The following is a 70,878-nucleotide window of genomic DNA, read 5'->3' on the forward strand; positions in this document are numbered from 1 at the left end:
TTCCTACTGTCATTATCAAAAATCAAGTAACTAGGGAAAGAAATTAAAATATTGGTCCTGAATATTAGCTCCTCTTGTATATTCCTTACTATTAAAGGTATCCATATGGTGAAGTGCCAAAACAGACAAATTCAGTAAAGAGAATGCCCAAAACACAGTTCCACTTCGGGAAGGCAGCAGGAGAGGAGTCTGAAGAATGAACACATTGATTACCAAAGTCCCTTCTTCTAAATTTCTGCCACCAGCCCAGACATTCCCACCATGTGCTCCAACCGCCAACCTTGAATCAGTCCCTTCTCACAGCAATGTGAGAAGCTTTTCATGTGTTTACCTGAGACTTGGTGCCTTCAAGGAACTGTCAAACAGTTGTTCATATCTTTGCTCCAGTCACTACTAAAGAGGCAAAAAAGGTCTGGCATAAAATACCAGAATAAACTGGAACTCAACACTACAGTGTTAGGCTACGTCTTAGCATCCGTTTTTGGCTGGGGAGAGCACACCCTTCACCAGAAACTGTAAGGTAAGGAACATTCTTGGGCATAAGCACTTCAGAAAAATCTTACTCTCTCTTATATTCTCATGGCCTTCCAGTCCTGGATTTGTCAGGGACACTCAAGCCCTGCAAGAGCCCAGGTGACACTGAAATCTGATACAGGCCAGAAGAACTGTGTGTGTCACCTGCTTTGGGCTTCTCACAGCTGGGGATGGACAACTACAGACCATTCCTGGACAGCAGAAACCAAACCAACACCTATTTCAACATAAAGGCAACACAGAAATCATTATTTTTGTAACCCATTATTCCAGTATTTGCATGGTGAATTTATCAGGACACTTCTCTACCATAATAAACTACATTATTTTGGAACTAATGCTGATGGAAGAAAGGAAAAAAAAAAGTATATGAAAGTCATAGTGACTTAATTTCTAAGATAACTGAGGTTAGATGAAAACCAAGAGCCCCACCTAGGGGTTACTGTGTGTTCTAACACAGGTGGATACTCAGGACAAGTAAGATAAGCCTGTTTTAGGGTTTGTATTTTTTTGAGTTACTCCACTTGGAATTTAACCTTTGCTACAATATCAACAGTAAAATCACAGCTTAAAAAAAAAAAAAAGACTGAGGCAAAGAGCTGTATTAGACTTTGGATGAGATCTACTTACAGTAGTACTTCAGCACCAAACTGTGGGCAGTTCGGCTTCCAGACGTACGTACAGTTAAATGATATGGCAAAGTCGTAAAATGCTTAGTTATTTATAATGAAATCTATACAAAACAGTTAAAAACATGGTTTTATACACATTTGGGAAAAAAAAAAAAAGAAGTCTTGATTACCAGAATGTATTAAAACTGGGTCTCTTGTCCCATCTGAACCCAGACCTCTCTCTGTGACCTGTAACTATCACAAACCCCCATGTATTGCTTCAACAAGCCAAGGTATAAGGCTAATTTTGGAAACCTACCCCTGTATGCCCATTTAAGCTTTTAAACTTCCCAAATGGTCAACTTTAAGAACAGCATGTAAGAGTAAAATACAGATTTTTAAAAGCCTTACATCACTTCTAAATTCCCAAGTTCAACTTGGAAAGATGTTGAACCACTTATCCCCAATTTTGAAAAACTGATTTATAGCAAAAGACACCCCCCCACTCAGTTTGTATCAGAATTAAGCAACTGCCTGTTTCACAGGAACTTTTTCAACAACTTGGCCTCACTTCAATAAATAATCAAAGATTAACTGGAGTAGATGAGCATTTTGTGCACTTATGGCACAAAGAAATGCCTCATATACCATCACCCTACTTCTTGTAAAGCATGAAAACAAAATCCACCAGCAAATCCACTTTGCTATCAGTTAGTGATTTTGCTTATTTCCAAACATTCACCAACAAGAATTTAAAAAAAATATATTTTTAGTCTTATGAAAAAAAAAAAAATCTTATCTCTAAGTGAGCAAGAAAGCTGACCAATTCCAAAATTCCAGCACTGTCAGAGACACTTTTTCTCTCACATGCTATTTGAAAATACAAGCATTTATTAAATGTTCTTTTTTTTTTTCTTTTCTTTGATGGTGTTTTTCTCCACAAAAGGACATAGCAAAGTGATGATCCCTTTTTACTGAGAGCTGTTTCAGTATATGGGCAAGGGCTTCCAGAGCACGAGCTGGAGAGTTTGCTGCGGATTGGTGTCTGAGCAGGAGTACATTCCACTGTCACAGGTTTACTAAATCTTGGGAACTACATCTTTTCTCCTCTCTTTTTTTTTTTTTTTTTTGGAAACACTTTTGAAGACGCAGCTTTTGCAACACTATCCTGTTAAAACACACTGATGCTTCAAGGGTCCGACGAACAACTCTAATAGGCAAAGTGCTCTAGGACATCACAAGACAAGGGCATCTTGGACACTCAGAATCCCAAGATATTCTAAAGTGCACTCCAGCGTGTCCCAGTTCCTTAGGATTGCTCAGCAGAACTCCGGGAGGGGCTGGGCTCGGTGCCATCCTCCGTGCCACTGTCCCCATCCTGCTCCATCGCCGTCTCCTCGTCATCCAGGCGCTGACTGGTGAAGTTGTTGAGCTCTAGGAGCCCGCTGGGTTCCACCACCACGTTGGAGCTGGAGTGACAAGGGATGGAATAGTGAGGGATAGTCTGAAAGAAAGGAAATGTCTAAGTTTAGCAAATAAGTTTGGACAGGTAAAGGTGTCTGTGTGAGCACAGGCACTCATGGGAAAAGGTATTTGGTTTCCAAGGGCAGTTTTCCCCAGCTCAGGCTTCAAAGCATCCTTTCACTGGATTGTGAAAGGTAAAATGTGAATGATCTTCCTCTTCAGGCACTGATCCTGGCCTTTGATCTTCCCTAAAGGTCTGTGACAGCATAACCAATGCCCATCATCCACCATTCCCCAAACCCAAAGCAGAGAGAATATTTTCTTCAGCCTTATCTTGTTCTTATCTTTTTCAGACAAGCCATTCTGATGTCCTGAGTTAGAAGAGACTCACAAGGATCACTGAGTCCAACTCCTGGCCCTGCACAGGACACCCCAAGATATGTGAGCACTGTCCAGGCACTCTGGGATGACTAACTGTTTTCTGTACTAAATTCAATACAAGCTCCAGCCCTGCTCAGAGCTGCAGCAGCACAGAGGCTGGGGAAACACGACAGCTGTTTATTTCTAAGCTACTATTATTATTTATATCTAAGCTATTTATTTCTGTTTATACTTTCCCAGGTTCTAGAAGCGAAATCTACAACTTTATACAACTGAAATTCCAGGCAGTATTTGACTTTTGAAAGGGCTCATAGCATGCCACAGGGATAAACAGGACAGGTTCTCAAAACATACAGGTTTGAAGTAAAACAGAAATCTACTTCTGCCTATTTAGGGAAAGGAGGACTATAAATGAGTACAAAAATGATGATTTCTACCACAGTGATGGTTTTACAAAGTAGCATGAAAAATGTGAGACCTCTGTACACAAATTGTTTCCAAGAACAGCAGCATTTTCACTGTAACACAAATGATGCATAATACAACCATTTCAATCCACGCTCTCATCTGTGTGAACACAGACTGTGTCAGCTATTATTTATATCCATATTATACCACTCAGAAGACTTCTATATTTTAGTTGACATTCTGACATTACAACATAAACCACCATATTTAAGACAGCAGAATCAATTAAAATATCAAGCATCAGTTAAGCAATAATTCAAGGCATTTAGGCTGAAGATCAATAATCATTTCATCTCAGAAGTGGTAAGTCTAGTCATAATTAAGTTAAAAAGCTTTTGTCTGAATTAGGACCTTATTTGCTAAACTTTCCCAGTAAGTACAACTCCACTATGCCATTTTTTGGTGATAATTTTATACTCAGAGGTAACATTAAAAGATATTACGAAGGATTCTAGAACACAGTTCCATACTAAGTGTTGAAGGTCATGTTTTTACCCATCTCAAATGAAAGTACTTTGTAAAATGAGATGAGCTTGGTTGTTTTAACAGAAAGAGGAAGACACTGAGGATGCCGTGGATGATGCAGTGCTAGAGAAACTCCAGCTCAATTTGAGAACAATGACACACTTTGAAGTAGCAATCCATTATAAGTAAGAGTAGAAAAAGAACCCAGAACACTCAAACATCATTCAGTGGCTGCCATCACATCAGACATGAGTTTGCTCTGCTCAACCTTTTCCCTCATTCGCTCTGCTCTCCTCTTACCTGGACAACAATTTCTGAGGAGCTCTCTTCAGCTTTCTTCTGTGAGAGGTTCTGAATGTGCACAAACTGGTTGGTTGGGGGCACTCCCTGTGCCTCGGGTTTCCTCTCTGTGCCAGCCGGAGCAGCAGCAGGAGGGGCTGGGCTGGGCTCTGTCCGTGGCTGTTGCTGGGGGGTGGAGGTTGCCGTCGTCCCTAGAGCAGCCACCCGAGGCACCTGGGGACAAGGTGACGACTCTGCTTCACTAGAGACTTTACTAGTGGACGTGGCCTTGTTTGGGGGATCCACTACTGTGTGCTCTATGTTTGCATCAATGTGAGCTTCCACCACAGACACTCTCAAAGTATCTGCTACTGCTGCCTCCGGGGGTGCCTGCATGGGAAATAGGCTGGTAACCAGCAGTGCCAGCTGGGGCACACCACTGCCACCTTCTACCTCTGAAACAAAAGGAGGCTGACACCCCCCAAAAGTTATCTCTGTAACAGTGGATCCTTGCATTAGAGTTGGATGTTGCACCTGAAAATCAAATTTTTGTTGCGCAAATTACAGTTAATTTTTTCTTATTGAAAACCTAATCAGTATTTCCAAGGACAGAATGGCACAAACAACATACTTGCTATTAGGAAGACAGTTGAAACTCAGTGTTTTAACAAAGGAACTAGCAATGATAGGGCGACAGTTAATTGAAGCCTGGGGAAAAGCAGCTTTTTAGGCTGCTAGTAGATAAGGATTGTAGCAGTATAATACCACAGCAGCCTCATTTTCCTTTGGGATTTACAGCCCCATGGGATGTCTGCTAAAGCCTCTAGTTTTCACATGTATTCCTGAAAGGGCCAAAAAAAAAAAATTAAAATGGTACCTTTCTGGAGTTAGTTAAAATACATTTTTTTTTCCATGTTCCTCAGTCTTTACATTTTTCCCTCCCAAGGAAAATCAAATTACTCCTGTACATGAAAGCCAGGAAGATGTAAACTACTAAGGAGGAGGAACAATGGAGAGCCTTAGGGGACTGCAGTCTATCCATCTTTATTTCCACAGAAACAAAAAGTGCTGTGGGAATGGAAATTAGTAACGTGTCATACCTACAAATTAAAAGACAATAACTAGGGGGACAAACTCCATGCACCAATGGTGGCTGAAATTAATAAGAACTGTCCAACAAAACACGTTTGTGAGCTCTGTGGATCTTTCCCCTGTAACATGTGCTTCTCCTCCCTAATGCCAACCTTCTGATAACGAACACCAGCAGGATGAGGAGTTCTTGTGCCAGGACAAAACACTGCTACAGCCCAGGGCTGGCTGGGTTGTTTTGCCTGAACAGCAGGACGTGCATGCTATCAATATTCCGTTACCTGGCTCGCTGGCTGCTTGTCTGAAGAGGCAGGGAGCTGCATTTGGCTCGGGGGGGGCTGGGGTTGCACGTAGATTTTTTGTGCCGTTGGTGCCTGTTGCAGTTTGGGCAGCTGCTGCGTGGTTTTTACTGCCAGCACCTGCACTACAGTTTGCTGTGGCTGTGCCACTAAGGTGGGGAGTTGCCTCTCTTTGGCCATCATGTGGTGGGGGGGGTGCTGTGCATCTGGTTTGCTCTGTGCTTGCTCTTGCTGCAGGGGGGTTAGCTTTTGATGCCTTATGGAAAGCTGGGGCATTTGTGGGAGTTTGTGCTGGATCTGGTCAGCCTGCAGGTGGATTGTCTGCTTCTGCTTAGTCTGGAAGCACTGCAAAGTTTTCACTTGCAGTTGAGTCTGTTCCAGCTGTGGCTGACTCAGTTTTTGCTGCTTTTGTGCCTGTGGCTGGGTCAAGGCAGATCTGTAAAACAGGCCAGTCTGAGGATCTAAGGTGTCCATCTCTTCCACTTCTCCTTCCTCAGTCCCAAGTTGTTCACTGTGTTTCGTAAATGCAGTGTGACTGCTTAAGGCCTTAAGAAGAAGAAGTTAGAGCAAGTTAGTGAAGAAAAAATGTACAAATACACAATCTAGAAATAGTTTTTAATGCTTCAAATGGACTGTAACTTATTTTGCCATTACAGGCTCCCAATTTGCATATACAAAGATACTATTACATGGAGATTCCACAATACATATGCAAGAAATAGCTATTTTTATCACGTTAAGCTGTGGTACATCTCTAGGTGAGAACATTAACTGCATCACTAATCCTCAGGGGATTTTGTACACCTCACTTGAGTCAGACTGAGGTTCAAAGTCCCCCAGGGTTGCCTGGCAGGTGGACATGAAGCAGCAGCGAGTAGTAGGTGGCTGAACCAGTAGCTCCAAGTTAAAGCCAGAGTCTCTCTGCACAATTTTTACTCTGCCCCTTGAAAGCCTGGTCATCATATCCATGATTTCCTCTGCAGGTCCCCATATGCCTGCAGTCTACCTTATTTCAGCAGAGATCCTCCCTTCTCCTTCCTTTCTCCAAACTGCACTGCAGTTTTTCTTGGGCGTCGCACAAACGTCTGATTTTCTGAGGGATCTGAGGGAGTGAGCAACCTACACTCTACACTTTGAACACCACAGGATAAAGGTACTAACAAATGGCCTCAGCAAGGAGGAAGCAGCCTCCTCCAACACCCATGGAAATCCACACCCTGACAGGGGTTTAGAACCCTAACACAGAACTGTTCTGGAGCACAGCTGAGGTGCCCAGAGCTTAAAGCACTGCAGAGCTGAGCGGGTCCTGACCAAAGGCAAAGGAGTGGCTTCAGTAAGATTTCACCACAAGCTGCAGTGTTTGCTTCAAGTGTTTGGGATCCTCATGGTACTGATCTAAATATGATCTGACTTCTGATTCAGAGAAGTTTGCCTTTTCACCAGCTGAAGCCCTCAAATGGCAGTGACTCTGTGTGCTCTGGGTACTCCCCACGTTCTGCTCAGCCTTCCTCCCCCTGCACTACCACCACCACCATCTGAAGAGTCCAGGCCCCTGCAAAACAACCACCACCCTCACCACCAAAACACAGTCACAGAATAGTTTGGGTTGGGAGGGACCTTAAAGCCCATCCAGTGCCACCCCCTGCCATGGGCAGGGACACCTTCCACTAGCCCAAGTTGCTCCAAGCCTCATCCAACCTGGCCTTGAACACTTCCAGGGATGGGGCAGCCACAGCTTCTCTGGGCAACCTGTGCCAGGGCCTCACCACCCTTATAGTAAGGAATTTCTTCCTAATATCTAATCTAAACCCGCCTTCCTTCAGCTTAAGGCCATTAAGGTAATTTTACAATTATTAATTTGCCTGTACACTGAGCATTTTCGGTGGCAGCAACATGACACACTCCCTCAGAACAAGCCCTGGCCCTATACAATTCAGAGAGCCTGCTGCTGTTTACAGTCTGCTGGGAAAAGAAAGGGTCCAACCTGCTGCATGATATGGGTAATGGCGCCTGTGGAGGACGCGGGGATAGATTTCACCACAACAGACGTCTGCGTTGCTGTCTGCGACTGTGCCACGTGCTGCAGCAGGGTCCGCTGGGGCTGGGCTGGCTGCTGGGGCTGGGACCGATGGCTCACTGCAAGTAAAGAGGTCAGTGCCACTTCTCCAGAACCACCTGCACGAGCTTCACCTGTGCAGTCAAGCCTCAGCTGACAGCACGCAGGAGTGAGAAAGGCCTTGCTATGAACAGCGTCTGCCGCTGCTGGCTCCGGCCTCGAGGGGCATGGCTACGCTGAGAAACCTCCTCGGGGAGCAGCACGGGGGGGGTTGCTTTGGTCTCTGAGTCACCACACTTGGTCCAAAGCTCCTCTGGCCTCCCTCTCCCAACACACCAACTCTGCAAGCAGAGCCTGTACTTGATTTTCAGCTGGGTTCTTTTGTACAGCACCAGTGTAACAGGTGGAGCACAAGTTATTCTGGTTTTACACTGGTAAAAGCACCGCCACAATTGACTGCAATTAAGAACAGCAAGCCTTGCTCACTGAATTTCTTCCACTGATAAACTGCCCCAAAGACCCTCCAGAGCACAGGCTAAATTTGGAAGATTAACACATAGAAAATGTTTGGGTGTTACGAAAATAAGTGAGGCTGATCAGAAATGACAGATCCAAAAATGGAGACCTAATCACAGGTCTGTGTCACTTCTGAGAACAGATTCAGCATGAGTTACAGAGCTGTGGTGATGGGTCTGTAATTAAATAGTGGATCAACAGAAAAACTATGTGCTGCTGAGGAAAAAACCCAAACAAACCATTCTATATTGCAGTCATTGATATGAATCTAAATTACTTTATACCTGTCCATATTAATATGCAAATATTTGCTTTATATCTTAGTTAGAAAATATTTCATAACTGAAGAAGTAGCAAAAAGTTCAAATTCAGTTGTAACATAAAGTTAAAAAGCTTCTAGTGACCTTACCGAACGTTAAAAGAAAGGTCATATTTTGAATTCATACGGTAATTTTACTTTGTCACTCCAAGAAAGGAGATGGATTATATCAATACCGGCCTGCATGCGGTACCAGATTCACCCTGGATACCTCCCAACAGTTCCTACACAATTGAAAACTTAATTTAAAAGTAAAGTTTCTAACCTATATGGTTGTGTAGATATTCTTCCGAATGTGAACCAATACAATGTTGTCTTCCTGAGTCTGCAGACAGACAAAAAATGGTGACACTGAGATGTGTTAACTGCTCCCTTCACCTCAGGAGGAAGCACATGCTGAATCCCAGCTCCCACAGGGATTCCAGTGTGCCTAATCCTTTGGTCTAGGTGCATGCAGGACATTTCACACCACACTACGGACTCTTTACTCTCTTACTACTGAATTTTAAGCAGAAAATACAGTTCTGTGGGTTACTGATAAATCCAGAGAAGCACAAATTAAAAAAACAGAAACACTCAATGACCTGCCTTCCTTGGCAGTGTTCACAGAAACTGGGGGAAGGGACAAAAATCCAAGAGCAAAATAAACACTTTTGTGCTGCAGCAGAACCTGCTGCTCCTCAGCCCACAGCAGCCTGCACTCCTCTGGGAGATTCCCAGATTTCAAATCAGTGTTTACAGAGCTCCCAGTGTTTCAAACAGTAACATCTCCAGGAAGTTTTCAGCTTTTGTACTTTGCATGGCTTCTAAGCTGCAGAAAAGGACAAAGACACTGACTGCAATTCCCCATCCTCCCTGCAAAAGGCCCTATTTTACATCAACTTCCACAGCAAGACCTGTCAAAAAACTGGAACCTTGACCAGAATATCTGTGTCAGTGAAGAAAAAGTGCTCTCCAATTAGCAAGCAGTTATTTGTTGTGCTTTGGAGTTTGTTTTCAAAGAGATCTGAGGGAGCGTGACTCAAACATTCAGAATTGTAGCAGATACAGCAAGTGTTATTTAACAGAATAACAATAACATCCTCCCCAGCTCCAGTTTCACACAAATTTAGGCAGTACAAGGGATGGAAGCGAGGGGAGGAAGTACAGAACAAAATATCAGATTAGACATTTAGCACTAAAACCACTGGAGTTACAGGTATGTACCTAAACAACTTAATAGTATTAAGTTTTATTTACTCCTCTATTCAATGTGGATTTTCAACACGCTTTTGTTTTCCTTTTCCAAAGTAACCAGGGAGGGAGACCAACAGTGTGGACTTAAGAAATTAAAATGGAAAACAGGTAATTTGATCCTCTCATGAAATGGCTCACACCTAATATTCTGTGAGTGGTGGGGAGCATCAGAGAGACAAGGACTTACACAAAATGGATGTCCAGATAGGAGGAGTCAGGAGTTTAAAAAGTTAAGCACTGAATTCCAACCAGAATTTGAATTATTAATTTAAAAGTGCAAATTCATCAGTTCAAAGCTTTCTAGCAAATGAAGAAACTGGGGACCACATTAGCATGCTAAATGCACACCTGGCTTTAACTCAGGACTAAATGTGTTTTAACTCAATGTCTGACTCCTCTCAACATGTACAAAAAATAGGATACAGTTCCTGTAACTTCACCTTCCACTTTGTCCTTACTGGACATTTTCCCTTAAGCAAGTGGGACAGTCTGTCTTCTTCATCCTGGGACCAGAAAATCTATTCAACTGGGATGTCTTAAAGCAACAACCCTTTGTATCAGTTAGAAACATGTTCCCTCATGCCCCAGCAAAGCAGATGCAATTTCTGTCCCCTCACAGGGTCTCAAGAATGGAAGAAAAGACTCAATTCCTCTACCAGAAATTACAGTGAAAACACGAAAATGAAACCTATTGTAAGAAAACTCCAAAATTAAGTCCCCAGACTTCAACTGCAAACCCACATCACACTGCCTTAGACACACACTTACCAGTTGTGATATATTCAGCCACTAATTCTGACTCTACAACAGCAATTGAAGGACTTTCTGGGGAATGCCTCTTTTCTTGAGTCATCTGGATTGGAACAGCCATCTGACTCAGGTCAATGGTGGGCTGCCTTGGCTTCGATTCCAGCTTCTCCTTCACTGCTTTAGGAGAAAAACATTAAGTCAACCTCTAACATATAAACCTCCATAATAAAACAAATCTCCAATATAAATGCACCAGTTTAATTAAACAGATCATGAACACTAGAGAACAGATGCAACAAATACATGCGAACAAAATGATACAGGATAAGAAGAGAGGAATCAAGCTGATTCAAGAGAGGTGCTTTTCAATTACAAAACTTATTACAAAGGGCTGCTTAAGCAAAAAAACAACCTTTAAAGTTATCCTAGACAGTCTCATGGGTTTTCAGACCTGTTGTCTGCTGAAGCTCCAGTAATGCTTTTATTGTGGAAGTAGCTGACTGAGATTCACTGGATACATCCTGGTAAATTATTGTAGGGCTTGTGTCCACAGCAATTTCATGTTCTGACCAATCTTGACTTCTTGAAGCAATCACATGGACCACAGGCTGAGAATCTGTTAAAGAACAAAAGCACATCACAGAGTCAAGGAATGGTTTGGGTTGTGAGGGAGCTTCAAGCTCATCCAGTCCCACCCCCTGCCATGGGCAGGGACACCTTCCACCTATCCCAGGTTGCTCCAAGCTCTGTCCAACCTGGCCTTGGACACTTCCAGGGATGGGGCAGCCACAGCTTCTCTGGGCAACCTGTGCCAGAACCATTTTGGGCTGGAGGTCTCTTGTCCAACTTCTTGCTTTAAAGCAAGGCTATAGTTCAAAGTTATTCATTATTCATTAGAGTTTTGACCACTACCAAGGATGCATACTCTGATTCTGCAACACTTGGTTTTATTACAACTGATTCTTGAAGTAAAAAACTGCTGATGTTATGAAAAATTTCCAGGAAAAAAAATCTTGTATCTTAGGTTTTTTTAAAAAGACATTTTTCCAAAAACCAAAGTTCGGAAGGTTTCTTTGTATGTTGAATTTGCCTTGGATTGAACTAGGTTTTTTCACAAGGTTTTAGCAGTTCAGGTGATCAACATGTATTCAGCGTTCTGAATTAACAGCTCCTCAATTTTGATAACTTGGTTGAATCTTCAAAACTTTTTAAAATTTACTTAAAATGGCAGTATGGACCAACAGTCACAGAATTATACAGAAGAGGTACAAAGCATTCACTGAGACATTTGCTTTTATTTGCTGCAGTGACAAATCAAATCCTCTGGTCACTCCCAACCAAAGGCTGGGCGCTGTTTATGCCCTATTATTTATGCTCCTCTTCCACACACAGGAAAACCATGAACTGCCAAAATAACCCCCCAAACCTGCTACACTGCCTGCCTCTGGTAGATTCCCAGACAGCGGGGACGGGGGGCCTCCTGACAAGTTGGAGCCCAGCAAGAAATCGCTGTCTCCACTTTTCAGGAGAAATGGAAGTGCACAGTAAGTAGCTCCAAAGAAAGATAAACAAAACAAAACAAAAAAACAAACAAACAAAAAAAAGAGAACAATGACACTGCTGTAACAGGTTGGGTGAAAACCTGTGCTGAAAGGAGACACAGAATTACGTGAAACCTGGAGCACCTGAGGACAGTCCCTTTGGGTTTTGTGACACCAACACACCTTGAGAGCTCTGGGAGGACTCTGTGGAAGAGGAGCTGCTGTCGGTGTAGGTCTGTGGTTCCTCCTTCACCTCTGGCAGAGCTGGGGTTCCTGTCTCTGCCACCCTGGATGCCTGCTGCAGCGTCTCAGTCACCAGCTGCCTGGTCTGCTCACTCACCACTGTCGCCTGGAATGTCACTGGCTTTGGTTTGATCAGGACCTGATCACATAGATACACTTGTGTATAGTAAAAGCACCCAAGAAAACTGTCTGAGCAATCAGAGCACACCAACAGACCTGTGTGCACCACCTACATAATATCCATATTTTAGTTACAAAGTCTACCTCTAAATTCAGCAACTGATTATTAAACCACAAAGCCCAAGTAAATGGCAATGCACAAGAATGCACTTCTCACTCCGTAATTTGAAGTCTTAACAAAATAAACCACTAAAGAGTCATTTTTCAGGACTAGATACAACTCTGGTGTGGTAAGAGAAAGCTATGCAAGTGAGCTGGGACATGCACTGCGCTGGTAAGGACAAGCACCTCCACAGGAAATCCAGTCCTGAACAATCAGACACACAACACATTACATCTGATAAAAGTTGAGTTCTTTTAAATACTAAGTGAAGCCAGAGAAAAAGCTGAAACTGAAAGCATCCAGAAATAAGGCTGATTCTGTGTATTGAGCCCCATCAACCACACATGGTTGTAGGGACAACCTGAACAGACATTGAGCAGAAAATAAACTTCAACAAAACCTCAGATTTGATGGATGACCTGTGTCCAGACTGTGCATCTTTATTTCCCAGGATCTAACCATTATCTGCAAGACTTAAACAGGCACCTAGAGCCATGACCAGACAGTTTCAGCTCTGAAAGAGGCTTAATAAATCCTTTTGGCTTGCTCAGGCCTCCAGAAAGAGCCAAAAAATGCAAATACTGCTTGAGAAATCAGAATCGAGGCCACCTCGTTCCACCACTGAGTCTCATTCCCCACAGACATATATTAATCCTGCAACAAATGAGGCAACACAGTGAAAAATGATTTACTTCCCATTACAATGGAGGGGTACATTTCAAGACAGAAATGGGTCCTCACTGTACCTGCGTTTTCCCTTGCTGCCCATAAACAATTTTAGTTGGGATGATTTTGGTGGCTGGCTGGACCGTGGACCCTATTCCTTTGGGCTGTGTAACAATCATTTTTGTGATGGGTCTTGTGGCAGTGATGATAGCAGGTTTTGCTCCTGCTGGCACTGCCTGAATAGTTTTCTCCCCCTGCAGAGAAGTCAAAGTTTACAGGTTAACTTTATGAAATTGTTCAGTGAGACCCACTTCTTTAAAAAAAAAAAAAAATACAGTTATAGATGAGTGTGTGTACCATTAAATAAACCTGCGGCTGCAACTAGACTTACTTGAGACAAAATACATTAGAAGACCAAGAACAAAAGAACCTACAGCTTTGAATGGAAAAAGCTACCAAAATCCCCTTTTCCGTTACTTTACCTTCTGAACAGTTCTCAAGGGGTGAATAAAAAGGAATAACTAAAAGACATTGAGAAGTTTTTTGAAGTTGCTTCAAGGACTTTACATAAGCTGGAACTTTCCTCAAATCCTTCACAAGTGTTTTTTAAAACCTCTAATTTCTATTAACACTGACTTTGGCAGGACACCTACAAAACTTGAACTGAGATTCTAAAAGGGAATTATTTAAATATAGATTTTTGTATTATCGTCAGGACCAAGACATTAATTACATATGGACTTCTTTTAAACAAAGTTCACTTCATCAACAAATGCAGATTCACAGTTGTGCCACAGGAATCATCTGACAATGGAATAGTGCTGACATATGAATAGACTCCTGATAGTTTAAGAGCAAACACATTGAACGGGCTTTTTTTAAGCTCTGCAGAGTAACAAACCAAATGAGTAACAACATTAGTTGCTAGTTCTCCCAATATTCCTACCAATATCCATCACATAGGAGGAAATCCCCACAAACATACTTGTTTCAGAAATATCCTCCCATTCTCGTAGCTCCTATTGTGTAACAAAATAAGATTTCCACTTGTCTGAAAATACACCTCGAATTCTGAAAATTAGAAAAGTTCAAAATCTAAAAGAAAAAGATTCCTAAAAGGTTTAGCAAAAACCACTCTGTAGTTCTGCTACTAAGCAGCCTTTAAAATGTTACATTATGCATATACAGTACATATACACAGTTCACTGTAGTAACATTCATAATTTTTATTTACTAGTACTTAGAGGTGAACTCAGTTGATGCTGGAAGTCGGCTTTTATTCTGAGTACACGTTAGGTTATCCAAAAATTAATTCAACACAGTACAATGCTCAGGTACAGGATGGTACAAGTGTTACAGAGCACATACACTGAAAGGGGGTTCCCCTGCTGGGAAGGCACAGTTTATTTCTGCCTGTTTAATATAAACAGTTGGGGATGCAAGTTTATAACCCAGGACCCTGGTTCTCACTAGAACACAAACAGGGTAAGATTCCACTCATTTTCATCTGCTTCGTCACTTCAGCATTACAGAATCATTAACCATGGAAAAAGGCAAGTTCAAAAGTTTCTATTTTCCTTTAACTCTGAAAACATTCCCAGTTGGCTTTAAGCACAGAGCCACATCCTGTGACCCACAGTCGCTTTCCAAACACCCCTGACACCAAGGCATGCTGGGGCTGTTAAGGAGCTCATGCAGTTGGCTTTCCAGAGAGCCTTGAGCAGAATGAATGCAGCAGCACACACAGCTCACCTGGCTCACACTGTGACACCTCAGACCCTCACTTACCCCAGCATTCAGCAGCGTCGTGACAACATTCTTGCCTGGAAGCCCTTGAATTGTAGTTCCTTTTCCAGTAGTCTTTTGCACAACAATCACGTTGGGTTTGGATGTCATTGGAATGGTAGTGATTTTGGTTGTAGTTCCTAATTTTTTTGCGGGAAAAGAGACAATGTGCAGTTTATGCCATTTTGTGTATTTTCACCATGGAAGTCAGGGAACTATAAAGGAATCATTGTATTTAAATCTGACAAGCATAACAAGAAGTCAGCATTATCTGGAATGGGAATCATTATTATCCTCATCAGGATCAGTCACAGCTTGCCCCACGTTAGCTGGTGCCCAGGAGAATTATACTTGCACTTGTGTATAAATTCACTAGTAGACCTAGAAATCATCTTAACAACTCATCATACCCACAACAGGCTAAAAAAAAAGTTACTTGTTCCCAAAAAACTGCTGTATCATCCCTATATATGATTTTGTAGAAATCAAGACCTGAAAAAATGAGGTACCTCTACCAGATTCCAGCCCAGAGTGGGTTTCCTGGATAGCCTGTGCAGCACTTTCCAGGGACTGGCGCTGGCAGGTGCCATGTCAGGTCTTTGCTTAGCAAAGTTAAAGTCCAAAACGTATGCTAAGAAATTGTTACTGGTATAAGTGTGCTTGGACCTGATCCTAAAGAAACCCAATCTTTAGAGGCTGTAGAATCCCAGAACGGTCTGGGTTGGAAGGGAGCCTTTCAGATCATCCAGTGCCACCCCCTGCCATGGGCAGGGACACCTTCCACTAGTCCAGGTTGCTCCAAGCCCCGTCCAACCTGGCCTTGGACACTTCCAGGGATGGGGCAGCCACAGCTTCTCTGGGCAGCCTGTGCCAGTCTGTAACTGGCAGAGAACCCAGGCTGGTCAGTAAACTAACAAAAATAAGCAGCAGGGTCTGCACGAAGCTGGGAGGGAAAGTTTAAGTTAGAACGTGGGCTAAAGGAAAGACAGGCTGACACCGATAAAAAACCAAATAAGGTAGAGACTGCACAGCTGAATTGAACATATACAGTTCGGTTTTATTCTGGTTCTTTGGACATGCAGTGGAACAGAGAAGGGCAGCATCAAGATTATAAAGTGTTTTAAACTGGAGCCAATGGTGCTTTCTGACCTTTCTGCCCACAAGAAATGCTGCCATATCCTTGAAAACACTTCACCTTCACAACTTCTACCTATTACCTTCTTCTTCCTGTTCAGCTATTTTTCTTCTGAGTTCCCCAGCAAAGTTCCTAATAATGATTTGAGCATGGAACCCACTGAACAATTAGAGCAGGCCTGAAGTTATTTTTGCAGTAAGTCTTAATATCAAAGTACTCATATGCCTACCAGAAACGATATTACTGCTGATAATCTTCCCTCCCAGAGTGGCCAGGGATTTTGGGACCACGGTGATGATGCTGCCGCTGGTGGTTTTGACATAGGTGGTAGCCCCTGGAGTGCCAGCCATCCGAGCCCCCAGGGACGGGCTCACGGTGGGCCGGGTGTATGTCGCTTGAGTTCCTGTTTGAGGGAGAGAAAAAGAAAGGTCGCTGTCAGAACGTGACCCTCTGCTGGTATTTGTGGAAAAATAAGTTAGTTTAGGAAAAAAAGCATCAGATTTATTCAGAGATCCCACACTGCAGTCTGTTACCACCCTGCACAGTTCTTCAGTAAGTTTTTTATACCAACTTTAAATTAACGTCCCAGTCTTCTGAAGCATTTTAACAAATGTTTCACGACTGCCTCACTTCAATTCATGCCCTTGTGCCTAAGACTGTAATTCTCAATAAATGTTTGGGTTTTGCCTGTGTTTTTGCCTCGTGCTCCCTTAGAAGCCCAATAGTCAGGCACCTGATTGCACTTCTAAAACTTATCCCTCCCTCTCATGAAAGACACTTCTCTTACAGACAGACTGTTTGCAAAGAGCACCACCAATGACTGCTCTAAATAACACTCTTAGAGAAAAACAAAATGTACCACAATGATGCAATTTTATGGACTTAGCATACAGTAGCACAAAAGAAACCTAACATGCTATAAATGCTGTTTTTTCAGACACAGTGCATTTCTGGATGGAAACACAGAGTCCACAAAAGAAACTTGCTAAAAAAGAGTAAGTTAACAGCTACACAAGCACTGTAATTCCATTCTGCTTGTACTGCTGCAGATAAAGCACTTAACTGGTAAAGATCACAGAGCAAAACGGTTTGTTATAGCGAGAAAGAGGTGTGCACATCCAAGAGAGTACAATACATGCTTCCCCAACTAAATAAACTGCAAAATTGCTATTTTTTTTAAATGAATTCAAGAATGTATCTGTGAGGTACTTGAAAAGTCACAAAAAGAACATTAACCTCTAGTTTATGCTAAGGACAAGAGGAGATGGCCTCAAGTTGCACCAGGGGAGGTTCAGGTTGGATACTGTGAAAAAACTGCTCATGGAAAGGGTGGTCAGGCATTGGAACAGGCTGCCCAGGGACCTGGTGGAATCCCCTGGGAGTGCTCCAAAGTCACGTGGATGTGGCCTCTGGGTTTAATGTGAACATAGTGGTGTTGGGTCAATGGTTGGACTTGATAATCTCAGAGGGCTTTTCCAACCTTAACATTTCTATTACTTGAATATTCCCAAACCATGCTAAAAAAAAAATCAGGAAGTAAAGAGGTTTCTGCAGACCAGGATAAAGCTGCCTTTCAAGCTTTCCTCGTACCAGTTTACAGTCTGAATAGTCTGCATTATTTCTGATCTTTAATCAATTACAAACACAAATACAATTAGATGCCCAGAAAAACACCGGGAGTTAAAATGTCAGTTTACTGGCCTTTCTATAAATTCACTGCAGGACTATGAGCAAGTCATCTGTTTTTTAAAGCCCATATATGTAAAATAGGAATGATGTTGACCTGTCTGCTGGAGTTAAATCAATGCAAATATAACGTGCTACAGAAGTGCAAAGTATCTGCATAAGCTGAAAGAAAACGTCCTTTAAAATAAGCCAGTGGGGAAGGAACAATGATATTTTTGTGCAGCAATTCAAAGATTGTAAGGGGAATAGAAGAGCCCTCAGTGCGAAAACCCTGATGTAGAGTAAGTAACACCAGGACTGTGAATGTGCTGTTGTGCTCACTGCTCAGGAGAGAGAAGTGGGGTTTTTAACCCTCCTAAATCATGTTTGGTCACCTGGATGTCTGGGTTTACCCTCCCTTCCCTTCTCAGAGCCAGAACTTACCAGTGGGAGTAGTGCCCAGTTTAGTTGTCATGATAGTCCCATTACTGCTAACCACCATAATGGGTGAATTGCTACTGCTGGGCAAGGTCGCTGTAACTGGTTTGGGAAGGATTTTACTGGGCTGCACCTGTTGAGTGATTATTTTAACACCTAGGAAAGGAGAAAGTCACTGTTAAAATACAGGCACGATAAGTTACTTTCTGAAATGCTTTCTCAGACCAAGGCCTAGTAGGCAAGTAGCCCCACAAGGCTTCAATTCTGAGCCCATGTATTCTTGATCCTGAAAAAAATTATTTCAGTTTTTGGGGGTGGGTTTTTTTGTTTGTTTTGCAAATACCAAGACAGCCATCATCTTTGCCTTTCAAGTGCCTGTTTCAATTCCTAGTTATTCCCACTGAGGCATAGGATTCCATTCTATCATTGCTTTGTTTGATGTAATTTTTAATTTTTCCTGGTCCATGATTCAAAAAGAAGAATGTTTCCCAGGAGCCAACAGGTTACAGTCAAGACTGAATTGGTTCATATATAATGAACCATCCAAAAGTGAAGTAATTCTTCAACAATTTAGTCTGTAAATCCTAATGGGTCTTAATTAGTCTGGACAAAGTTCACCACCTTGAACAAATTAAAAAAAAAAAAAAAGCCTTTTCCACTAGGAGTATTAGTTACTGTAAGGAAGCAACTGTAGCACTGGCTAGGGAAAGTTATTTAAAATAAACTCTTCTCTTTCCTCTTGATTGATTGCTTACTTTGAAGACAAAAGGAACTGGGCTTAAACAAGCTCTGAGAATGAAGGATGAGGGCACTTGGTACTGCAAGGGTTCTGCTCCCTCCCTCTCCATCTTGTGCTGGGAAATGGGACCTCTGGGGGATTCACTGCTCAGCTGCAAACCAGCAGGTTCACATCATCTGCTCCAAAGGACATCCAGGAGATGTGCATCTCGTGTTCTGTTCCAGCGGGAGGCAAAGGTATTGCACTGTGGGGGTCACATGGCATGGAACACAGCCTGGCTGCATCCCATAGAGATGCAGGCACTCACATTTGTGCACAAGTATCTCTAGGTGAACAATTTTGCCCACTTGAGATGTGGAACATCCTCCAGAGAGGTTTTCTTCTGTCTACATTGACTATAAAAGCACTATAGAGCAAGTAAGCTCCAAACTGAAAGAAAAACTGAAGCCTTTGCATCATCCAGGCACAAAATTGGATAAAAAGTAAAATCTCCATGAAACCTGATTCACATCTTCCAGAAAAAATTGGTATTAAGTGGTATTTCTAAAGAAACTTTTAACTAAAACGTGCACTGAGCCTAAACCCATGGGAGAAGACAAGGAGGAAAGCTCTTATGGATCAAATATTGTTCAGTGACTGGAGGATGGAAGCCTTTTATCTGCCTTCATTAGTAGCTATTTTTTCCTCAAGTAATGGTCCTAGAATCCTTAAGCAAGTTTTATCAAAGGACAGAAGTAGGGCTGTTTATTTTTTCATTCTATGGTCTATTTTAATTCTTTGATCTAAACAGTATGACTATAAAATGGTAATTTTACTGACATGATTAATATAAAATACTAATTTTCTATTAATATATATGTAAAAATACTTTGCACTTATATAGCATTTCTTCCTTTAGAAGTGAGTACCTTTGCAAGGATTACTTCTTACTGAGATAAGAACTGTATGCTACAGCAGAGAAAAGCCAAGGAAGAGAGATTACATGACTTGCCCAAAGTCAGCTGAATGAATCAGTGTTACAAAAAGGATCCAGTCCAACTTCCAGATCTAATTGTATTTGTTTTGACAAGTACCTCAAAAGTAGGTTATGATTTCTGGATCAAAGAAAAGAATTAAAACATGGAGTAACTTCTTTTTCCAGTTGATACAGTTGAACAGCTCTTGGATCTTCAGAGAACTGGTCTCTTCCAGGCTGCCAATCACATTACTTTTGAAGTTATTTACATACCTCTCAACCTCTAAAGATAAAACATATATTCCTAAAGCATGGTCTGTAACACCTGAACCAAACAAGAAGAACGAAAGAACCAAATTCTTCAATTAATGTTTGCTGAGAACATGCAGACATCTACTTAAGCTCAGGTTCCAAGGCAAATGCTGCACTCAGGAGATGATGCCAGCTCCCCATGCACGGTTTGGGCACAATCCTGCCCTGGCGTGCTGAGCCATGGCCAGAGCTCACCAATACCCCCCAAGATCAGCTCCCACTACCTGATTCCTGCTTGATCTGAATGGTGGGCTTGATGCCAGGAGGCAACTGGGCCTGCTGGGGCTGCTGCTGGGCCCCCGAGGACGGCACCAGCTGCTGCTGCTGCTGGGCCTGCTGGACCTGGTGCAGCTGCTGCTTGGGAGACTGCTGGTGCTGCTTGGGGAACTGGGCCAGGAGCTGGCTGGGACTCCCAACCAGACCCTTCGGGGAGGGCAGCCGGGTAGAGGCAACTTTGATGGCCGATGTGGACACACCTGTGGAGGAGCAAATGGGTGGAGATTGAACGCGAAAGAAAAACACTGTAATTTCTAAAATTACTGCATTTCAGCTACTGAAAAACGCATGGGTATTTGTAAGGAAATAAAGCTCCCACGTAGTAGAAGTGCTCTGCTAGGAGGCAAAGGAGTTTAACTACCTTTACATTTGGAGGGATTATCAGTTTATGTCCCAAAATGTTTCACCAGCATCTTCTGCAGTGACACCGACAGTTGGAAAAAAACTGTTACAGAAGTGCTCCACCTACTGTATTTTAGAATTAAAGTCTCTTCCATGAGCAAACCCAACTAAAAATCAATGCTTTCAACAGTCTGCTGGAAGCCCTTCTGCTCTGTAGATTAGTATCTATTATATTAATAGAACCAGTATGGAAGGAAAATACCTCCTCAGCCTTGATATGGCTACCCAGTTTTGTAGTATGGAACAAGAACGGAAAATATGAGCCAGGAAAAACTGTGATGTGACACTTGTCACTGTCAGACAGGGGTTTTTCTAAGTGCTGCTCATTAAGACCCCTTCATTCATTCACAGCTTCCCTTTCAAATGTTAGTTGGTGGCTGTGAAGCTGAACAGTCCAGCTGGCATGCACAGCTGGAATTTGAAATCAGAAACCTGGAAATTTTAATCAGCCCCACTCAGGCCTTAATTATAAAGGACTTTAGAACTGACATGCTGATAAAATACACAGATAACAAGATGTAAATGCTTCTCTACCTTTCATAATTGTCATCTGGGCATGTTAAGTTGTATTTATTTGATGTTAACTCTGCATGTTTTTGTAAATCAGGCTTTTAAGAGAAGCAATCACCTTCAAATACTGGAAACATCCACTTCCATGCATCAGGTGGAGTTTCTCAAAGCCAGTCATTTGGGGGCTACAGCATTTTAATGATACATGCTACATTTTTAAAAACAAAAAAGCTATGTCACCCCACCCCACCACATTCTCTCTGAAAAGAGGATCTGCACATTAACCGTGGAAGTAAAGAGGAAAAGGGTTCAGCAAGAACTTTTGTGGAGTCTCTGGGCTTAGTTCCTTCCACACCTCCTGTGTCTTACTCATCACCCACCTCCCCGTGTCAGTCTCCAGTCGAAGTGCACTCCCCCAGATAGCAGCCTGTGGAAATGCAGAGTTCTGGCCATACCTTGTGCCACGGTGGACATGACCACGGAAGGCGTGGAGGACACGACAGCAGTCACAGCAATGGTGCTGGCAGTGCAGGAGGCGGCAGAGCAGCTGCTGCTGCTGCTGCTGCTGCCCACCGAGGGCTGGGCCGCAGTGATGACCACGGGCTGCTTCTGGGTCGTCGAGGCAATGACCGACGTGGGGACAAGTTTGGTAACTGCTGCATAGTTGTGGGACTTGGAGAGGATGTTGGGGACAAAAGTTGAGCTTGGAGAGGTGGTTACTATTATCACCTGAAAGAAGAAGAAGAAGGACAACAGGAAATTCATTTGTTCTTCACACGCATTTCGAAGCATAAAATTTCAGTAATGTGCCTGTCTGTGTATTTGGTTTTAGGGATACATGATGATTAAGAGCATTTAAGAGTGTCATAATCACATTTTCTGGCAACAGAAAGTTTCAATTATTTTAAAGAAGTGGTGGTAAACATTTCCTCAAAATTAAAAGGTTGGGTTTTGGGTTTTTTTGGGTTTTTAGGAAAAACATTACTACCCCATTAAAGTAGAATTATCTCATGTCTGAAGGCAAACAGACAGAAATGAACTGTTTGACTTTATTATACTGGGCCAGGAAGCCTGAAGCCCATTTTCAATGGAATTGAATGGAGGTCCAGCAAGATTTAAGCACCATTCTCCCAAACCTTGCCCAAATAGCAAGAAATGGCAATGAGAGAGAATAGATGATGGGCTTTTTCTCTTAATAACAATTGACAAGCACTTGCTGAGTCAGTAATGGGAAATATTTTTGACCCACAAGGCTGAAAACAATATTTCATCAGTGCAAGAAAAATGGCTGAGGTTTGAAACGTTTTCTGCTTTTATCAGTGCTCTCAGGAACTAGAAATTCTTATTTATATGTCTGAAACCATTTGTTTGAAGAGAATAAACATCACCCCAGTGCAAGCTACAATCATAACTCTATGAATCTGATCTAACATAGAAATCCAGAGAATTCATGGCAAGACTGGAAGATGTCTGTCCTTAAGCAACTGACCAAGAAAATTAAGCCTTTATTATTATTTGTTATTGACTATGGGGACAGTTTACATAAAGGAAACTCCTTTTATTCTACCTATATGCACCTTCTTGTACTTACACAGTTAAAATAGAAAAAAAAGAACAGAAATATAACATATCTTCAGTTTCCCATGCAAGAATATTGAGAAATTATTTTAATAATGCAATTGTCCCAATAAAAATTTAGTTTATTAAAACTCTGAAAATATAAACTTATTAATGATTCCATGTAACAAAAGCAGACAGAAAAAAACACTACAGGAGGAGCAAAGAAACTTGGGTCAGCTCACACACAAGCTACCTAACTGCTACCCAAGGACTACTAAAACCTTGCCTGATAAAGAAATAATATGATAATGGCTCCAAAAATACACTTAAGCAAAAGACTGAGCAGTGAGAGATCAAGAGTTTATAATTTGTTTAAAGAAAAATGGAGGACAAAAATAAAAGGCAATAACCACATGGATGGAGTAGAAGCAGCAAATTTCCTCACCATGGTTGCCTCTGCCTCTCCTTTCGCCCTTAGTTTTATGGTCTCTGCTCCTTAGCTCAACCTTTCACATCCTGATCTGAGGAAACCCAACCCCACTGTCCCCTGGAGCAGAGCAGGCTGCCCACACCTGAGCAGTGGCTGCAGGACAAGGTTTCCACATTTCCACACTTCCTGCACCTTTCAGTGAGAACATTTCTTTGCATCAGTCTTATTTTTGCCTTCTGCCCAACCCTGATTTAATTAAAACCCCCTTCTCAAATTGCTCTCAGGCCACAACCATTCAGAGGAGCTGAACGTGGCACAGCTTGGTTCTGGTGGAAGAACTACAGGGGAAAAGCTCCTACGATGTGGCTCTGGAGCTTTATCTGTCCCCTAAACTGTCACTTAACACCAGAAACACTTCCCAAGTGTCTGATTTAGGGTCAGCTCCATTCCACCAGGGTAACTAACTTAGGAATACAGTCAAAGGACAACCTGCAGTTACAAAAGGCAGATTGCAGGTTAGTGGGCATATAAACCACAGTGCAACAGGGCAAGTTCAGCATCTCTCCTAAGCACAGATACATAGAATGAATCTGGGCACAATGAAAGTCCTGAAGACCACTGTTCTTCCTTCAAGGACAGAGATAAAACCATCAGTCCAAGACTATCACTTAAAAACCACGTGATTTGCTCATGCAAGGAATAAAGCCTGTAAAGCACTGCAGTTCAGCAATGCCTGCTGTACCGTGACTAAGCAGGTTTGGGTCTCTCTGTGCCATTTCATCTTTCAAAATTAACACATCAGAACAAAGTTGAGTGAGCTTCATGTGTGAAGTGCATCCAGAAAACAAAACTCAGATAATAATGTAAAAGCTCAATCACAACTTTTATACTTCTGAAATACTATTTTCTCACGCATGTTGAAAGGATCAAAAGGATCTCTCATGGCTACCAAAACTGCATCACATGTTTTACAGCAGAGACTGCCTGGCTTTAAACACACACACACACACACAAACACACAATCAAGATGGTTCTTTTTTGTTGTTGATTGTAATTGTTACAGTAAAAACTAATTCCCAACATACACTGAAATTAGTCCTGTCAGCTCTGTTTTGACAGACATCCAAATCTAGTTCCTGAAAAATAAAGGTTCTGACTGCCAGGAACTTCACTAACTGGATTCCTTCTGTGTCCTAGACAGGGAACTTTATTATCAGACAATCCAGAAACCAGAGCTGTGACATTATTAGTTGTTACCACAAATCTGCTTCCAACCTACTAAAATGTCAAAGCAATTCAAAAAGTTGCCATGCAGAGACGAGGAACTTCATTCATATCCAGTAGCTCACACTGAGTTTGGAAATGTGCTGCTGGATATGAGTGAAAAAGTCTGACATTCCACTGAAAACTACGGAAGGGGACTTCTCCCACCAAAACGATCCAGTTACAGGTTTTGGCATATCTAAATCCAACAAAAGAGGGCAGTGTGACACATTCAGATACAAACTCTGCCCTGGTTGCCTCACGAAACAAGCACTGAGTTTCCTGTCACTGCAGATTAGAAGGAGTCAGATAATACTATGCACAGCAAACCCGAAAATTCCCATGTCAGAACAGGCAAAGCCACAACTGCAGCAAACACCAAGAGTTCATTCTTTTGGAGATTTAATACCCTCTGTCTTTAACTACCATGATATCTAACACCCACACTTAATACAACCCTATAGACATTGAAGGCAAAAAAATTCTTTGTGCACAGAAGATGAGCCTAACGAGCAACAGGATGGGTGATGAAGCCCTGTAGTAGCTGTGGATTTGCTGCACTCAGTGCAGGACATTTATTTCATGGTTTATGCTCACTGGTGGATTTCTATAATGTATTCAGAGATGAAATTTGACTAAGGACACTTATAGAACAGTGAATCAAATGAAAGCATCAAAGAGCCCCGGAGTGGAAAAAGGCCAGAGAGCAAGATCTTTATTGCACACTACTTCAGTTAATCTTACTTGGTTTTAAAGTTTCCAAAAATCAGGACATGGGAACCTGCTAATCCAAAGAGAGTCATAAAACAATTAAGACTAATAGAACAAACACCATGTGAAGGTTTGAGCTCAACAGTCAGCCTCTCACAGTTGGAAAAAAATGCTTGTTAGTGCCCAGCCTACCATCAGTCTGTCAGCATCGAGGTCAAATTAACTCCACAGAGACAACCCCCTCCCTGAAGTCTGCCTTAATTAATAACTGTGCCAAGAATGAACTTGGTCTGAGCCATTCTTTTTTTTTTTTTTTTTTTAACATCTTAAGAACAGAAAAACAGACACATCTGAAATGCTTTCTAAAGCATGGGAAAACAGTCATGCCATAGATTAGGCACGTAAAAATCTGAGCCTAGCACAAAACTTCAACAGGGAAAACCCTTCCCACACTGCATTGTGGTGAAAGCTGGGCACATTCAGCTGAAATAATGCAACTGATTTTGACCACTGTTAATGTGGAATGAGAAATGGTATGCTAGTACTGAAAGGAAAATAAAGCCCCCCAGTCTCTGATCAGCTCCAAGAATCTGCTTTATAGAGCCAAGAAAACTAATCTCTAGATTAAAAAGCTTGGCAAGGGAAAGCCCATGCCATCTCTCCTGGAATTCTACTACTGCAAAGAATAATTATAAATAAGGAAAATAGAAATAAGAAAGATTACCTTTGACCAATAGTTGTTACCATCTGAAGGCTGTTCAGTGGCCTATGTGATCCAGTTCTCAGTGGACTAGTGTCCATATCACAAAACCCAACACCACAAAGGGTACTAACTGGCAACCTTGCTGGCAGTCTCACCAGAGAGGCCAAGAATTGAATGAGCATGGAGACTGAATCCCCTCTCATCCCTAGAAGTGGTCCCTTCAGGTCAGGGTTGAGGCACATTGCTGGGGCAGTCTGGGGGAAGCTTGCACTCCCGCTGCCTGTGCTGTACCTGTTCTGTGGATAAAAAGAGGGCTTCAGTCTCCACGGCTGTCAATCCAGGTCCTTTCACACACAGCTGAACTAAAGTCATACAAGAGCTTGGCTTTCTCTTGGTTCGGTTTAAAGAGGGATTACCTTATCCCAAGGGCAATCCTCAAAAACCAGCCAGACAGTTCATAGAAAGGAAGAGTCAAACATCACATCTTACTCACTGACAGAACCAGAATAAAGGAACATTTGGCAGCTTCCCCCACATACCTTCTGTGTTGTGGTGTTGGTTGTCTGCGTCGAGGGCTTCGTGAAGGTTATTTTCACAGGCGACATGTGTGGTGGTAGGGAGTTGGCAATGCTCTGCATTATGTTACTCATCTTGGGGCTGCCACTTACAGGCACTGTGATAGTTTTAGTGACAGGAGTCACTGCCTTCGGGACCTCTTTCAGGAGCACGGGGGAAGAACTGGAGGAATTTGTTCGCCGTCTTTTACGGGGCTTTTCGTCATCATCTGAGCAGCTGACACCTGGAAAAGAAACACTTCTGCTAAATCACACTGCCCCTGTCTGCAGCTTCCTGAAACACTACACACCTCTTGAGTCTGATGCCCTCTTGCAAGTAAGGTAGAAAGAAAGAGAGGGTAAATTACATCTCACGGTCACAACCAATCTGGATCACACTTCAGATGCTCCTAGTCCTTGGCACAGGCCACACTCAGAGTGCCAGGAATCAGAGACAAACCCTCCCAAAAACCCCAGCTGCTCAGTTACTGGGTTACTTCACTCAGGTTGAGAGATTAAAAGAACGTAAGAGCCAGTACAGGGATTTCATTCTGTCTCCAGAAGTTTGACTAATGAGGGGTTAGGGTTGGCATAATGCCAATTTAATGCCAAATTTAAAACTTTTCACTGCATTGGTGGTAGTGGTGGTGGTTTTGTTTGCAGCAACTACAAAGTTTATTTTCCTACAGTCTCCTTGATTTCAGCCTTTGCACCTACTTCCATGCCAAGCTTATCCCTACAGCACCCTTCTCTCTTTTACCTCAGTACAGCATCTTGAGATACTTCCTTCAGTTTAACTATGAGGATTTAACCTCACTTTATCAGCTTTTCCCTTCTTTGGTGCATTTTGTGGAACAGGTATAAAACAGATATAAAACACAGTCATGAAAAACAAAACAAACCCAGGCTCAAAAGAGTTCCTTCTGCCTCACAAGTATCTACTGCACACATATTAAAAAAATCTGCTGCAAAATTCAGCTCAGCAAAGGATAAAAGTGATTAATGGATCTTAAATCCAAATGAAACTTTCCAAAGTAGGCAAGAGGTTCATAATTGGTCTAGATTACAGAAAGACACAATTTAATAACCAAATTCTTACAGCTATTGGGTAGCACTGAAGGCAGTGAGTCTGTAATTTACATTAACCAGTGTCAAACTGTTTAAAAAAATAAACCCAAACAATGAGAGATAAGCTGAAGAGATGCAATCCTCCTTGTGCAGAAGACAACTGAAGATCTTTTCCTACGTGCCTGGGGCTTGAAGACAAAAAGGCCCATCACAGCAAAAAGCAGCCTTGCTGCTGGTAACCTGAGCAAACTGGATTGGCAGTCAACCTCTAATTAGGGTCAAGATCTAATTATGGCCAATCTCTAATTAAAATCACTAAATATTCAGGCATTCAAAATTGAAGATGTAGGAATTAACACGGACAAGAAAGTGCCCAGCAGCACAGTAAGGAACTTCTGAGAAGTGGAATTCTGTGTCAGCAGGAGCCCCAGCTCATCTGCAGGCCCATCCCCAGGGACAACAGCAGTAATCACAGAGGTGGGACCTTGAACTGGAGAAGAGAAGCAAAGGCTTCATTTTAAGCTGGCTCTGAACTCCAGCCCACAGTAGTAGCTGGCTGCAGCAGCACAATGGAACTCTAATCACAACTTACTGCACCAGCTTCGTGGTGATCTCTCTCCATGAAGGAGAGCTTTGGTTACATGACTTCAGGGTTTATTGCGGACAGGCTTTTAAGTATTACTGTGAGTGCACTATGCAGACTTACAACTGTGAGTGCCCCAATCACACTGAACATGTGCAGAAGTTTCAGAACCTCACAATCCATTTGAATCCACAAGCAGCTGGAATGTTAGGACACAGCTGTTGTTTTGGTGGGGCACCAAGAAATACAGAAGAGAGAACTATTTGTTTGTGGCCCTCACCCACAAAAAAACCCTCAAAAACCCAACAACCAACCAACCAACAAAGAAGTAAGAAAGTAAGATTAAACTAGCAGAGCATTATTTTATGTTAAGCACAGTTCATTTCATCTCCTGTTTTCACTGCTGGGGTTCTGCAAGAACGTTTTCCTTTCATGCCATATTAGAAATTGCTTTTGTACAAAGTTTTGCACAGGCCTTCAGCTCAAAGGTAACCCAGCTCCACTGTAAGTCACACCTGACAGGCGAGGAAGCAGAGGCAGGGAGAGGTCAATGGCTCAGTGAGGCTCTGGCCAGGGAGAGGGAACACCACACACCAGTGCCAAAGGCAGGACTGTCACTCACGCCTGCCGAATTTGCTCCTGAGCAGCTTTGTGAAAATTAATGTGACTGATGTAGCTCTGACAGACACAGGATTTCTCAAAAACAAAACATCAACAAAATGAAGCACACAAAGTGGGGGGGAAATGAAATCTAGGGACAGATAGAATAAAAATGATCATCCCTCTATCACGTGTCTAGACTGGTTTGATGTAATAATTCAGTAGAGGTCTACATTAAAATTTTAAGATGTTAAGAACATTCTCCCCTGAATCTTTAAACTGAAGCCAAGTGATTAGTACATAAATCAGAAAAACCTTAATGCAGTGGGTTCCTTGGGCTGACACAGTCACTAAGGATGGTGGTCTGCAAGTAACAACATAGTTATGTACAGTGTGACATTTCTGACTGGCTAGCAGCTGATACAAATGTATACATTGAGCAAAAAGACTAAAATAATTTAAAAAATATTAAAGATAACCACAGCAAGCATAAAAATACTACTTATAACCTTCACTGTTAAACTTTCTTTGTCATTTTGATAGACACCAAACAAGGACTGAAGGAAACATTTTAATTATTAGTAAAATAAAACTACCTACAATGAGGGCATACATATGAGGCTGCACTCTGTTTTTACAACTAGCTGATTTATTAGCCAAACAAAGAAGGGGAAACACACAACACAAAAAAAGACTGTTTCTATTTCCAAATTTAAATACATGAAGATGGGAATGTGGTGGGAATTCCTATGAAGCTTTCACAGCTGCCCAGGAAGGAAAGTCCCACTAAGACTGACTTCCAAATCAATCACAAAATGACCAGACATAGTCAATATGTAAGCACATAAATGCCTGGCAAATTGTATTCTAAAAAAAAAAAAGAAAAAAAAAAAGAAAAAAAAAGGTCTGTATGAACTGTGAAAGTGGAAAGGAGGGACCTTCTCTAACTCAAGTACGTGAATACTCTGCATTACTTAAGCAGAATGAAGAGGGAAGTCCTCTGCAGAAACAACCAGCAAAGCCACCTTAAAGACAAGTTCTCAACAAGATGGATTAGAAATCCACTGATATACAGCAATTTCTATATTTTATTTTCAAAACACTTTCCCCTCTTGTTGTCCCTGCAGCATTACTGCTCCCTGCAGCACTTTGCTGCGAGCGGATTTACCCTGAACAGGATTTCTCTGAAAAAGGGAAGCAATAAATTCACTCTTTAGCCTAAACGAAGGCATAAAGGCCTTCAAAGACTTGCCCAAAATCAGAGTGTTTAACTCAGCCTGTCCTTCAGCCCCCAGACCGTCCCTTTCCTTCCCTTTGGTTAAGCAGGTACTGGGATCACTTACTTTTGACGTACACAGTACTTCCACTTGGCAAGACGACTACACTGGAGGCTGGGCTGGCAGGTCTGGGGGACTTCACTGTTGCTACACTGCCACTTGGAACTGGGGTGGATGTTGGGGTTGAAGTGGTACTTGTGTAGGAATAGCAAACCACCACTGAAGAGGAGAAAAGACACCTTCCATATAACTGAAGTGCAGAATCCCATTATTCTATCACTATGTTAACAACTGAAATGGAAGCCAAAGACTCATTGGGTCATTACCCCCATTTTTGCCTCTGTAGTCCTGGTACTGTGGAATGCTCCCAAGCTTGAGCTAAGCATGGCCACGGAGTTCTTCAAAGACAATACAGAAATCTAACCTCCCTCCTCCTCCCACCCCCAGAAATCCGTGCTGCCAACGTGAGGTTTTTTGGTATTAATCTGATGTTTTACTTCATAATTTGTTCTTTTTCATATTAGCATTAATTCCATGCTTTGATCTTTTCGCTTTTCTGTAAATGACCATATCCAGACTTGTGCCGTTGCCTGTCCTCAACAGTACACCAGTAGAAAAAAACCAAAATATTCCTTCAGTAATGGAGACTGATTTTGTTAATCAGCTTTTTTAAACCATTGCTTATATGTAATAATACAATGATCCAGTTTCTCACAAACCCAGGATAAAACAGTCTGTTTCAAATGTTCAAGTGTTACGCGTGTTCCAGTTGCATAAAGCACAGTTCAAGCCTGTGCAGCCAAGCCAGCTGGAATGTGTACTACCATTATTTCAAAGGCATAGGGAAAGCAGAAAGCAACCTTTTAACTTGTTACCTTAGTATTTTTGATCTGAAAAAAACCCAAAAAAAACAAAAACAAAACCCAATATATTCTTGACTTCCAGCAAAACCTTCTTACATTCTTAAAACAAAGTGTTCTGAAGAGTCTTTGATCACCTACAGAACTTCACCAAATCTTAAGTCACTGGTACAGGCTTTTTAAAGCTTACAGAGCTGAAGAAGTTAATCAGTGAATGTTCCCCCCATTTCCTGACAAATTGGGATATTTTGTCTCTCAGTTGCTAGCGTGCTCACCAACACAAAGTTGCCAGATTTATGCTGCAGATACCGGAAAGGTATCTTTAAAAAAAGGGGAGTTTTATATTTCTGTGAATAATGTTTAATAAGAAAGATTTGGGATTTTTTTTTTTCATAGAACCATAGAATCAGAAGGGTTTGGGCTGGAAGGAACTTTAAGGCTCATCCAGTTCCACCCCCTGCCATGGGCAGGGATACCTTCCACTACCCCAGGTTACTCCAAGCCCTGTCCAAGCCTGGTTTTGCAATAACACCTTTGATATCTAACACCTAAAACCCAAGACACCAATTTTTGCTGTGACATTATTTTTAGACTTCCCCCCGGTTGCAGCAGGGTCCCCTGTGTCCCTCACCTTCCTTGTTCCCAGTCTCTGCAGGCACTGGGAGGGAGGAGTTGTGCTGGACGGCGGCGTTGGCCACGGCGTTGGCGGTGACGGTGAAGGCCGTCTGCGGTACCAGCCGCGGCATCAGCGGCACCAGGCGGCGGCCCTCTATGGACCACTCGGAGGAGCTGTTTGGTCCAGACATGCTGAACAGAAATGCACATCCTGTAAGTATCTGAACAGTTTCTAAACGCTCAGGGTTCTTATTTAAGTACTTTTTTATCTCCCCCCAACAGTGAAAGTCTAAAAGGCAGCTTAGGACATACTCCAGCACTGACGTTCAACTTTCTTCATTTCATGAGGGCCCTTCTCTTTCTCATCTGGTACAGAAAATCCCCCATATTAAATTGAAGAGTTGATTCTTCTCTTACTTTTTTGTTTTACAGAGCCCTTCAGGGCTCAGAAGTGTGTGGGTATCACACTCAAACCCCCCTTACTAGGTTTGCTACTATTTAGGTAGAGTTGGTATCCTCTGCTTCTGGATGACAACAATACCTAGAAACCCAACAGATTTCATAAAAGACTCCAGAAATGGATTACGTTGTAGGGAAAACCCCTCAGCTTCTAATGCAAATCTTGTTTAGCCTTAACAGAAGAGTTTGAGACTTATTAAAGTAGTCCCAAACAAGGCAACAGAACATGAAATTATTTAAATAAACCCTGAGCATCTTCCTAAGCAGAAACTTGTGTCCTGCTATAACTTGCTGTAACCTTAGTACTTACACACAAACTAGAATGTTTGATAAAAATGCTGGTTTTACCTAGGTGGAGAAGTGTTTCTGTTTATGACTATTTTACATGTCATTTGTCAAATCAGCAAAACCAAAATGGCAAATTGTTTTCCAATGTTCTTAAGCAAATCAACCCATTTAATGTATTAATATATTCTGAAGAACAACTTCTCACATGAAATATTGCAAGCAAGTTGCAGCAAAAGCTACTACAAATTAGTTTGTAGAACACAGAATCTGCTCTGTTGTTAAATCTTGATATGCTTCAGCATTCTTCATACATATTCATACAGTACAAAAAGAGCTTCATGAGCTGAGGTAAAAATACATTTTAAAAACAAAAAATACAGAGTACAAACATTCCATATAGTAAAGCTAGCAAAGTCAGCCTTCCTAATGAGTTGGAGAATTATAGAAATCAAATACTGTATTACCAACCATCACTCACAAGGAATTACCACAGGAAAGATAAAGAGATGCAGCACTTCACAACTGCACCTTGTCTGGATTATAACACCTCACTGAAGTGCAACACCTCAGGGCAAACTATGCGTGATCTGTAAAATGCTAAGACCAGAACTACTAACTTAAAAAGAAAACATGATTCAAGAAAATAATCCTGATTTGACAACTACAAGCTTATTTTTCATTATTTTTTCCCCTTTCTTAAAGATACAAAGGTACATGAACACTTGTTCTCTGGCTCCTCTGCGCCTCTCAGCAGCAGTGACAGCACACCAAGGAGGAACCAGCCCAGCTGGTGCCAGTGCAGCAGCTGCACCGTCACAGGATGGGGACACTGATGGCACCAACTGCATGCTGCAGTCTTTTCTACTCTGACCATTTCTCCCCTCTGTGTTGATAACATTGCTTGCTTTCCACTCATCTCTTCCACCTCTTTCCCCTCCCTTTGTCTTTTCTATGTAGTTAAGTGCCTCTTAACATAACCTTTCCAAACAGATTAAAATAAAACTAAAGGCAAATCAAAAAGTAATAAAGCAAATGTGTTTATCCTGCTTAGGAACTTCTCCGTTTTCTCAATTCTCTGTTTCTTTCAGTCTCTCTTACAGAAAGCTTTTCATGCCACCAGACTCTTTCTTATATTGTACTTGTGCAGTGCATGGGATGGTCTGGGATCCAAAATGTAACCATACTAAAGAACTGTTTCTAGGTCCTTGATGCAGACCTGATACAGTAATTCTTGCACCCACACACTGCTTTAACTACTGCTCTTTAAACCACCATCAATCTTCAAAGTTCCATCATTCAATTAAGGCATAATGGGTTTTTCCAAAGGGTACTTCTGGAAGTCAGGGCAGGAACGCCCTGTAACTCACTTGTGTGCGATGGTGGTCAGCCGCTCATCATTCACAGCCCTCCGAACCTCGGCACGGTGTCGCTCCGTGGAAATGCTGTTAAAAACCAGCCATTTATTTCAGTCAGGGGGAGACACGAACATTTATCTAAAAACTCCAGCTGAAATTAAACTTATGATTAATCTACCTCAGGGAACGGGCATTTACGTTTAAGAGATTGTCACTTAACTTCTGCTGTCACGGGGAGAAAGAGTGAACTGTATTATTATTCCAAAACATTACTGAAGAATAAAAAGAACATTACTGTTCACGGGGTATCCCTGCAAAACAGCCAGAATCCAAGCTCCTAATGAGAGCAATACATTTAAAAGGATATGGCAGAAAAATCCACACAGAACATGCAGCCTTGAGGCATCACGGGCTCCAAGACCTTGGAGTCCTACCTTGACAGGAGCCCAAGCCAGCACTTGAGCTGGCTGTAGTCCTCTAAAACTCCCACAAAGCACCAAAGAAAACAGGCCGTGGCTCTAATTTTAAAAAGGTCAGGGTTACCTAAGCACTTTGGAGAGTTCTCCAAGAAGATCCTTCTTCTCCTTCGTAAGGTCCCCCTGTGCACGTAAGGCACTGATGACACCTGCATATGCCTCCAGTTCTGAGGGAAGAGAGCAAAGGGTATTTCTATTTAATGCTCACAGCACAGGGAAAAAAACTACACACTATTTTCCTTATTACTGACAGTATTCTATTAATTTTCAAAATCATTAAGAGGAACATGTCTTTCAATTATGTAGTGCTTTTCAAAAGAGATTGATGATTTAGAACTCTCTCAGTCAATTACTTTGCAGCACAAAGCATTTCTATGAAACAACTGTCTCATCACAGAGGATTATCTAAATAAAAATTATTTATTATTATAAACCCAAGTGAATATGTCAAGCTCTCTCTGAGCTGACAGTTTAGGCAAAAGCTTGAAGAAACCGTCCCCCAGTTTGGAAAGTAGCTCAGAATTCTCTAGGAGTAGGAAAAGGAAATCTTTTAACAGGTATCATTATTAAGAATTCCATGGAAAAGCTTGGCCTGGAGAAGAAATACACTATTAAAAGAGCAACTGGATTTTTGGTAATGCCTTTCCTTAATTAGCACGGAGAACATCAGCTCCAGTTTGTTAAATGTGATCATCATAATCTTTTATGCCCATTTACTTGATATGTGCAACTGCTTGAACCTGAAAAGAATACAATACACTGAATTAAACCTGCTCTCAAAAGAAATAATCCAGCTCTTCTGAAACTTAGATCCATCATAAAGATGAACTCACAAAAAGACAACTCTGATTTACAGGAAATCTGTAATTCCAGGTGATTGTGATGTCATGCCATTGGTGTTTTAAAAAATACAATAGTAAAAGGTTAACCAAAACCAGGAATAAAAGGTGCAGGCCAACACCTCACACCTCTGAAGTTTGCTTCAAAAGAAAAGACTGATGCTATTCTGAAGAGCTTTCAGTTCAGGATTCCAAAGAGCTAATTTACAAATCAAATCAGGGAATTGTGCTGAAAAGAAGTCCTGCTCTCCTGTCCTGCTTAAGCAGACAGAACACAAAGCAGAGTCACTCTGGTTAACTATGCAGCCTGCACAGGGACACTGAGTGACCTACAGAAGCATTTACAGCTTCAGTCATAAAACATTTGCTAATTAATGCAATGGTTATTACTAATATCAACATTTATTTAGACAAGCACATTACAATATTTAAGATACTAATGATTTTCCTCTGTTAACAACTTAAAGTAATTCTCAGCCACAACCATATAATTATTTAGCAAGGATAGACTTTTTTTTCTCTCTGCATTATAAATAGAGATCCTCTGTGCTAGAGCTTTAAAAATACACATTCTGGTCTCTTGGAAGGTAGTGAAGATTACAGAAAGCTGTAACCAGCTTGTGTCTGTGCAGCAATCACTAACTGGGGCGCTCTCTTTCCAACACAGAACACATCAAAACCCAGCCAAAACGGGCTTCACAAAGAAATATCATTATTTCCAGTGGGAGGTGCTACCATCACCCTGCTCAGTGATAACCAGGAGCAGCACCGGGTACTGCACACCTAGGGATGTGTCCCAGCCTCACCTACTTGACTCCTGCTGAACCATCAGCCGAGTGGGATGTTGTGCTGAGAGCTGGGGAGGCAGGGCTCTGGAAAGCAGATGGATATTGCTGGATGTGAGGGTCAGAGAGCTGCTGCTCCCTTCCCTGCAGCCTGTTTGCAGAGAGAGCTGCTCTGCTCTGCCTCAGCCCTGCCCCGCTGGCAGGGCCCCCTCCTGGGGACACGGTTCGTGCCAGCAGAACAGAAAAAAAAAAAAGGGATTCTTTTTTTCATCTTTTCCCCTTCCTGTCAGCCCAGGTTATGTCAGTGAGGGAGGTGTAGCTGCAGCCCTGCTTGGCTCAGCTGCACAGCAGAGCTGTGCCAGCACACCCAGCAGCTCGGGGGGAGGGTTTTTCCGCGCTCCCGGCCAGCGCAGCTACGTTCACAAAATTCAGGAGCACAGATCCGGCCCAAAGCCTTTGGCACCCTGTACTTGCTCCTAGTTTTTTGTCCTTCCAGAGCCTTGTTTGAGGCTCAGAGCTGTCACCCTAAGAGATGCCCATCCTACTGCAGGGTTGGGTCCAACATCTGTGCCACCCTTTCAACAGAACACACGTCCCACATTCCCAACAAATGAAATTAAATGGGCAGAGGGAGGGAAAATAAACTCTCAGCTCTCAAAACATAAAGTGGACGGCTTCATAACGTATAGGAACCTTGGCACAGTTAGGAAATATGGCACCTCATCTCTGAGCATTCAAGCAAAATGAGAACAAGAAAAGCTGTCACTTGACGGTCACAGGAAGTCAGAGGGAGCTCAGTTTTCTTCCTGACATCATCTCCAACATCATGGTCTTTAGAATAAAGTCTGAAAATAAATCTAAGACTTTTTTTCTTCCCTTCTAGTATTATGCATCATTTAACTGGCTAGAAATCCCCTTAGTAAAATAAACTCAGCCCCAAGAACTCAAAACCAACTCTTCTGGATCAGATCAAAGGTCTAATAAAGGATTCTCTCTACTGGGGCAGCCAAAAGTAGATGCCTGAGGAAGGAGGAAATGTTTTTATTACTTTACAAAATAGAAAATCATCTCTCCTTATACACACAGACCCACGAGGGCAGAGCACAAACCATCTCCCAGTACCCACGTCTTGGGCAGGGGGCTCAGACACTGAGCTGCACTTGAAACAACACAAAGAGTTCCTGTGGCTATGGCAGCTGAGCCAGGACATGATTCTCCCCCTGCCCTGACAACATGTGCCACTGCAGATCACAAACCAGCACCATTTCTTTTCCCCCCTGTTTGAAGTGTTCACAGTATTAACTTTAATACTGGAACCCAGTCCTACAGTGCCAGTTAAGCCAGGGTTCCACAATATATTTTTTTGGGTACCAAAAGGTGTCTAAACACAGAACTGGGGGAAGGGGGGGAAAACAAAACAAAACAAGCCCAAAGACTCTCCTCACAGAGCATCTCATACCACGGTAACAGTGATAAAAAAACCCCAGCAGTGCAACACTGCAGCCAGGACATCCACAAAAGATTGGACCAAACCAAAACCATCCTCCTCCATTCACTCTGCTGGGGCTGAGAGCATCCACCGAACCTCATTTTAACATTCTGAGCCAGGGCTGTCAAACCAACGACACGTGGAAGATGCAGGACATTACTTGCAAGTTGCCTGTAGATATATTATTCCAAGGAAGCAACAAGCAGGCAAATCTCAGAAGGGCAAACATACAGACCCACAAATCGCATCTTACTGTACCCAGTTTGCGGAGGACCCTCTTGCACTCATCCCTGCTGAGGTCCAGCAGGGTCGGCCACACCACAGGCATCCTTCCCTCGCGGCAGTGCTCCCACACAGCTCAGCCTCGCTGGAAAAGGAATAGAAACGCTGTGAGACCAAGTCCATAAGACATCGATTTCCCAAGCCGATGAACGCGGACTCCTCTCAGCCTGCTCCTGACTCCAGGACACGCTCGCTCCCGTCCTCGCTCCCTCCTTTGCAGCGGCCCGCAGGAATCCGGCGGTTTCCCAAGGGTACGGATTTCCTACACTGGCTCGCTCAGATCATCGCCCGAGCCTTTTTACCGAATTCCCCTCCTCCTTCTCGAGGCTTTTGCCCGCCGGGAAGCGCCGCTCTCGGGATCGCCGCTCAGCCTCCTCCCTCTCATTATGCACAAGCGCCTATTGCGGGAACTCTCCCAGCGCGCCGCACGCTCCTTCCCCGGGGAACGCATTTTGCACCAGCCCATCACACGGCAGCACGGCAAAAGCACCGTGAAAATCCGCTTTCCACGCACCAACACCAGCCCCTTCCCCCTCTCCAAAACAGCCACCCAGCGCCGGGAGCGCCTCCCAGTCCCGGAGCACCACGGACCGGGGGCGGCGGGGCGGGAGCGCCTCCCACTGCACCGGGACGAACACAGGAAAAAGAGGAGCCGGGGGCTCGGCACGGTGGGGGTGGCACCGGGAACAAAAGCCCGGGCGCCTCCGAGCGCGGGGCTGGACGGACGGACGGGTGGGCGGACGGACGGACGGAGGGTCGGTCTCCCACCAGGGCGCCTCCCGGGCACACCCCGCCCGCCCTCCGCGGCCCCTGGGCGCTGTGCCCGGCCGGGCTCGGGGGAAGCACGCGGGGAGGGAGGAAGGGGGAGCGGGCGCTGCTGCCAGCGCCGGGCGCGGACGGGGAGCTGCCCCGGGCTCGGGGGGGGCGGCGGGTCCGCGCCGTCCAGGGGAGCGCAGCTGCCCGCGCCCCCGCGGCGGAGCCCTGCGGGGCGGGGGCCTCACCTGTCCGGCCGTGCCCGGCTCATGGGCGGCGCGGCGAAGGCCGGACCGCTCGGTCCCGCTCGGTCCCGCTCCGCGCCCGGGGCCGCGCTCGGGTTTGTTTGGCGACGGCGGCGCTTCCCCGAGCCAAGATGGCGCAGCGGCGCGCTGCGCATGCGGGCTCGCCGCTGGGCACGCCGGGAGTTGTAGTCTCCCCCCGCTCCGCGACGGTAAGGAGATGGCAGCAGCGGGTGCCAAGATGGCGCCGGGATGGCGCGGGGCGCGTGCGCGGCGACGCCGAGCACGCCGGGAGCTGTAGTTCTCTCGGTGTCTCATGGAGGGGTGCCGACTGTCCCGCCATGGCCCCGGCGGGCGGCTACGGGCACCGGGAGCGGACAAAACACCGCGCGCGTCCTCTGCGCGGACTGGGAAATGTGGGGAATTGACATCCCACCGCCGCTCCTGGAGCGAAAGCCCGGGCGGCTCTTGGTCGCTTCCAGCTTCCTGAGTTGAAAGCGGTGCCGGCGGCGGCGCGCGGGGCTGCGGCGAACCGCGTGTGAGCCAACAACAAAGGGAACAGACCCCGCGGCTCCGGCCCCGCCACCGGCACGGCCCCTCACAGCCATCAGCGCTTGCTTTCCTGCGCATTTCCACGAAAAAAAAAAAAACCCAAACAGTAAACTGTATCTGTTTAAAAGCCCTCAGGCCGGAGTAGAAATACAAAATAAACTGCCTCTGGAATGCAGCTGGAAAGCAACGGCACCCGATTCGTGGCTGCACAAAATCATTGCAGTGAGGAAGTATATATATATATATATATATAAAATAAAATCCCATCCATGAAAGTGCCTGCAAGAAACGGCTGGAAAATTCCCTCCCCCGGCCCCCCCGGGCTGGGCTCTCCTGTTGTTCCTACAGCGCGGTAAATCTCGAGAGGTCGGTCGGTGACTCGAGATGTCCTTCCGACGCGAGCATCTCTCTTTAACTTCATTCTGTTGCCCTCACACCACTCCTAAATTCCCTCTTCCTCGTTACTCTCCCGTCCCAGAGCAGGAGCCTCAGCGATGTTTGGGCGCTGGCGCCTTGCCAGAGGAGCCTTTTACATGCAACCTTGTCAGACAGAGATTGTCACCCAGGCCTATTTGCATTTAAATCCACACAGATATTTCAGCTGCTTTCACAAGAGATAGCTTTGTGTCGCCAGTCAATAGATACTTCCTTCCCTCTATTATAATACATATTATATTCAACAAACAAATCTATTTTACAAATCCCAACAGCTTCTCAGCTCAAAGTATCTAAATTCAGCAAGGCTCAAAAAGGCATCAAAATGCCACTGTGTATCCAGTTGAGCATCCACTTAAATACTTTGCTACACCGAGGCAAAATCTCGATTATGTAACCTCGGATAATGACAAAAATCCCTTCCCTGGGTCATTCTGCAGCGTATCAGGGGAATTAAAGCTGGAACCCTCTGCAATCTGGGGAGGCAGAGGCAAACCTCCACCCTCTGTGGTGTGCTGTGTTGGCAAGGAACACATAAACCTGGTAGGAAGGAAGCAAAGCCACTCCTTGGGATAGGAAGCCTCAGAATAAGGGGAAATATCAACATTATCACTCCTCTGAGCCACTTCAGCCCTTATCTGTGGCCTCACTACAAATCCTGGGTATCTCTGACAAACTGCTGCCACTCAAAGAACATGTCCCAGACCAGCAACTGGCAGAATTCAGCCCCTCTGGGACTTGATATGCCTGGGACTTTAGGGCAGCTGGCATTTTCTCTCTCTGAAGTTGCACTTTTAACCCACCAACAGACTGTCTGTTGCTTTTAAGCCCAAATCAACTCCTCAGCAAATTCCTTGCTCCCGATTTTGACCAGTTGTTTTCACAAGGCCTGGTGTGCTATAGGTGCTGGGGGAAAGAGAGAATATTAAGAAATTAGAAATATAAATAATCCTGATATAAAAACCAGAAATTACATTGGTCCTGGGACACCTTGCAAGTGAAAGTTCACTTAAACTTACAGTGCTGTGGCAGGGTGAAAACAGCAATGGGAAAGCATTTGCAAAGCAGAGAGGCTGATATTGCTGTCACTGAGCAGTTCCCAGTGAAGCTTCGGACAAAAGTTCCCGTGCTTGAGGATTTCAACACTGGGGATTAATTAGCAAAGGCTTGAGCAGACAAATGAAGACAACCTGGGGTGGGGCAAGCAAAAAAGGGAAAGAAAAGATGGCTCAGACCCTCTCACTCTTAACCCCATCATGGTGATGTGACTGTTTCAGAGTGAAACCTGATGGAAAACCCACGGAAACCATCATTCTTTGAATCGGAACCCTAAAAAGATCCAATCGAAATTGGGAAAATGGAACGGGAATTGGGTCTGATAAACTCTTAATGTTGCTGTAGATGTTGTTAACTTTAATTTGCAGAAAGTGAACCCTGAGGGAGGAGCTGGGATACAAAGACAAAAAGTGGCTCTGTGGGGTTAACCCGGTGTCTATTTAGTTCTGACACACGAGTTATCCCAACAACGGGGCCGTGAGGCTTGCAAGGGAATGCCACAGTGAGAACAGCCAGGAGAGCCTCTCAGACCTCAAATATTCTCTCGGGAGCAAACGTTTAGCAGAGGGAAACGCGCAGGAGTGCACCGCCACACCTCAGCAGGGCGACCGGAGGATAAAGGCACCCTGACCCGCAACCTGGGAGGAGACAGGCAGCTCGCACCCAGACGCACACAGAGCGGGTTGTTTTGCACTACATTTTCAGCATTATTACACCGCGGGTTTATTTTTACACCGTTTATCGTTATTACACCGCGTATTTTCAGTGTTATTACGGACGGCAATAGCAATGGAACGCTACAACAACCGCCCGCCCTCAGCCCACACCGCCTGGCACTCCCAGCCGCCTCTCCGCGCATGCGCCAGAGGCCCGGCGGCGGCGGCGGCCCGGCGAGCGCAGGCGCGGGCGCGGCGCGGTGCCCCGGGCGCGGGGCAGTGTGGGAAGGAGGCGGCCCCGGCGCGGCGCTGACTCCTCCGGGCCGCTCACAGCACTGTGGAGCCGCCGCGGCCCCTCCGGCCCGCCCGCCCCGCGCGCCTTTAAAGGGGCAGCGCCCGCCATGCCGAACTTCTGCGCCGCGCCCAACTGCACCCGCAAGAGCACCCAGTCCGACCTGGCCTTCTTCCGCTTCCCGCGGGACCCGGCCAGGTGAGCCCGCGGCGGGGGCCGCGGAGCGCCCGGCTCTGCCCTCGGCCCGGCCGGGCGGCACCACGGCGGGCAGGCGCCTACATCCCTCCCTTCCTCCCTCCCTCCCTCCGCCCTTCTCCCTCCCGCTCACCGCCGTGCCGGTGCCCGCAGCCCGGCTCTGCCCGCGGCCGCGCTCGCTCTGCCGCCCGCGGGGCTGCGGCAGCGGGCGGGCCCCGCGCCGGGCGGGGCGGGGCGGGGCGGAGAGCTCCGGGAACGGGAACGGTCCGGGGATGGAGAGCTCCGGGAACGGGAACGGTCCTGGGATGGAGAGCTCCGGGAACGGGAACGGTCCGGGGATGGAGAGCTCCGGGAACGGGAACGGTCCGGGGATGGAGAGCTCTGGGAACGGGAGCCGTCCTGGGATGGAGAGCTCCGGCAGAGGGAACGGTCCGGGGATGGAGAGCTCCGGCAGTGGGAATAGGAGCGGTCCTGGGATGGAGAGCTCTGGGAACGGGAACGGTCCGGGGATGGAGAGCTCTGGGAACGGGAACGGTCCGGGGCGGAGAGCTCGGGAACGGGAACGGGAACGGTCCGGGGATGGAGAGCTCCGGCAGAGGGAACGGGAACGGTCCAGGGATGGAGAGCTCCGGCAGTGGGAACGGGAGCGGTCCTGGGGATGGAGAGCTCCAGGAGAGCCGGGAACGGGAATGGTGCTCATCCCGGGGATGGAGAGCTCCGAGAGAGCCGGGAATGGTGCTGGTCCCGGGGGTGGAGAGCTGCGGGAGGGCTGGGGATGGGAATGTTTGATTTAACTTGGTGCTCACAGTTTTGGAAGGTGCACAGGCGTAGGGCAGTACCAGTTACCTCTTTTCTAACATTAGGTGCTTAAGGCTGACTTTTTTGTGATTTAGACGTGATATTTGCTTGCTTCCTTCCTTAAAGCTGCTTAACTTGAAATTTTAAAACCACCTGCAAAGTGTGGTTTGAAACTGGAAGGGATTTTGTTTTATCTTAAGACTCTAATTCTTTTGCTCACATGCAGGTGCCAGAGATGGGTAGAGAACTGTCGAAGGGCAGACTTAGAAGACAAAACTCCAGATCAGCTCAACAAACATTACAGACTGTGTGCTAAACATTTTGAGACTTCTATGATATGCAGAAGTGTGAGTGAAAACAAGCATTTATTTATTGCGTCTTGCAAAACGCAGTGTTTTTCATCAGAATGTCCTGCCTTTTAATCTTTGAGCTCCTGGGTAATTGATCACTGGAAAAATTAATTTCTTGGTGTTAATGCTGTCATGGTCTGGGACACCACGCAGGCCCCCAGCTGTGGGCACAAAGGGTAAAGTAGAAATGAGCAGCTAGGGGAGAGAGAAACAGCTGCTCCTGCTGGTTTAAGGGTTTTTGGAACACTGGCCTTCACTGCAGTTCTTTCCTCATGACCATCTACAAGTCTTTTCTTCCTTCTGCTCTATTCACAGATACATTTCCCTTTGATATAATCTTTCACAGTAGTGTTTTGTAGAATTCACAGCTCTACTTAAAGAAGCAATTGAACATTTTCACAATGAAAATGTTTAGTAGGTTGTGTCTAGAATTGTGAAATAAGTGATAAAACCCAACACACAATAGTTAACAAAATGCTTCCTTTCTGATGCATAAATGTCTTTTTATCCAGAATGTTGATTTTTAATTTTTTTTTTTATCACAATATTGCAGTAAAGTAAAATTATTGCATCCAGGGTCTTTGATGTGAAGATAATGGGGAGAAAAAAAGTATTTGTGGTTTGGGTTTGAATTTCTTTAGTATCTGTCTTCTCATTTTCAGTGTTCTCTTGATATCCCCAGAGTGTGAATTGCATAGCACAGCTTTCCCTTTGGTAGCATCAGGAAGTGAAAACACTATAAAACAAACAAAACAAAAAAAAAAAAAAAAAAAAAAAAAAAAAAAGAGAGAGAAAAGGAGGAGGGAAAAAAAGGGCACAGTATGTGAAATTTTGGTGGTTTTTTTTTTTGTGCACACAGAGTGAGAATTTCTATAAAATTCCCTAATCTAAGTCTCTGTTTGCTTCCAGAGCCCCTACAGAACGGTTCTACGGGATAATGCTGTGCCAACCATATTTGATCTTACGAGTCACCTGAACAAACCCCACAGCAGGTACAGGAAAAGGATAAAAGAGCTGGTAAGTTTTTAATGTAAAATTATTGCTGCAGTATTAAAAGAAAATAAAAAAGGGCAAGTAAGTTGTAAAAAGAGAAACTGTGAAAAGAGAGTCTATAAATTTTGAAGAAACTTCTAATATAAGCATAGGAACCTTAGCAGTAGTTACAGACTATTTTCATGTAGTTAGCAGATACAGGTAATGGCAGCAAAACACTGCCTGAAGAAACCTCCTTGTCTTAGACTTTCTAGCACTTTCTGGTAAATATTATCTGGTCTCATCTACAATATTGATATCTGATCTTGATGTGTTAATAGTTAAGATCCTGTGCAGGACATTGTCACCAATATAAGCTCTTTGTGTTTTTTTTTAAGAGTGAAGATGAAATAAGAACACTGAAGCAGCAAAAGAGTAAGTGGGCAAAATAATTGAGATATTAAAAACTTTATTTACTAAAGCTGACAAGGTTATGCAGGACACATAACTATTAGTTTGTACATGTCAGGAGGATAATGGAGTTCAAACTCTTTCCAAAGGACTCATTCACTTTTAAAGTGGAAACATTCTCCTCTGGCCTCTGGTAACTTAAAGGTAATGGGTTTAGTAAGGGGGAAGCAAATGCTGTCTCTTGTTCTGGACACTGACAGTATTTCTCATTTTGCAGTTGATGAAGCTTTTGAACAGCAACAGGGAACTCAAGAATGCAACGAAAGCAATGCCCAAAATGCTGTCTCAGAGGAAGGAGGGCAAGGACAGGAAGAAGAGGCTGTTCCCTTGACACTGGAGGAGAGAGAAAACAAGGATTACCTTAAATCACTGTTTGAAATCTTGATCCTAATGGGGAAACAAAATATCCCTTTGGATGGCCATACTGTTGATGAGCTTCCAGAAGGTATTTTTGCCTCAGACAACTTTCAGGCTCTGCTGGAATACAGGATAAATGGTGGTGATGAGGTTCTGAGGAAGCGATTTGAGATGACTGCGGTCAATGTCGAGTACTGTTCGAAAACCCAGCAGAAACAAATGCTTGAGATCTGTGAGAACTGTGTCAGAGAGGAGACACTGAGGGAGGTCAGAGACTCTCACTTCTTCTCCATTGTCACGGATGACGTAGTAGACATAGCAGGAGAGGAGCATTTGCCAGTGTTGGTGAGGTTTGTGGATGATTCTCACAACCTGAGAGAAGAATTCATAGGGTTTTTGCCGTACGAGGCTGATCCCGAAATGTTGGCCGTTAAATTCCACGCAACTATTACTGAGAAGTGGGGTCTAAACATGGAGTACTGTCGGGGTCAAGCCTACATTGTCTCCAGTGGGTTTGCTTCTAAAATGAAAGTGGTGGCTACAAGACTCTTGGAGAAGTATCCCCAGGCTGTGTATACGCTGTGTTCCTCGTGTGCCTTAAATGTCTGGCTGGCAAAATCTGTTCCCGTGGTGGGTGTTTCCATTGCACTGGGAACAATGGAAGAAGTTTGCCGTCTCTTTAACCAGTCTCCACAATTACTGGTAGAACTGGACAACACCATTTCTGCTCTCTTTCAGGACAATGAGGAGAAGGGCAACGAGCTGAAGCAGATCTGCCGCTCCCAGTGGACAGGCAGGCACGATACCTTTGAGGTGCTGGTGGACCTCATGCAGGCCCTGGTGCTGTGCTTGGATGCCGTGAGCAGTGACACGACTGTCAGGTGGAACAACTTCATTGCTGGCCGAGCGTTTGTGCTGTCCAGTGCGCTGACAGACTTTGACTTCATTGTCACCATTGTAATTATGAAAAACCTTCTGTCTTTCACAAGAGCGTTCGGGAGAAACCTCCAAGGGCAGACATCAGATGTGTTCTTTGCAGCTGGCAGCTTAACAGCGGTGTTGCACTCCCTGAATGAGGTGATGGAGCACATTGAAGTTTACCATGAATTTTGGTTCGAGGAAGCAACAAATTTGGCTACAAAACTGGATGTACAGATTAAGCTCCCGGGAAAATTCCGCCGGGCACAACAGGGGGACTTTGACCCCGATATAACGTCAGAAAACTACTACAAAGAAATCCTGAGTGTCCCCACATTAGAGCATATTATTCAAGAGCTAAAAGATATATTCTCAGAACAACATCTGAAAGCTCTAAAGTGTCTATCTTTAGTGCCCTCAGTCATGGGGCAGCTCAAATTCAACACGTCGGAGGAGCACCACGCCGACATGTTCAAAAATGACTTGCCTAATCCAGACACGCTGTCTGCTGAGCTGCACTGCTGGAGAATCAAGTGGAAGCACAGAGGGAAAGACATTGAACTTCCAGCTACTATTTACGAAGCACTTCACTTGCCTGACATAAAGTTTTTCCCCAATGTTTATGCACTGCTTAAGGTCTTGTGCATACTTCCACTGATGAAGGTGGAGAATGAAAAATACGGCATAGGACGGAAGCGCCTAAAGGCCTACCTGAAAAACACCTTGACAGAGCACAGGTCCAGCAACCTGGCCTTGCTGAACATAAACTTTGACATAAAACACGACTTAGATTTGATGGTGGACACCTACATTAAACTCTATCCAGATAAAGTAGAATTTCACCAAGACGGTATTCCCCCCAACAGTTCTGAAGTAACAGAAAATGCTTAATTTTTTAAGCTCTAACCAATCTGTTGAAACAGCTTGTTCTTAATTTAAGTTTCAAAGCTGGGGAAAAAAAAATGTGAAATATTAAAAACATCACTGCAATTGTGTTTCCATTTTAGGCCTCGGACTAAAGAAACTGTGGTCAGTGACCTAGATTATGTGTTGTTAGTCCGCACTAAATGTGTTTGGCAAACAAAATCAAGCCTGAAAATAAGCCCATGCTCTTGGCAGAGGGGCTTCCTACACCTGACTGACTTACCCAGGTGCTCCTTTACTTCATTGCATCTTGGGAAAGGTACTTTATGATTGTAGGTCTGATGGGGCTGTTACATACTCACTGATGAATTAGGATAAGGAAAAAAAAACCCAAAAGGTTCAAAGGAGTATAATCCATTTCAGTTCCGTTACTTAGGATTTTATTCTTTTTTGAAAACTTTTCTTTTCGAAGGGGTCTTTGGTGTGTATTTAAGTGGCATTTGGGAGGGTGGCTCAGGTGTTGCACGAGCCCCGGGCGGGGCGGTTCTGGTGTGAGTGAATGTCGGTGACACAGGGGTACCTTTAGGGTTTCCTTGGCGGAGTCGTCCTCTTTAATCCCTCAGTGACTGTTTACATTCCTTTGTGTGAGACACAGACCGTTCATTTCTTTAGGCTTTTAACAGGCATGGCAGGAGTATTGGAATTCCTAAGAGACACTAAAAACCGTATTCCACAAACATCTACATCTGTTTGCTCCCTCCTGACTCTGACACAGGCCCATGCATCCTGTTGTATGTTTATTTGTAAACTCGCCCAGGAAAGATTAAAATAAGGGTTTGTCGTTGTCTAGAAGTAAGATTGAAAATATTTGCTGTTATTTTTGGCAAGAATGAAACATTTTTGTACAGTTTATTGCAATTTAAAATAAAATGTGAATTGCTTTGTATGTAGTATTGAATTTCTCAGTAGAGCTGTGCCTCTAGGAATGTGTGTTCTTCTGTAAAGGTGCCTTTGAGTTTTGGCAGGGTTTTTTCTCTATTGTTTTTGCAGTTCTAGTGAGCAGCACTGTCTGAAGACACAGGTAACTGGGGTAGCACTGCTGATCTGCATGTTCTGCTGAAGGTTTTGTGAAGTTTTTTGAGATAGCATTAATTACTGTGCTTTTACTGATGCAAGTTCTGTCAGTCAGGCAGAAGGAGGTGAAATATGAAATGGCTGGAAGGTAAGAGATTTGCAGCTATCCTGATGCATGCCAATTTTATAACTTATTTATAGAATCACAGGGTGGTTTGGGTTGGAAGAGACCTTGAAGGTCATCTTGTTCCACCCTGTGAGGATCCTCCGATGTCTGATAAAAGGTAAGCCCACATCCAGCCATGTGCTGTAGCCAGGGCAACTGCAGGGTCTCTTGTGACCTTGCAGGACTCCCCTTCCTTCCCCATATTTGTATGGAATTGACATTGGGTTCAAAAGTATTAGTGGAAGCTTGATAAACTCACACAAGCACCCCAGAACATTTACAGGGGTTTTAAAGTCCTTTTTATTTCAGAAACTGGGCTAAAAATACCAAGTCAAAGAACAGCACATATAAGAAGAGCATGCAGAACTGTTAAGACCATTTCTGCCTGGCAATTTAGTATATTCTAGCAGACAAATAGGGTCATTAATTTACCTTTTTTTTTTCCTGTTTAAAAGCCAGGCATATTAGGATTCTTTTAGCTTTGAAGTGTGACACATATGATAGGATTGGATAACTTACTAAAAGACTAGATCAGTAGACTTGATAATTCCAAATAAGCAGCTGAATTTATCCTGGAGAATTCGGTCTTCAAGCCCAGTAATTTAAGGACTGTCTCTGCTGTGACCAGAATGATTCAGGGTTGGGGTTGGTTTGTCAGTCCCTGCAGGATGGGTGCACATCCATCCCTGACCCTGGCAGCACAAAAGGCTGCTGACAACATGCTGCTGATTGTGGGCAGCCCTAGGATGTCATGGAGAAAACACCTTCTCCCAGTGCTTTCCAAGTCACTGAGGTCCTTCTGTGCAAGCGGAGGCAAAGCTGAAGTGCTGCTTGGCAGCCTTGAGCACAGCCCTGCGGAGTCTCTGCCCACCACAGAGAGCCACCTGCACTTTGGTACATCCACCTCCTTTGTGCTCAGCTAAAAGTGCTCAGGAGCTGTAGGAACCTGCAAGGAAAACAAAGAGTGAGAGCAACTGGCACCAGCAAATGCATCCAGGATTTCCGGTGAGGCAGGAGAGCATGGATGCCTCAGGTGTAAGTTGGTTAATGTGCAGCCCCCACCCCTAGCTGGGTGTTCATGTCCAGTGCCTTTAAAATCAGGTGCTATTAAAATGTCTTTCACATATTTTCAGATTTCTGGATCATCGAAGGGACTTAAAGACTGTAATCATTTGGTTTATGGATTACAAGAAGGTTGGAGAGAGACTTGTGACAAGGGTATGCAGTGACAGGACAAGAGGGAATGGCTTTAAACTGAAGGAGGGGAGATTTAGATTAGAGATTGAGAAGGAATTCCTGGCTGGGAGGGTGGGGAGGTCCTGGCACAGGTTGCCCAGAGAAACTGCGGCTGCCCCATCCCTGGAAGTGTCCAAGGCCAGGTTGGACAGGGCTTGGAGCAACCTGGGCTAATGGAAGGTGTCCCTGCACATGGCAGGGGGTGGAATGGGATGATCTTAAAGGTTCCTGTCCAACCCAAATATTCTGTGGTTCTATGATTCCCTGCAGGTAAAGTGGCAGTGTTTCCTGCTCCACTGAGAAATTTAATTTTCCTATTGCTGTGTTATATTCTTAAAAGTTTGGGGGGGGGTTTGAATGTCTTTTTGGTTTTCTTTTGAGTTGTTTTGTTGGGGTTGGGTTTGGTTTGGTTGATTTGTGTTTTCGTTTCATTGAGGTTTTGTTTGGTTTATTTGGTTTTTGTTTTGTTTCATTTAGTTTTGGTTTGGGGTTTTTTTATGGTTTGTTTTTTTTTTTAACAGCTGTCAAAGCTGAATAGTGACTGGTTTGTGTCCAGTGAAGAACAGGCTTGGACTAAATGGAACACAGTGATGTTCAACACAATAGGCAATGGGAGTCTTGAAACAAAACCCAGTGCCATCAAAACCAAAATACAAAAGCTTGTAACAGAAAAAGGAAAGGACAGATAGAAAAAAAATTACTCCTGAGCTGTGTAACAGGATCACGTCAATCAACCCAGCAGCAGTGGCACATAGAAACCTCCACACGTGAGCAAAAAACAACCAGAACCGGGCAGGATGGTGACACCTCCCACTCCTCAAAAACCGGGAGGCAGTCAGGGTGAACAATGCCCCGGGAGGCTGAGGGCAGCCAGGAAGCACAGTGCTTTTAGCAGTGCTTTGTTTCCATAATGCTGGGCTTTTGGGAGCTATAGGGAAGTATCATTTCAACATATTTTTTCAACAGATCAGTTAAAAAATACAGACTCGGCCTCTCAGCCAGCCTTTTTTTTACGTGTAGCAGAAGGTGATAGTCAAGGTGTGCAAAGAATGAAGCAAAGCTTCACTCCCGTACGTTCCCTGGCGTATTTCAGTGTTATTTTTGCCACTAGGTGTCCTGCTGACCTCACGGTCCACGGGCTGAGCTGCTTTCCATGAACGGGAGACACCAAGGTGGAAATCAAGGTGTGACCAAGCCTGCTTGTGACTTCAGTTCTTAGGGTCCTGATTAATGATAGCTCCTTAACACAAAGAGCCTGTGAGAACTTTCTCATCTGTCTCCTTTTTTTAGGTGTCAGAATGGGAATAAGACTCTTGCTGTCACCCATCACTGGTCCTATTTCAGAGCACTGGTTTCCTGCTCTGACACTGTGATTCCCATCCCCATCCCCTCTCCCTGATGGTCTCTTTGCTCTTTTCCAGGGGATTTGTTCTCCCTGGCGCCTACAAGTGCTGTAGGCTGAGATGAGCTCACCACTCTCTGTTTCCATGCATTCCTGACAAAACTGAGGAGCTTTCAACACGAAATGACACCTTCCCAATCTCCCTGTGTTCCCATGACTGTTCAGGGCAGTGTCCCAATGCAAGGAAATTCCAGAGATGTTCAGGAGTGTATCTCAGGGGAGGAGCCTGGAAGAAAATATCAGAGAGTTTGTGTTTAAACAGCCTTCCCTCAAGATAATGGTGAGGATTGGAGAGTTTTCTCCCCTTTCCATTATTTAGCAGTTATCAGAAAGGAAGTGCTGCACGGGATGGGTTGGGCTTTGACAAACAAGTGTGAGATAGAAATCCTAGGAGTGGCAGAAATGGCCAACATATCTTCTGGACAAACAGGACAGCACACTCAGGTTGAGTTCAGTGCCAGGAGCTGCAGGAAGAGAAGGTGGGACCCAGATCTTGGGTTGGTCCCTGAGTCTGATCTGACACCTCCAAATAACAGACTTGAGAATGGGAGGACATATGGGTCCCTCCTCTCTTTACTAATGGAAAAGAGCTCCTGGGGGACACTGAAAAAGAAACCTAGGGAGGTTTTATGTGCAAATCTAGGAATCAAACAGAATCAGATACAGAAAAGCCCTGCCCTAAACCTGTGATTGCATCCACTGAATTAAAGGGTATTATCTGTGGTTTGTCCTGGACAACTGGTAATGACCGTAGCACTTAAAGAACTCTATGGGCACTTTTCTCTCTATTTGAAGTCTGGTTGAGCCTAGTTTAATTATCTAGTTTGATCTAATTCATCATTCAGCTCATTGACTTTCATTCAGGGGGTTGGAACAAGATGGTCTTTAAGGTCCCTTCCACCCCAAACCATTCTGGGATTCTGTGACAGGCAAAGGGAATAGGGAGGATGAGGCAGAACGATAATGAAAATGGCTCTAAGCCCGTTACTGCATCTCTGTGTTTTATGATGCCAAGAACTGCCCCTGCCATGAGTCAGAGACATCACCAGTCTTTTGTGCCACTGCATAAATTAACAGCAGCTCTGTCGTCATTATCCCCCTGCAGACAAGGGCTGGTGCTGGATCAGTGAGGCAGAGGGAAGTCACCCAGGAAACGGTTGAACTTGGAGAAGGAGGAGGCAGCAGGAGGCACAGGTGAGCCACTGCCAGAAGCACTTTGTTGGATCTCCTGCTTGGGGTGGGTTTGCTTAACCCTGGTCCTCCTTGTGCTGTGGGAGAGGACGAGGTGATTACCTATTGCTGGACTCAAGTAGGTGAAAACTACTCCCCACACACACACCCCTCCTGCAGAGGAAAAACCGGGAAAACAATCCAGGCGTGAATGTCCCAGTGACAGCTTGTAGGAGTCATGGCCAGCAATCAGCTGAGTGTGAAGGGTGAGAACAGGAGGCTGAAAGCAGGGCCGCCTGGGTGTCAAACGGGGGAGATTACTTCGAGTGCATCAAAGGGAAGGGAAGCAGGACCTGATAATCTGGGACAGCCCGTTCTCCAGGACGGGATCTGTGGGCTGTGAGCTCACATCTGCAGAGAGGCAGCTGGAGCCACGGGGACTGGGGCTGGCAAGGCAGGACTGCATGGAGAAGGGTGTGTGTGCTCTAAGGAACAGTCCCAGAGCAGGCAGGGGACATCTGTGCCCAAAGTCATCTCCAGCTCTTCTTTAGCCATTGTTTTAGAAGAATAGTAGTTCCTTTGGGGATTATTTGGAGTAAGGCAGTAATCCATGGAGCAAATCCCCCCCGGCCTTACTTAAGGAGGTGATTTCCCTGCAGTGAATAAAGCTGCTATAGCTCTCCTCAGAGGCGGCTCTGAAGATGCTTCTCGGAGTCCCCCCGTGGATTCAACTCCCACCCTGGATTCCGGCTCTGGGGACCATGAGGTGGCGCAGTTCCCCCGGATATCAGATCTCAGCTGGCTGCACACCGGCCAGGTATCTTCTGCAAAAACGTGTGCACTCCACAGCTTCGTAACTACAACCATGTGTTGAGGAGCTGCTGCTTTATACGCTGGTCAGCTACATCACCTAACCTCTCTTTTTGTTTGCCTTCCCGGGGGTCAGTGAGGTACTGCAGGACAAGAAAGAGAAATAAAGCGTGTTGTCCCTGCTGGCACGTGTGCCCCTGGCAGGTTCTCTTCCCTCTCCTTTCCTTAAACAGGGCTTTAAAAAAAACCAAAAAAACTACCTCCGAAGGCATTGTATGTGACCCTCCTGGAAAACACTACAAGGATATGGCTTGTTTTGTTCGTGAGGCAGCAGGATGCAAAGTAACAGCCACAAAGCACGTGGCAGAAGGTGGTGGTGGTGGCTCCCTCCCTCTGCATGGCCTGTCTCTGGGGAGGGAAGAAAAGGTTGGAGACCTGCGTCCTGTTTGCAGGTACTGTCCTTTGCTGTCTGTCTTGGGGTCCCCTTCGGGCTTGTGAAGGAGTGGTAGGTCCAGTGCCCTGCCTCGTTTCCAGGGAGGGAAGGCTGCACTGAATCTCCCTCAGGTTCTCGCTTGGTTTGAACTGGACCTGGTTTTTTCCCTTGCTTCCTCTTCCCAGCGGCTGGGTCGCCTTGCTGTGTTCTCACACTGCCCCAGGGTGGGGGCATTCCAGTGGAGAACCTGCTCGTGAACTGGGACACTGCCCGTGCAGACAGGACAGCCTGAGTCCTGTGTTTCACATGAGCTCCATCCTGGGAACAGAAATACTCTGGCACACAAAAGCATTTCTGCCCTGGGAGGCCGTGTTTGCTCCTGGAGGGGCTGCAGCTGCAAACTCAGCATAGAGTTTGCCTTCCAAAGCGGTGGTGAAGCCGAGGCAGGCGGCTCCTGCCAGACGGATCCGTCAGCACGGCCGTGCCATGCGGGTGGTGTCGCCCACGGGGGTGCAGCGTGTGCCGTGCAGGCACCACGAGGGAAACACACCCTGTCGGTAGGTTTTGGTATTCCTTCCCCGGAGCGTCACTGATGCCCGGTGAGATACGGTGAGAGCTCACCCTCCCGCTCCACAGGCAGCGCTGTCAGGCCCTGATTCTTATCACCTATACACTCGAGAGATCAAAACAGCCACGGGAAGGCTTCTCCAGACTCTGCTGTGAGTGCCCTGCCTGCCCCCGGCCACATTCCAGCATAGGAGAGGAGCCCCACACTGTCCTAGGCAGGCACCACCCCAGCACCATCTCCTCCCTTGGCCAGAAGTGCAGATCTCCAGAACCTGACACAGACACTGCTGGCCACAGCAGCCGGTGGGTGAGGGTGCTGCCTTTGGCTCCCAGGAGAGATGGGAAAAGTGCCCCAAGTAGAGCAAGGACCAGAGGGGCCACTTGTCTGGGCGTGCCCATTCTGCTGAAATAATCTGAATCTCCCTTCAGGGGTGCCCTCCTCCTGCACCCATGGGGTGCCCAGAGCTCCTGGACGAGCATGCTGCAGGGTGCAGTTACATTTAACGTTTTCTTCCCCTTCCAGAATCGCCTCCCACCCTCCCTGGGTGGTTCGTGTGATGCTGGTCCCAGGACCGGTCACCCAGCACCTGGGTCTCCCACTTGGGTGGGCAGAGCTGTGGAGCTGTCATGGCTCCAGTCCCCCATTTCAGCTCTGGCCTTGGGACAGCATGTTGGGATCAAGGATGGAGGCAACTGCACCAGCAGGGCCCTGGCCACCCCTGACATGTCCTGGGGTGCTCTCAGCTTCCCCCAGGCACCTCTGGCGCCCGACCCAGGCACCACGACCACCTTTGCTGCAAACCTACACATTCCTCCTTGCTTACACACCACAGGCTTTATTTGTTTTAATCAAAGGGGGCCCTGATAATTATTAACATATTTAATTATTTTTACTCTGAGTCACTGGGCTCGGGCGTGGAGTGATCACAGGGATTGCTTTACTCCACAGGCCCAGCCCTGGAGCATTTGCACCACCAAGTAATGGCCCTGTGCAGACAGAGCTCCCATTGATGCCTCCCAGCCTGCCTTCCCTCCCAGTTTGAGCTGCTTTTTGCTTCACTGGGAAGTGCCACACTCCAAAGGAGCAAAACTGGGGACATTCAGACAATTTTTAGGGCTGAGGTTGCTGACTCTGGGACAGAGCTGGCCGGGAGTGATGTTCACCTGAGCTGTGCTCCAGCCCTGCCCCTCCCGGGGGTGTCAGTCCACGTGCCCCCCATGGAAACTGCCTCACCCCACAGCACCTCCCTTCCCAGCCTCGCAGCAGCAATCAGAGCACGCTGCAATTAGTGGTGTTTGTCTGAGGAAACTCCTAACTCTGCACTTCCACATGATTTATGAGGTTCTCCAGCCCAGGCTGGCCCAGCAGTCACGGCTGTTCCCAGCTCAGTGGCTCACGGGGAGGCTGCCCAGGGAGCTCTGAGTGTTGTTCCTCCTTCAGTGGCCACCAGGGAAGTGCTGCCCTTGGAAAATACCCACAAGGAGCCTGTAAGGTCTGGGCAGTTGGGATGGGGATCTTACCCAGGAATCAGGGGTGCCTTTGCATTCATTAGCGTGCATCCACACCATCCTGAGTGAGCTTGGTGCCTGCTCACTCCTCTGGGACATGGGACTCTTCCCCTAAAACATGACAGGACCCTGTGATCACAGATCCCACAGGACTGTCTTGGTCCTGAGCATCCGTGAGAATTAGAGTGGCTTGCAAGCAATAATTACTTTAATTCTCTGTCCCACCAGTGCTGCAAGATTGTATCAGCCAAATTGTGGGGACAAGAAAACTGTGGAGGGTCTCAAGGATGCACAAAGGGGGCCTTGGCAGGGCTGGGATTGAGCAAAAAAATCTTCAGACACCTACAGAAGATGTTGGCCCTTGTTGAAATCCATGTTTAAGAATAAGTTTTTGGTTAAATGCTCATATAAATATTTATAGAGAGGGAGAGAAAAGAAGAGGTGGAAAGAAATAAGTTTCACAACCCAAAACCTTAACAATTTTAAACAAATCAAATCTGTTAATAAAAACCAGAACACTGATGCTACTTTAAAAGGATATAAGATAAGGGTCAGTCTCTGCTTTCCCTTGAGGGAAAAGATTGGAAAATTGCGATCAGGCTGTTCCTACTAAAGCTGGGCTCTTGCTCAGAAAGCCTCCTTTTTTATCAGCATTTTCATTAGCTCTAATAATAACAGCACTTCTTTGCCTTGGCTGTTTTCACTGAAGACTCCAGGGAGCAGAGGTAGTGTCCTGGCATGGAAAAGCTTGTCCCCACCAGAGCCTGTTTCTAACCTTGGTCAGGAGTTTGGGTGGGCAGTGATCCCCCGCAAAGTCCTTGCGTTTTTGGTGTTGTCTTGTCGCTCTAAAACCTCTGTGTGTGTTTCTGTGCAGCCCTCGAAAGCCACATGGCCACAAACTGCCCACGAGACATGGGAGGAGGTGCAGGGGAGGGGGCAGAGGAAGACGTGCTTGGAGGTGACTTTTGTTCCAACCCCTTAAGCACAGCCTGGCCCCCGTGATGCCCAAAGAGCACTGGGATCGCACAAGAGCCTGCTGAGCAGCACCCCAGCCTCACAACCAGCTTTCCTGGGGACACACAGCGGAGGGAAAGCAAAGGCTTAAGTGTGGGGTGAATTCCCAAGCTCAGCTCCGTCTGTGTCCAGTCCAGGGAACAGCTGGGCCTGTGAACATGGTGGGACTCCCCTTGTTTAGAGATGCTGCAAGCTGAGGTGAGTGATAAATGGGAAAGTGGGCCCAGCTGCACCTGTGGATGCTGCTCCTGAGGAAGAGGGACTCCCCTGAAGCAGCAGATGGCAGTACTTGGAAAGTGCCCTGGGAGGATGGAGAGAGGCATGGGGAGAAACACCCAGGGGCCCAAAAGTGCAGGAGGTGGAAGAAGCCTCATCTCTTCTGTTTGCTCCAGTTGCAGCAGCTGAGCATCCTCTCAGGATGTGTTAGGATCTCTGAATCTCTGCCAGAGTGGAGCCTGGGCTGTTTGTGATCCAGAGGGGCTGCCTGAGCTAATTCCCAGCTTGCATGAGGGACCATCCTGGCAGAATGAGATAAAGGGCCCTGAGTGGGGTCTCTCGGTGCTGCTGCTGCTGAGAGCAGAGTTGTGGCATCGCAGCATCCTCCCCTCAGCACCACTCCCCATCCCCTCTGCAACAACCACACAAAGCTCCTTTATTGCAGAGCCAGAGCAGGGAGGGGGGAAAAACAGCGCAATTAAAACCCAGACTATATTAAGCCACAGAAAACCACAAAAATAAGTGTCTGTAATCCCAGCAGTGCTAAACCTGCCCACTGACTTCCCTTCCCAAAGCAATCCCGACCTGACCCGGGTGGGAAAACGCCTGTAGTCGTAACCAACCTGTCAGGAAAACACAAAGCAAGGCATTTATCTGAGTGCTTGATCGCAGAGCTTGGCCCTGAAATCTGTTCCCCTCTCAAAATAACAAAGCCAAGACACTGCAGGTAACAGTCAGGCCAGAAAGGCTGAGAGTTTCACTCCTGACAAGTAAGTTTTGGCACAGTAGCTACTTCACACCCAATTAATTACTTCAGCACCAGATTATACTTGCAGGCTCCAATAGAAGTGATAATAGGAACCAATTAAATTAATTTATATTTACTTTGTAAGCATATTTTCCTTTGGTAAATCTTTGCTTTAGTTTGACAGATTGGACTCCAGTATTTTGTTTTTATTAAGAGATACAGCCCTAAATCCAGAGGAACAAATCCAAACCTGGAAAGCTACAAAGTCCTTCCCTGAAAGGTTCCTTTTGAACCTGAAAGGTTCAAAACCATGTAGGACATGGGGTTAAAAAAAAATTTAAAAAATAAAAATAAGGGTGTTTGCACGTGCCTGGACTAATAAAAACAGGGCGTGAGTGGTGTGGGGAGGTGCCAGCATGTCCTGCTGGAAGAACAAGAGCATGAGCTGGGTTGGAGGTGGTGGTTGGCAAGATTTTTGTGCCAGAGCTTGAAAGTGAGATAAACTTTCATGTCACAGAGGGCAGGCTCACAAAACAGCTTGTATGGGAGGGAGCCACAGCCTGCTGTCACCTGCTGTGGGGGAACTGGCTTAATGTGCAGCTGCTTCAAATGGGATGGTCCCAGTTTCTGCCATTGTATTTTAGCTTGGACCCTAAATGGTTAAATAGCTTTGTGTTGCAGTAGCACAGTGGCTGCTCCTTTTGCACCCAGTTTGGGTGTTCCTACAGCACACACAGGTAGGAACAGCTGAGGGCCTTTGTGTCTTTCCTGAACCCCATACAGGGTGACTCAGAAGTGAGTGATTTAAAAACCATCACATTATCTCATCCACATCTCAGGAGACAACCCTAATAATATAGTACCAGTCAGCTGAAGAGTGGCCTGCCACAGACAGAGAAAACCAGGAAAGCAGACCTGTGCCCAGTGTGGGATGCTGGATGTCTCTCCACCTGTCAGCCTTCCCCATCCCACTGGCAGCCCGTCCTTCCTCTCCCTTCCCCATCCAGCACTGTCCCCACCATCCTCTGATGGTTCATGAAGTGTATTCTTTCTTGTCAACCAGTCAAACCATTCCTGAAATGTTTAATGCACCTCCTCTCCTCCTCCTCTCCTCTCCTGAGCATCTATCACAGGGAACTGCAACTCCAGCAAAACCACCTTTGGAAAACCAAACCTGGGGAAGTGCCAGAGCCCTCCAGTGCTGCAGGACAGGCTGATCTGGTGTTTCCCCACAAGCTTCAAGCAACAGACTGGAATTGCAGTATGAACCACGTTGTCCATGTTGATAAAAGCCTCCACTGAAGTTGGGAGGGTTTTTGTGGGGACTCCGGTACTGGCATTACATTATGGACCACATCAAAGGTAGGAGGGACAGGGACACCCAAGATAACAGTGTGGCTGTAACTGAGAGATCAGGAGAGAAGTTCCTTTGCACTGATGCTGGTGGGCTGGATGTGTGCAGGATCGGGGCAAAGGCACATCCTCATGGACCCTCACTTTTTGTCAAGGAGCTGGGCTGAAGCCTCTGCCTTCCTCTGAGCTGGAATGGAGGGGACACACTGGGGAAAACATGCCACTTTCCTGCCCCGAGGGATGAAAGATAGCTCACTGAAGTTGCCAAATGGACACTTTAATGACTTTGGAAAGCCACTGAACTCCTTCTGGACTCTGAGAGTTTGCTACTTCCAGTGTTGCTGTTCTCTCAGCCTAGCACAGTGTGTGGATTTTACAGCCATAGAGCTGCTACTCATTTTTCACCCTCTGGATGGTGATTTATGGCTTCTGGAACAAAGGTTAAACCCTCTTCCTCTCCCTGTTAGTGCTGTTTTACATGCACAGATTGGTGCCGTTGCACTCGGAGGAGTTCGTTGGCCAAGGTCCCAAAAAATGCAAATTTCTCTTCCTATGGGGTCTCCTGGGCTTTAAGTCTGGGAGATGTGTGGGTATCTCACCTCAGCAGACCCACATATAGGAAGTCTTCGCTCTAATGTGGTGGAGAAGGATCAGAAAATAAAAGCATCTACAGGAAAACCCTGGGACTCCCATGTCCTCTGGAGCACCCTCATGAGGCAGCGACATCAGGCTGCCACAGGGCACTGGCCAGTCTCTGTCCTCTTTGCCTATGTGAAGGTGTGTTGCCCACTCAACAGAACACTTGGGAAGACAGGCATAAAATCATGGAATGATAGACTATCCTCAGCTGGAAGGTACCCACAGGGGTCATCGAGCCTGACTCCTGGCCGTGCACAGGACACCCCAAGAGTCCTACCACATTCATCAGGTCAGCAACCTTGTTTGCTCCCTCATCCAAGGCTGCAACAAAAAAAAAGAAAAAAAAAATCAAAAATCAAGCAAATCAGCCCACTGTGTTCAGTGAAGGACATGCTGCATCTTTGCAGTCTAGACCTCCCCAAGCATATTCCAACTGATTTCCCTTTCTGACTCATCACTTTCCCTTCCAGGGCTCAGCTTGCTCTCTGCTGCTGGCTGGGATGCAGAAGTACCTGTGGACAGTCTCTATGGCTCCAAGGTCCCTGTGGGTCCCTTCCAGCTCAGAATATTCTGTGGCTCTGTGTGCATGGGCTGCTGCATTCCCACAGGGCTGGGCTGGGGAAGGGATCACTGCTGGAAGCCCGGAGTTGGCCCTGAGCTGGGGGCACCACCACTGATCTGTGGCTCCCGTGGCCCCTGTGCTGCTGAGCTGTGGTGGCTGAGGCTGCTGTGGGTGGTCAGTGCCCTGGATCCAGGGCAGGCTCCAGGACGTGGTTCCCTGTCCTCAGTGAGACATTTCACTGCTTTACCACCACACCCCGTGAGCCATTGTTGTACTTGGCGTATTCTCCCACCAGATGCAGGTTTTCTGTTGTAAAGCAGAGCTTAGAAATTAAAACTATGCGAGGAGAGATTTACGGGCTGTGTTACTGCTGGGCCAGGGAGTGAGGTCTAAGAGGGAGTGAGGGCCTGAAGAGCTGAGGTCTAAAGCACAAATATTTGAGTTCTGCCTTTCACCCTCCATGAACTCCACTGGACTGATCGAGAGCAGCCTCTGTGCACTCCTGTCTACTGTGGTTAAACCTGGACATCGTTTAGAGCGAGAGATGAGATCTGGCCAGGCTGTGCCAGAAGAGCTCCACAAACAAACTGCGTGAGCCACCATTTCTGGGACATGCTCAGCAAGCCAGGAGGGTATCACACTGTCATGTCTTTGCCTTCTCCAGCCCCCCCCACCATTAGTGGAAGCCTCTTGTGAGCCCAGACTGAGTCTATTCCTCTGGCTCCCTCTGAAAGGCTAGTTTCTGCCTTAATAATTTTAGGAGAGGAGATGATGTTATCAGACAACGTGAATATTTTAATGCTGTCAAAAGCCCCCACCAGACTGAGAAATGAAACTCCTGGGTTGTTTGAATTCTTGTCTCTTCACCCTTCACCCTTCCCCATGCTCAGGTCCCTCATGTGCATTGACTGCCTCAATAAAGGTCTGCTTTGTAAGTTGTCCAAGCTGTTGTTATGTCAACCTCTTTTGGAAGGCCCCCCAAAAAAGTGAAAAGTCGCAAAAAGTTTCAAAAGCTTAGAGAAAGACGAGTCTCCTGCTAGATCTCCACCTGCTTCCCTTACCAAGGGAAGGTCAAGAGGAGGCTCAGGAAGGGTGGAAGTTCATCCTCAGGAGGCTCAGGAAATTCGTCCTCAAGAGAAAACAGCCAGAGGCAACAGAGCCTTGTAGTCTCTCAGAGGTCTAAGGCTGGAACCTAAAACAGACATATTTCAGTTCAGAATGGGGCCCGGTGCTGTAACGGTGGGAATGATTAGGTGTTGAGACAAAATACCAATGAAAGTTGTAGAGTCTTCCTCTTCAGATATTTTCAAATTGTGAGCAGATGCCTGCTGGAGCAGAGGTTTCAGCCAAGCACAAGTTATTGGGTTCCTTATTGGAGTATGCAATTTTATGGTCCATATTATATGGAGCTCAGAATAGATGATCTTATGGCCCACTGCGACTTTAAAATCTGAGAAATAGGTAGTTCTGGATCAAAAGGAGCCAGGTTTCCTCTGGATTTGCATCTTGAGGCTGACTAACTCTCCTGCCTAAGAAGACACAAGATCCGATTGAAGCTTTTCTCCTTTTACAGCCACGCTGTTAAAAAAGCAGACTCTGTTTCCAAGCTGACTTTGTCTGGCTTCGCTGTGGTTATGGGTCTGCCTGTCTCTGCCTGACTGGCTGGAGAGCCCTGCTCCCAGGGGAATACCAAGCAAAGCCTCTTTGGCCTCTGAGCTCCCTCAGATGTGGTTGGGTTTGGCCAACAGTCGGATGCTGTTACAGTGGGAATGGACAGCCACGAGCACACACTCCTGCTCACAGTCTGACAGGGAGAGGATTGCGCAATAGCTTCCTTTCTCCAGACTGAAAATAGAGAATAATGGAAGTTAACATCAAATTAAAGGAAAATTTATCTCTTCCAAGGGAGGCTGATGTGTTTCAGAACATCCTTTGTCAGAGTGGTTGTCTCTGATAGCAGAGTCAGATGACCCTGAAGATCTTGTCATGTCTTTTAGGGTTATGGACTAAATAATCGTGTAGGCCTGACTTTTTTTATTCTTGGATCTTTAAATGTGAGAGTCACTCAGTGCAGAAATCTGGTCCCTACTCGGTTTTCATGAGGGGTTGGCAGCTCACCCTCTAAAAATAAAAGCTAAAGTGGTATTCACTGTCCACATCATCTAAGCCAGTCAGGATTTCAATTAGGAGCATTTCTGGGCTGTATTTTAGGAGTTAGTGTCTGTCAAGATTTTACCTTGGGGTTCCTGGGTTAAACCTTCCTGTCTCCATGTCGTGCTGTGTGGAATAGCTTTGCTCTCTGAAGGAATCCATCTCCCCTGTCTTTCCCCTCACAGCCTCCCACAGACACGAGGGGGAGCTGATTTTTGGTGTGCAGCAATAACAATTTGTCAGGGTGCCAAGTTCAAAGCCTCCGACCCACTGCCAACGCGAAGCCCAAGAGTGAGGTCACGACTAATCTCAGACTTCTGACCTCCCAGTCACATCCACCATTACCGGATCAGAGGAGAGAAGTGGAAGAGCTTATTTTGAAAGGTTTTAGATTTCAGGTGAGGTCAACAAAAGATTTGCCCAGATGGAAGAAATCAAGAGGATAATATGGAGCATATTAGGGAAGATGAAAGGCGTCGTGTAAAACAATCTCCTCCTCGGGCTGCAAAGGAAAGTCTCACTGCCAGGGCAACCTTCCGGTCATGGCAAATGAGCCCAAAGCAGAAAATGTAGCAGAAACCAGGCAGTGTCCTGGAAAAGGCAAGGCAAGCTCAGAAATTTGGAGTGACACTGCTGGGATTTATGAAAGCTCCTAAACAGAGGAGGCTCCAGGCTCCTAAACTGGTGGATTTAGGTGCCCCGGTACTTTGGATAATCCCACGAGGCATCTTTTTGCATTTTGAGGAGTGTGCCCATCGAGATGTGATGAAGTCCTCCCCTCTCCAGGTTTCTCCTATACACTTCCTTGCAGCTTCTCTTCCAGGCCCATTTTCAGCTCAGAGGGGATAATTTCACGGGATTACCATATATGTGTTGCATTCATTAGTATAAACACAAATGTTGGTTACAGGCATAAATCAAATTAAAGTTTAGACTTTTCCATACTAGTTCAAATGTGTATCATAGCCAGCATTGTAATTAATTCAAGTGTTTCCTGGAGTTTTTTCAGGTCTGGACTAGAAGACAACTCCAATTTTGTTACAGGCAGAATGAGACATGTGAAGGCTGCAGTTGTCTCTCGGCTCATCCCTGCGAAATCTGATTTTAGCACTTTTTCCCCTGATTTCTGGTGGAGCAGCCCCCAGACAGGAGAAGGGTGTGATACCTCTTGCATGAGAATAACCCGCAGAAAGGAACCTGAGGAGTGGTTTGTGTCCGACTGCTGCACTGACCACAGTGCTCTCCTGGATGGATGAGCCCCGCATGTCTCAGGCAGACGAGCACTGGACCCCCCACCCCCAGCAAGATCAGCAGCATTTTCTGCTGCAATCCAAGGAACCTTCAATCCTCTGTAGAAGTGAGACTGTAAATTATAGTGGGAACGAGCCTTAGCAGGAAATAAGGGTTGCTGTGTCCAACAATAACAGCAATAGCACAGTGAAAACAGAGCAGTTGATAGGAGGGGGAGTACTGGCTGAGATGTGGATTTTTGACTCCTGTTTTACTCAATGGATTCCAGTAGGAATATTGGCAGAGTGAGGAAGAGTTTGCCATTGGGAGCAGCTGGAAGTTCTGAATCCTCAGGGGAGAGATGCATACTCTGCTGAGACATCTCTCTCTGGGCTCAGCAGAGAGAGCTTGTTGCCAAAGAAGTGAACCCACATCTTCGGGGACAATTCATTCTTTACATAACCCAGAGGTGTATTGGGTTTTGCCTTACAATCTGTTATATTCACTCCATTTGAGCCCAAATATGGGGGTGATCCCCATTCACTGGAGCTTGGTTTGACTGATTGTTCTTCCCAGAGCTTTTCCCAGTGGTGGCACACAGTCATCTTTCTTACAGAGCTGGTATTAGCTACAAAAAGGGCAAAGAGTTTGATGTGGCAAATTCTATTATGGTACCTTAATCCATTTTTTAGGAAGAAGTTCTCTCCTTCTCATCCATGGAGTGCAGTGTAAGGACAGTCCCTTCCATCACTGACTTGTGCCATCCTATTGCATTGGAATTCACATCGCTGCTAAAGAACAGCCAGTGGGCTTTAGCCTCTCCCTGCTGCTAAGTTGTTTGTTTGGTTTTTTTTTGCCAAAACATGTCTGCTTTTGAAATGATAATCATAACATAATCATTGGAGAGATGGGAGAAAAGTCCAGTTACAGGCAATTAGTATAATTAGTATAAGGACATGCTGTAAAGGAACTCCTCACCCTGGGATAAAGCAGCAGGTGTGTTCCTCTGAACTATGGCCCAAACCTTCACTTGCCCTTCTCCTTTCCCCTCAGTTTGATCAGTAAGACAATTTACAATATGAATATTTTGTTTATAATTTTCCATCATATCTGCTCAGATGAAAAGGAAGAGATACAATCTCCTCCATTATTCCTGGTTTGATTTTCCTCAAAAAATAATTGGAACTCTTTTTAGAAAGGCAAGCAGAGCGGGATTTAGGTTTCCCCATTGAGAAAAGAAATGTGAATTACTGAGTTGTTATGAATTAGCCTAATTTGATTTAAGCAGAACAGAGTGGAAATTAGGACCTGGCATCTTTCTCCTTCCTCAGATGTAATGGAAGATGGAAATGACAAAATAAATAGGAAAAAAGATCTGATGTGATACAACAGAGTTGCTGATAGAATTACTCCTCAGTCATGCTGGTTATTACTATCCGTGGCTTTAATGTCACGGGGAAAAAGCCCTCCTAGTTATTTTAGTAAATTCAAGTTCCAAAATGTTACAGAAACCATAACTGCTGGTATCCAACATGTTTCTCCCATAAGAAACACTGAGTACTTTAATCAACTTCCTTCAAGTATCGGTTTTTGAACCTGCAAAATCCCCTTTCTCCACCTCAGAGCAAAGAGCTGAATTTGGGAAAGATCACCTGCCCAGCTCTGAAAAGCTCATTTTGGAAACCTTTTTTTTTTTTTTTTTTTTAATCCAGGTCAATGTTTGAGATGAAAGTGCTGTGAGCAATGTTACTAAACAGAGGCCACTCCAGGTATCAGAGAAGGAAGGACTGGGAGAAGTGTGTTCCTGTCTGCCTGCCCCCAGTGATGACTCAATTTATAAAGGCAAGATTACTCATCTCAATATATTTGGCACAAGCAGGAGGAATTCACGCTTCTGAAACCAAACTCTCTGGCAGAGCAGCAGAGGCACTGGGAGGGCTCAGCTGAGTGATTTTTGCTTGGCTTCACTTTGGCACCCACCCCCAGCTCCTGCTGAGCCCACATTAAATGGAGCAAAGAATCAAACTGTTCCGTACCCGTTTCAAAGGAGGTGAGTTTTCCCAGCTCCCTGCTCATCTCCAACACGCTGTGCCTGCAGCTCCGTCCCTCCTGAGCCTGGCACAGCTCTCGCAGCTCTGCTACCAAAACCCAGTAGCCCGTGACTGATGAAGTATAAAATGAAACATTGCTCATTCTTTTCCTTGGTTTTCCTGGCTCGGTGCAAAGCCTGCTCGAGGTCCCTTTGTTCTTGGCAAGAATGGAGATTAATCACTTCTATAATGAGAGGCAGGACTGGAAAGACCTCCCTGTGAGATGAGCTGAGGTGACTGCAGAGTGGGCTGCAGAACTGGGGGGCAAGTGCTCAGATTTTCTTCTCCTGGCTATTTGCTTTTACTGTGTGGAGGAGGCACTTGGGACTGTGCAATCTCAGCCAGGCTGAAATCAGTGTCTGCCCCAAGGGAAGATCAAGTTGTGTCTGCAGAGGATCAGCATCCAGCACTGCCACCGTGCCTTTCCCAGCACCTTAATTAACCCGGAGATCCAATCAACCCACCTCAGGATCCAAGGGCTGCAATGCTCTGCCCCTCTGGTCCTGCAGCCTGACATTTCATGCCAACAGCCCAGGGACCTCCTGCAGGGCTGATGGGTCTGAAAGTGCCACACTGCAAATGCAGGGCCCGGTGGAGCCTGCTGTGACCAACACAGCTCGCTGTGGAACCTGAGGACTCTTGGCAGTGTGGGACACAGCTCCTGCTGGATTTCCTCCTGCTGCCTGGTTCTCTTCTCCAGGTGAGCACCCCCAGCTCTCCCAGCCTTTTTATTTGCCTGCCAGTGTCTCTGCAGGGATAAGGGAAGGCTGGTGGTGACAGGGATTTTCTGACCCACCACAAAATGGGTTGGTGATGCATTTCTCACCAAACAACACCGTGATCTTGTGGTTATTTTTGGATACAGAAATGCAGGTTGATAACCTTTATTTTGTGCCACAGGACTGACACTCATCCTGCAGAGGGTAGTTCATTTGAAGGAGAGAAGAAGAATATTGTGGGGCAGGGGATGGGGGAGAAGAGGACGCAGTTGCAAGGCATTGACAGCCAGTGGTGGGTGCAGGGAAGTTAAAGAAGAGGCTGAACTCAATTCCTGGCAGGAGCTGAGGGATGGGAGAACTGAATAGCCGTGAGATGATGGCTTTGCCAGTCGCAGCTTTGCACTGTTATAACTCTTGCTCAGTTGAACATTCTGGTGTTACAGGTACCTGACACAGATGTGAAAGTTATAGGTTGAACCCACCTGTCTCCTCTCTCTATTTCAGCCTCTGTTGCACGTTGAGAGTTTTTTGTCCTGTTCTGTTTATTCAGCCAGCTTCGAGTTTGGTTGTATTTTCTCTGTTTCTTGCCCTGCTTAAATGTCAGGATGGACTATTTAGGAGGCTATCAGCCTCAGGGAGAAACTCAACATGCTGTACCCTGGCACATTCTCACCATGGTAGTGGATGTTATGTAGAAACAAGAGCAACAGGGCATAAAATAATTAGTTTTCATGATACAAAGAAAATCAGAGATTCTGAAGGGAGGTAAATCTTCACTCTCTGGTGCAAATGTGGTGTCAAACTCCAATTGCCTTTTTTTAACAGGGAATGCTGTTTTCTTTTTAACGTGTCTTGGTGTTTTTACTTTGAGGGAGATGGGAGGATTTCTGAAGAGAGAGACCAAAAATTAAAATACTTGAGCTTTCCTTTCAGAAGAGAAAAACCCAGCACAGTCGAATAGAAGCAAACAAAAAAAAAGGGTTGATTTTCCATTGAAAAGACATTTTTAATCCCCCCAAAAGGTCTGATGAGGTAATATTTGTCCATGTCTGCCCTGGGGGCTTAAGTCAATATTTGCTGGAAGTTAGAAAGAGATTCCTGCTATTGATCCATGTTAGCTTATTCTGGATTTTTTTTTTTGCAGTTTTCCTGATGCGTTTGTTCTTTGCCAGAGGCTGAGGCAGGCCATGGGATTGCTGAGGGGACTGGTCCAAGCCTGGCAGCCCCTTCCCTGAGCACAGCACAGTCAGGAGGTCAGCACAGGGTGAGTGAGGAGCATTGAAATGTGCAGGAGAGCCCTGGCTGGGCCCAACTGGGAGCAGAGCTCACCCCACACAGCCCTTGGGGGGAGCATAAAGGGTTGGCTCCACTTGCTTCAGAGCTCCTGCCTGGGCACCAAATTGCTTCAGTGGCTGCTCTTGGGGACAACATTTAGGGTTTGCCCATGGGATGACCGATGTTGGGATGTGTGGGGGCTGGCAGTGCACACCTGGTCCTACAGCACTCACAGCCACAGGATTGAGGAAATACCTATGGGGCAATGCCTGGCCACAGAAAGAATCAGGAGCAGAGGGAGGAAGAGCGGGAAGGACATGCCTCACATTTGGTCCACCCCCTGCAGATTTTTTAGTTGGTGAGGAGGATCTCAAAAACTCACCCCTGGTTCAGTTTCCTTACAAAAATGATTGTAGCAATTATTTATGCAATAGATTCTCACAACTTTACAAAGTTATGGGGTGGCTTGACTGTCAAGATTGTCTTCCTACATGTTGCTTTTCACATTCAGCTTGCCTGTCTTTTAAACTTTGGGGATAGCCAAGGAAATTCCGACTGCAGGTGAATGCACAAGGTATGATACCCTTCCTGCTGCTGTGTGTTGTGGGCCTGGCATTGTGCATCATCAACACTTACCCCAGGAAAAAAATAAGACCCAGAAGGACTCAGAAAGATTTTAATGGGGATTGTAAAACTGGGGGAACCTCACCACCCCAAAAAGCAAGGGCTGCCCTGGCCCTCATGACTGTGTCTGGCTCAGTTGTGGTGACACCAACAGGTTGTGAGGTGCTTTAGAGGGCACACTTGCTTCTCAATCAACTCCAACACAAGGGCCAGGCCTTCAGTCAGGGTAAACCTGTGTGAATCCATGGCATGGGAGACATTGAGGGCCATGAAGCATCTAGGGTCCAGGCTCAGGTTTCCCAGCAGTGAGAGCTGGAAAAGACCTTGGGAGAGTTTCGATCCACTTTTCTTGCTGAGGCAGAGTTACTCCTCACAGTGTATTTTCTGTTGCTCTGCCCTGTCTTGCTTTAAAAGCAAGGGGTTGTTCCCCAAGGTGCTTTTGGGGGTATTCTTTACAGCCTGTCTTGTCAGGGTTTTTGAAACAGATGGGCACAGTGAAGGCAGTGGCTGGGAAACCAATCAAGCTCCTTATGCGTGCAAACATAAAGTTGGACCCACCATGAATGGTCCTTTCAGGGCCCAAATCCCATTCCCTCCCCACATCCCTGCTGGGTTCTAAACTAGTGATTTTCTCTAATTTTTTTGGTGTATGGTCCAGCTGCCCCACGTCCCCTCTGTTTCCTCCTGTTACAGCTTGGCACCGAGTGCTCCAAAGTCCAGGCTGTGGAAGGGAAAACAGACTTTATTGTTTTTTAAGCATCATAAAGATAAATGTGCCCATCAGCATGGTTCCACCCAGCACTGCTGACCCTTCTGAGGGCAGGCAGGGGTGGCCACGGGAAGCCTCTGCAGTCAGTGGGGGAAGAGGCCTTCCTTTCTTCTCTGGGTGAAAATCTACACCGCAGATCTGTGGCATTCATATCAAAACCTGTGCCAAGCCATGCTGGCTCAGGGACAGTGGGGGTTTCAGCCTTCACTCCTCGTTGTTAGTGCTGTGTCAGACTGGATCCAGGTCTTACTGGGGTGGAGGGCTGGGGACTTGTGGTGCTTCACATTGACTGAGAGAGCACTGGGCCAGAAGAGAGATGAGGATGCCAACCAAATAAAAAAAAAAAAAACAAGTCCCCCAAAAAATAAACACACACAAAAAACCCTTTAAAATTGTCTTAGGAAGTCTGAAAATCAAAGCCTGATGGGGAAAAAATTCCTATCCTGTGGGTACACCGAGGAATGTAAAGGAAAACCAGAGGGATTTGAAAAGCCCCTGGGTTTGGCTCCATCATATCTATCAATCGTTAGTTTTGGCCTCCTTGACCCCAAAACAACCCAAAGGGTTTCTTCCTCATGCACAAATGTCACTTTGTTCACCAGGCAAAGGCAGCTTTCTGGTGAGTCCATTGTACAGAGCACAGCAAACCTGGGGAGGAGACTGAGATATGGAACAAAGGAATCTGGGCACCAAGGACTGCACCCCCGGGGCAGCTGTGACTGCCAGAGCCCACATGTGCAGGCACATGTCCCAGATGATCCCTGCACCCTGGGCATGCCAGGCTTTTCTGTCCCTGCATGGTGTCCCTCCAGCAGCACAAAGTAACAGCTGGCTGGGGGGGCACAGCTCCCTCATCAGGGGCTATGGTACGTATACTGATTTCTGTGGCAATTTGGAAAGGGGATCTACCCCATCCCCTTTCCCAGTTTCAGGTCCCCCCAAACCCTCTCTGCTGCCCTGACACCCCTCCATGGTCCATTGGCTCTCCTGTACCTGGGGAGCCATCCCTGCCTGGTGAGCCCATGGCACGGCCCCTGGGGCTCTCCTGGCACCTCCTCGTGGCTAAATGCTTTCCTCCAGTCCCTTAGTTTCCAGCTGAGGGATTAACTGGGTTTCAGGACATGGCTTTAATGGGGTGTGTGGAGTAGCCAGGGGGTCAGTGTTTGTGGCCTGCATGTTTTAGCAATCACATTTTGATCACATTTGGTGATCAAAGCACGAGGGGGCAGGCACGGGGGATTTATGGACGGAGTGGGGGGGGCCTTGCTGACTTCTCCAAACTGCACCACACCAAGCATTGCTGCCTTCCAGCTTTATATACCTTTACTAACTCTGAGTGCATGTTTTCCTTCTCCTTCCCAGCTTTCCAAAAACTGGTGGTGTGTGTGGAGGAGGCAGGTCCAGAGCCTCAGGTACTTGGCATCTGTGCTGGAAAGGGAGTCTTCTGGCTCCCATGGCTGTTCAAGTGGCAGAGCCTGGCATTTCAGTGTGCCTCAGGCCTTGGGGACTCATTTCTGGCTCGGGTAGAGATGGGGAGGTAGACTCCCAGCCCCTACTAGCAACTTTCTTAGCTCTCTTACCCAGGCATCACTGATGGGCTCTGAACTGAGAGAAGAAAAGGGCAATAGGGCCAGTTTTAAAATTAGACATGTAAGGAGCCCTTATCCCCAGCTAGGCTTTATCAGGCAGGCAGGCAGGCCTTATCCCACCTCGTAATCCCCTCTTCTGGAGGCTCTTGAACACCAGCGACACCAAAAATGTGCGGTGTGGAAATTGTCGCCTGAGGAAATGGAATTATCCCAGGAGGGCTCCCCCAGCCCCCCAGCCCTGGCCATGCTCAGGGTTTGTCAGTGGACAATCTTTGCAGTAGCTCCTCAGGAGAAGTTGAAGCATCTTCCCTTTTGGCCTGGCTCTGCAGGGCAGGGAGGATTATCATGCTATACCACCTTCCAAGGGCTCAGTAATGTCACCAGGGAGTTTGGCTGCTGTAATAATGCTGGTGCTGTTTCAAGTCTGGCCGTATCTGATTCTTAATGTTTTACTTCAGATCAGGTGCTGGAAGTGTTTGATGTGGTGCCAGCCACAAACCCAAATGTATTCTGCAGAGGGGAGGGCCGGAAAGGATAAATCCTACCATGAGATGAGGGTCCTGAATGGAAACCTCAGGCCCTAAAGGCCTGGAAAAAAAAAAGGGATTTAAGTGTTATGCTTGGCCCTGAGGCATCTAAATAAAATCCTGAAACCAAACAACTCCTTCCCCTTACTCCATCATGCCTTCTCTTGGGGTACCTCTAGTTTCGTGTCATTAACCCTTCTATTTATCCTGCCTGGGGTGTCACATACATCCTGTGGGCTTTCTCCAGCCTGAAAGTGGTGCTTGAAGGTGAAAATCAGTGCAGTCACAGGCTTGGCTGAGGTTTTATCATTTAACCCTCTCTGGCATATCCTCTTGCAGTAGCTCAGTGTGGGTCAGCAGCCCAGACCCAGGCGAGGGCTCAGAGCTGATGCTGTGAAGGTTTCCATCTCTCTCCACTGGAACAGGGTTATGGAGGCTTTGTTTGCTCACAGAGCACCTCCAGGATTCAGTAACTTGAAC

General features: G+C 45.7%; 2 protein-coding genes across 12 annotated transcripts; one reads left to right on the plus strand and one right to left on the minus strand.

The window, feature by feature from the left end:
* Positions 1-1,121: 1,121 nt before the first annotated feature.
* EMSY (EMSY transcriptional repressor, BRCA2 interacting) lies at positions 1,122-38,735 on the minus strand. Of its 11 annotated transcripts, none has more exons than XM_050332466.1 (21): positions 38,616-38,735; positions 37,591-37,699; positions 34,287-34,386; positions 33,756-33,830; positions 31,658-31,833; positions 30,233-30,385; positions 26,624-26,883; positions 21,873-22,146; positions 20,454-20,705; positions 18,230-18,379; positions 16,350-16,523; positions 14,989-15,125; positions 13,281-13,454; positions 12,192-12,390; positions 10,919-11,083; positions 10,486-10,641; positions 8,747-8,806; positions 7,575-7,726; positions 5,573-6,136; positions 4,224-4,592; positions 1,122-2,649 (listed from the first exon to the last, which is right to left on the minus strand). In XM_050332466.1, the coding sequence occupies exons 2-21, from the start codon at positions 37,658-37,660 to the stop codon at positions 2,455-2,457; spliced, it is 3,855 nt and encodes a 1,284-aa protein (XP_050188423.1). In that variant the 5' UTR covers positions 37,661-37,699; positions 38,616-38,735; the 3' UTR covers positions 1,122-2,454. The 11 variants fall into 11 exon arrangements, with proteins under 11 accessions (XP_050188423.1, XP_050188430.1, XP_050188427.1 ...); XM_050332473.1 differs by having other exon boundaries at positions 4,224-4,436; positions 10,486-10,644; XM_050332470.1 differs by having other exon boundaries at positions 1,122-2,614; positions 10,486-10,644.
* Positions 38,736-41,598: 2,863 nt separating this feature from the next.
* On the plus strand, positions 41,599-47,471 carry THAP12 (THAP domain containing 12). Its single transcript, XM_050333700.1, has 5 exons — positions 41,599-41,798; positions 42,820-42,940; positions 43,853-43,960; positions 44,314-44,350; positions 44,604-47,471. The coding sequence occupies exons 1-5, from the start codon at positions 41,710-41,712 to the stop codon at positions 46,550-46,552; spliced, it is 2,304 nt and encodes a 767-aa protein (XP_050189657.1). The 5' UTR covers positions 41,599-41,709; the 3' UTR covers positions 46,553-47,471.
* The last annotated feature ends 23,407 nt before the right edge of the window (positions 47,472-70,878 follow it).

The sequence above is a fragment of the Myiozetetes cayanensis genome, unplaced genomic scaffold (genome assembly GCF_022539395.1).
Source record: "Myiozetetes cayanensis isolate MyiCay16 unplaced genomic scaffold, myiCay2020 scf5-8, whole genome shotgun sequence".
NCBI lineage: Eukaryota > Metazoa > Chordata > Aves > Passeriformes > Tyrannidae > Myiozetetes > Myiozetetes cayanensis.

Excerpts from the sequence above, each read along its gene's own strand:
- EMSY (XM_050332465.1), bottom strand. The coding sequence starts at position 37,660 with ATGCCTGTGGTGTGGCCGACCCTGCTGGACCTCAGCAGGGATGAGTGC. Across the intron at positions 15,126-16,349 it reads CAGCAGTAATATCGTTTCTG|GAACTACAACCAAAATCACT; the intron begins GTAGGCATATGA and ends CAAAAAAATTAG. Across the intron at positions 13,455-14,988 it reads CGACGCTGCTGAATGCTGGG|GGGGAGAAAACTATTCAGGC; the intron begins GTAAGTGAGGGT and ends ACTTCTCTGCAG.
- THAP12 (XM_050333700.1), top strand. The coding sequence starts at position 41,710 with ATGCCGAACTTCTGCGCCGCGCCCAACTGCACCCGCAAGAGCACCCAG. Across the intron at positions 42,941-43,852 it reads CTTCTATGATATGCAGAAGT|AGCCCCTACAGAACGGTTCT; the intron begins GTGAGTGAAAAC and ends GTTTGCTTCCAG. Across the intron at positions 43,961-44,313 it reads GGAAAAGGATAAAAGAGCTG|AGTGAAGATGAAATAAGAAC; the intron begins GTAAGTTTTTAA and ends TTTTTTTTTAAG.